Source organism: Triticum urartu, chromosome 2A (genome assembly GCF_056163025.1).
Source record: "Triticum urartu cultivar PI428250 chromosome 2A, HENAU_Tu73, whole genome shotgun sequence".
NCBI lineage: Eukaryota > Viridiplantae > Streptophyta > Magnoliopsida > Poales > Poaceae > Triticum > Triticum urartu.
Genome location: NC_141874.1, coordinates 71,270,576 through 71,342,664, shown reverse-complemented (window position 1 = coordinate 71,342,664; position 72,089 = coordinate 71,270,576). Strand labels below are relative to the sequence as shown.

The following is a 72,089-nucleotide window of genomic DNA, read 5'->3' as shown; positions in this document are numbered from 1 at the left end:
ATATGCTAGTCGCTTGCTGCAGCTCCACCTCATACCTTTTACCCTTACCCATAAGCTTAAATAGTCTTGATCGCGAGAGTGTGAGATTGCTGAGTCCCCGTGACTCATAGATACTTCCAAAACCAGTTTGCAGGTGCTGATGTTACCAAGCAGGTGACGCAACCAAGCTCAAGGAGGAGCTCGATGAAGATCTTGTCCTTTGTGTTGTTTCGATCAGTAGTGGAGCCCAGTTGGGGTCGATCGGGGACCTTGTCGCTTTTGGGGTAGTCTTCTTTTATTTTGGTTCCGTAGTCGGACCTTGATTGTATTTGGATGTTGTAATGCTTTATTCATGTAATTGTGTGAAGTGGCGATTGTAAGCCAACTATGTATCTTTTTCCCTTATGTATTACATGGGTTGTGTGAAGATTACCTCACTTGCGACATTGCTTTCAATGTGGTTATGCCTCTAAGTCGTGCTTCGACACGTGGGAGATATAGCCGCATCGAGGGCATTACACGCGCCCTCGTGATCCGTAGATCGATCTTGCATGTTTTTCTTTGTCCTCCAATACGTCTCGCAGGTCTGGCGTATTTCCCCTGCCTTTTTATTTGAATGACGTTGGGGTGCGGGCTGAGCTTTTGGATGGAATGTCTCTCTGTCGCAGCCACGTGGTGGCCGATCAGCCGCGTCATACGCCGGGGATGTAGGTTTCGGTGCTTCCTCCTCTAGTCGGGGTAGCAACCTGCACTTTGGGTAACTCTTCAAGGAGCGTTCGAGTTTATATTCCTCAGCCGCCAGGACTTTAGTCCATCTGTTAGCTAGCAAATTTTGATCAGCTTGAAGCTGCTACTGCTTTTTCTTAAGGCTATTTGCCGTGGCTATAAACCGGCGCTTGGAGCGCTCTTGTTCGACGGGATCCTCTGGCACAACGAATTCATCATCGTCACGGCTTGCCTCATCTTCGGAGGGAGGCATGTAATTATCATCTTTCGCCTCTCCATCTGCCGCTCTCTCGGGAGGGCTGGCTCCTCCATCCTCCTGCTCTAAATCTTGCTGGAGGGGATTGTTGTTGTCTTCGGCACTGTCCGGAGTGCTATTATCTCCGGTGTCGGTATCACCACTTTTGCCTTGGCGGGACTTAGAGCGGCGCCGCTGACGCCAATGCTTGTGTTGCTTCTTGGAGGGGTCATCCTTCGTTGTCTCGTCGCCATTGCCTTCTTTGGGTGTGTCCACCATGTATATATCGTATGATGAGGTGGCTGTCCAGTGCCCTGTGGGCAGTGATTCCTCTTCGACTCCCGCATCATCGTCCATACCGTCGATGTCTTCGGAGTCGAAGTCGAGCATGTCGGTTAAGTCATCGACAGTGGCTATTAAGTGGGTGGTGGGTGGGCGGCTAATTTCTTCGTCATCCGTATCCCAATCCTGCCGGACGTAGTTCGGCCAGGATCCTTCTGACAAGGAGAGAGACCTTAATGAGTTCAGTATGTCGCCGAAGGGCGAGTGCTGGAAAATATCGGCGGAGGTAAACTCCATGATCGGCGCCCAATCGGATTTCATAGGAACGGGCGCAGGAGGTTCGGAGTCTGTGGCCGGAGAAGAATCCGGTAGTTTGGCAACACAGCTCTCGTGAAGGGTAAGGTCGATATTCGGCTCGATCACCATAGGGGATACGGCCTTTCTGACAAGGTCTATCCACCCGTCCACGGATGGCGAAACTGGCTCCGAATTGAGGGTCGGAGCGGCTGTCGGTGTGATCTCCTGAATACGTTCCGATGGTAGAGCTAAATCGTACTCATCGTGACCGCATGGCGCACAAGGCAGGGGCTCGAATCCGTCAAAGATCAAGTCTCCGTGGATATCAGCTGTGTAGTTTAAGCTTCCAAACCTGACCTAGTGGCCAGGGGCGTAACTTTCGATCTTCTCCGGATGGCCAAGTGAGTCAGCCCGTAGTGCGAAGCCGCCGAACACAAAGATCTATTCGGGGAGAAAAGTCTCACCCTGGACTGCATCGCTATCGATGATCGTAGGAATCATCAAGCCTAACGGCGACGACATAGAGGAACTCTCGATGAAAGCACCAATGTCGGTGTCAAAACCGGCGGATCTCGGGTAGGGAGTCCCGAACTGTGCGTCTAAGGTGGATGGTAACAGGAGGCAGGGGACACGATGTTTTACCCAGGTTCGGGCCCTCTTGATGGAGGTAAAACCCTACGTCCTGCTTGATTATTCTTGATAATATGAGTAGTACAAGAGTTGATCTACCAAGAGGTCAGAGAGGCTAAACCCTAAAAGCTAGCCTATGGTATGATTGTCTGTTGTCCTACGGACTAAAACCCTTCGGTTTATATAGACACCGGAGGAGGCTAGGGTTACACAAGGTCAGTTACAAATGAGGAGATATGCATATCCGTATTGCCTAGCTTGGCTTCCACGCCAAGTAGAGTCCCATCCGGACACGAGACGAAGTCTTCAATCTTGTATCTTCATAGTCCAACAGTCCGGCCAAAGGATATAATCCGGCTGTCCGGATACCCCCTAATCAAGGACTCCCTCAATCGACGTCCAACAACTCCATCGCCATCTCATAACTTTCAACCCACGTTTCAGGGGGTAAGTCAGTTGTGTAGTTGGGCACTTTACGAGGACCCTTGAAATCCTTGGGTAGACGCACGTTACGTAAATCCGGTACCAAACATGGTACTCCCAAGGATCTGGACATCACGCCTAACTCCACCGAAGTTACCGGATGAACCAGAGACGGTTGACGAGTCGCGTTCTGAGCCGCTAGCTCAGCATCACGATGTACTCTATCCTGATCCATCAGGGCCTGAGTATTATGGGGTGGGTCATGTCCACGAGGCGGGTTACGATGCTGCTCGCTGCTTGACACCACCGGGGAGTCCATGTGTCTGCTATAACTCCGGCTTAGGCGAGGGGTTGAATGGACCCTCTCACGACTGTAAGAATAAGCTTCCTTCTGCACCAATGATGTATGAAGAAGCTCTCTAGCCCTCCGTGTTTCAACCGTGGTTGGAGACTCGCCTTCAACTGGGAGAGCCACCAATCGCGCCGCCGCAGCAATCATGTTATCCAAAGGGTTAGAGTAATGACCCAGTGGTGTAGGCACATGTTGTGGCATATTATTCTGACGAGGTAGACCTGTTGTGTGTGGTTGAGCCGGCGCTCCACTCCCTGTCATAGTTACTACCCGGTTTACCCCTGACGGGTCACTGGTCCCTGCACCAGGTGAGTTAAAGAGATTTCTTGCCTTGTAGACCGGAGGCCGACGACTTTGGTGCCTTCTCCTCAAAACTTCATTAGACGCGTTCTGATCCAACGAGAGCCGGAAGGAATCGGCCTAGATTCTTTGCGCTTGAGCCTAGGCTGTTCTTTCCGCATTCATCCTCGCGTCCTCCGCTGCCAGATCCTCCTTAGCTTGAGCTATCTCATCTCGTAGCTTCGCAACTTCCACGTTACACTGAGTTTGATTTGCTGGGTTAACCTCTGTTGTCAACAATGCTGTCAAGGCGTCCAGTAAATCGAACAGGACTTGAGCCGGCGGGCGCACGGGGCCTCCTGCCCCGGCCGCCGTCGCCGCTGCTGACCCAGAAACCATTGCTGCCGCAGTTGAAGAATTCTATACTGGCTGTGTACCGGACATGAAAATCATGACCCGGTTCGACGGCTCATAGGGGTCCGGAATACTGTCGCCATCGGAACAGCCCCCAAGCCCGCCGTCCTGTAGTTGATACAACGAAGTAGTCTCGCCCGTGGATGACTCATCATCAGAGTAGATCTCCGTCTCACTGCCAGACACGGATCCTTCCTCAAATTCTGCTCCATGGATGAATCCCACGAAGGAACGTTTCACGGCGGGCTGAACTCGGGCGGGTCTCGCACACAGAGCCGTCTCAATGATGTCGGTGCAGATGTCCGGCTCAGGGCCCGGTTCGCCGATCTTGCCAATGAAAATGTGGATTCCGCCGAAGGGGACCCGATACCCATACTCAATTGAGCCGGCCTCGGGGCCCCAGCCTGCATCGTCGATGTAGAGCTTGCCGCGACGACTCTTGGTCATCCGGCCACATCGTATCCCTTGATCCCTTCGAAGTTGCCCTTCAAGAACTCAAAACCACCGTGCGTTGACCCCACGATGGGCGCCAACTGTCATGGAATTGTCATGGCAAATGTCCTAGTGTGAGGACTTGGTCGTGAAGCCATTGCACTAGGTTAGCTTAAAGGGGTTAAACGGGACAGCGGACACAGGAGTTTATACTGGTTCGTCCCCTTGCGGTGAAGGTAAAGGCCTACTCCAGTTGAGGTGGTATTGCTTATGTCTCGATTACCAGGGAGCGAATACGCTTGACCTAGATTTCGATCTGTTGTCTCTTGCCCTAAAGCACCGCTGGGTTGTCCCTTTATATACACAGGTTACGCCCACTGGCTCTATAGAGTCCCGGCCAGTTCATATAACGTTTCCGGCTCGGTGACCAAATACACATGCCTTAGAAAACAAGTCATACATATACGGCGGTTTACACTTATGGGCGTTAAGCCGCCTCTGGGCCTTGGGCCTTTTAACGAGTCTTCATAGTGAACCGCCATCTTCAGCGCCTTTATGGGCTTTGTCTTGATAGACCGCCGTGGCTTAACCCGGCCCCTCCTGGGCGGGTTAACCCAATAGTTACATCCCCAACATTGGGCCTTTTTTATGGCCTCTTTTTTCTCATCCGGATATTCATCCCGACTTGTGGGGGAATCATAGTCTCCATCAACCTTTCCTCACATGGGACAATACTCTAATAATGAATATCATCACACTTTTAGTTACTTACAACTCAAGAATTACAACTCGATACTTAGAACAAAATATGACTCTATGTGAATGCCTCCGGCAGTGTACCGGGATGTGCAATGAATGAAGAGTGACATGTATATAAAATTATGAATGGTGGCCATGCCACAAATACGAGGTCAACTACATGATCATGCAAAGCAATATGACTATGATGAAGCGCGTCATAATAAACGGAACGGTGGAAAGTTGCATGGCAATATATCTCGAAATGGCTATGGAAATGCCATAATAGGTAGGTATGTTGGCTGTTTTGAGGAAGGTAAATGATGGGTTTATGGTACCGGTGAAAGTTGCGCGGCACAAGAGAGGCTAGCAATGGTGGAAGGGTGAGAGTGCGTATAATCCATGGACTCAACATTAGTCATAAAGAACTCACATACTTATTGCAAAAATCTACAAGTCATCAAAACCAAGCACTACGCACATGCTCCTAGGGGGGTAGATTGGTAGGAAAAGACCATTGCTCGTCCCTGACCGCCACTCATAAGGAAGGCAATCAAAGAACACCTCATGCTTCAAATTTGTCACACAACGGTTACCATACGTGCATGCTACGGGACTTGCAAACCTCAACACAAGTATTTCTCAATTTCACAATTAATCAAGTAGTACGACTCTAATATCACCATCTTTATATCTCAAAACAATTATCAAGTATCAAACTTCTCATAGTTTTTAATGCACTCTATATGAAAGTTTTTATTATACCCATCTTGGATGCCCATCATATTAAGACTAATTTTATAACCAAAGCAAATTACCATGCTATTCTAAAAGACTCTCAAAATAATGTAAGTGAAGCATGAGAGATCAATAATTTCTAGAAAATAAAACCACCACCGTGCTCTAAAAAGATATAAGTGAAGCACTAGAGCAAAATTATCTAGCTCAAAAGATATAAGTGAAGCACATAGAGTATTCTAATAAATTCCGATTCTTGTGTGTCTCTCCCAAAAGGTGTGTACAGCAAGGATGATTGTGGTAAACTAAAAAGAAAATACTCAGATCATACAAGACGCTCCAAGAAAAACACATATCATGTGGTGAATAAAAACATAGCCTCAAGTAAAGTTACCGATAGATGAAGACGAAAGAGGGGATGCCTTCCGGGGCATTCCCAAGCTTAGGAGTTTGGTTGTCCTTGAATTTTACCTTGGGGTGCCTTGGGCATCCCCAAGCTTAGGCTCTTTGTTGTAGGGTGGAACCCTAAGTGGAGATCTTTCATGAATTGGAGGGGGAATCCCCAAGAACAAGATGAACACAAGAGAGAAAACAAGAGGAACACTCAAGAACAAGTCCAATCACACATCCAGTAGACCAACAAACACACAAGATCGACAAGGTAAATGAACAATCAAAGGGAAACAAGATAGATGGTAGTGTTCATCCCAAATCCTATGAAGGAGATGAGGGCTTGATGATATAGATAGATCCTTCCCACAAGGGGGTTGTCGTGGGTTTGTCACGGCAGATGTCCTTGTGAAAGGACTTAGTCGTGGAGCCATCATTACGGGTTAGCTTTAAGGGGTTAAACCGGACAAGGGGACACGGGGAATTCTATACTAGTTCGGGCCCTTCGAGGAAGGTAAAAGCCTACGTCTAGTTGTGATTGGTATTGCTAGGGTTTCAAAGGCTAGGGAGCGAATCCGCTTTGTCTGGCTCTCGAGTTGTTGTCTGTTGTCCCTAAACCGCTGTCGGGTCGTCCCTTTATATACATAGGTTCATACCCGCCAGTTTACAGAGTCCCGAGGCTGGATCATAAACGTGTCTGGCTCTGTCTCTATCCTTCCTATCTTACAATGCAAGTTACATAACAAGGTCGGTTTACATCTACAGGCCTTAACTCACCTTTGGGCCTTGGGCCTTCGTAAAGCGCCATCATTCTCACGTCTTCATGGGCTTCTAATCTTCATAAAGTTAATCCGGCTACTCCTGGCCGGTTTACGCCCAGTAGTAATATCCCCAACATTAGGCCCCAGATTGGTTTGAACTTGTTCATGTCAATCTTCAACACTTAGAAAAATTCCTCCTTTGCATCTTCACCTTGATCTTGTAAACCGCCGTGACGTCATACTCCAGGATCATGATAAACTGCCATGACGTCACTTTGTTACTTAAAAAATGATATATCTCACCTTCAGTTAATGAGCCTCCGACAATCGAGGCGACCGCTCCTGTTAGGTACCCAATATTCCGGCTCCTCGATTCTCGCACATGTCACCTCCCCCCTTTACTTTATAAATAGGGCCAAGGGTCATTTACTTTTTCCCCTCCGTCTCTTCGCTTCTTATTCCTCCTCGCGACGCCCCCGCACCTGAGCACCGCTGCCATCGCCGAGCTCCGCCTCTGCTTCGCCGTTGGCCGCTGCATCAACCTGTTCGCACTAGAGTTCCACAGCGCCCTTCCGCTGCTTTTGCTGTCGTAGTAAGTCTTTTCCCCTTTCTTTCTTAGATCCATTAGGGTTTCCTTGTTCTTCGCTGTTCTTAGGTTCATCAGAGCTTTCAGTGTTGCTCTTTCATGGCCTTTAGGTGAATACTTCATATCTGACGTACTCCTTGCCGTAGCTAACCTTCCCTTGTCACCACAAACCCTTATTCGCAAAGAACTGATCTAGTCCTTCATAAGTTGCTTCGGTTCTGCACCCCTTCTAGATCCAATTATTTTTACTTTTCTGTCTTATCTTATATCCGGAAATTTCATATGTCACTGTGAGATCTGTTTCTATGTCCCTGTGAGATCTGTTTCTCCTTGCACCAACATAAGAGGTTTAACCTTGTATAAGCAGTCTATGCCATTAGCCCCCTGATAAACCGGAGGAGCATTTTACCTTCATAATTATTCTCTAGTTTAACAGTGTCTGAGTAATCATGTGCTAGTATTACCATTTTCCCTTATTGCATTAGTCTCCGGTTTACACCATTTCACATATCAGTATGTTTCTTACTCCCTTGTCTCTTGCATATAATCATGCGTAATTTATAAACCGGTCTTTCATTTTCAGCTTGTTTGTTTCACAATGGCCAAACAATTCACTGCCTGCAACTGGGCTCGTTCCCGGGTTACTGAGACTCAGTTGAATGAGATGGTTAGCATTGGCTCCCTGCCTAAGAAAACTGAAATCAAATGGCGAGTTCTAGGAACAGAAAATCCTCCAAGCCCAAGGCAGGGTGAGGTGGTGGTCTTTGTTGACCATATAGGCCGTGGCTTCAAACCGCCAGGGTCAAAGTTTTATCGGGATGTGCTTGCCAGCTTCCAACTTCACCCGCAAGATATTGGTCCCAACTCGGTTTCCAACTTATGCAACTTCCAGGTCTTCTGTGAAGTATATTTACTAGAAGAACCAACTGCAAAACTGTTCCGGGATTTCTTTCACTTAAACTGCGCACAGAGTTTGTAAATGGCCCAAACACAGAACTTGGTGGTGTCTCGATTCAAAAACGGAAAGAAGTTGAATTTCCTGATGCCAAACATCATAGCCACCCAAAGGAATGGAATCAAACTTGGTTTTATTGCAAAGACACTTCGCCTGAAGATGAAAATCCCCTCCCCGGCTTTCGTGATCACAGACTATCCAATACTCACCCCATGCCACAACGCCTGAGCTCTTCAGAAAGGGCAAGATACGCTCATCAACTCGCCAAACTCTGGGCCTTTATGGCAAACGGTTTAACAGGTGTGGATTTTGTGCGCTGTTGGATATCCTGGAGTATCTTGCCGCTAAGCCGGCGTCCCGGTTTAATGTGTGAATATACCGGTGAGGTTGATGACCCTCAACGCCATTGCAACATCCAATTATCTGAGGAAGAAGTCACTGAAGGTGTAAAGAAGATCCTGAATGCAACATGTAACCCTTCTTCTTTATATGTAGGGTGATGACCCCTTCTAGAAACGGAAAACCATAGAGAAAGCGGCAAAGCCGACTGGAGACAAAGCGGTCAAGCCATCTCGCCCAAAGACCAAAGCCGTAAAACGGACGTCAAAATGGAAAATGGCTGACCAGATTAATATGGAGCTTGATGATGATACTGATGATCCAGAAGTTGAGATAGAACTTGACTCACTTGGCTCTCTTTTCATGCATCTCATTAACAATGATCTTCCTCAGGAGGACGCAGAAGCTAGTCAAGCTGATGACGTAGAGGTAATTACCCTTTCCTCCGGTTCAGACTCTATGCCAACACAAAAAACTCGCCAAGCAGTCCGGAAAGTAAGCTTTTCTCATCCCCTTGCTCACTTGGATCCAACATTTATTTCGAAGACTCAGCAGCATGAAGCTCGCCGGACAACCCGGCACAGTGGCCAACAGGTGACTTCAAGCGATTTACCTGATACTCCGGTTCGGAAGCGCCAGTCCGAGGTCTCTCCTACTTCTGACCATTCTTACCCCAAGGCAGGATATTTCAGACAGCCTCTTAATCCGTCCGATTCAAATTATCAGGTGACACCTCCTTCATCTTCTGGTGAATCGACAAGAACTCAACTCCCCCCTTTGAAAACTGAGGCCGGGTGAGTTGTAAAAACCTTTCCTTTCAATGCACCATAAATCCTTTGAATAGGATGTTAATCCTATTTTATTTTGTTTGCAGGGCTAAAGCCAGACCCAGCAAGAAAGCTCGGGTCACCAATCTGCCAGAAGACCCTATCGCCGAACAAGAAGAACCAAGAGGTGAACCAGAACAGACTGGTGAACCGGAAGGCCCCCATCCTGAAGCTACTTTTGATGATCCACCCCTTGAAGGCCAACATACCGATGAGCCAACAGATGTTGAGCCTGCCGCACCCGATACTGAACCGGCAGAACCAAACCGGGCTAGTCCGGTGAAAGACACTGAAATTCCAGCATCATCAACCAAAAATCCTGAAGGCCAAGGTGATGATGTTATTATTACTGGAATAGGCCACAGCTCTCCTGGCCATCCCGTCATTTTAGCTCAGCACAGTGCCAAAGAAGAGCAAGCTGCCCGGGATAAAGGTAAATGGAGCAGCGACTTATTAAGCTATGCTCGTCTTAACGCTGATGAGCTTCATTGTGGCTTCCTGAACCGTCTGCACTCAAACCGGGATTATGAAGCCGGTTTGGTGAACTTGATGAAAGAGCGATATGAGGTAAATTCCTCTCCCTTTGTATATTGATTTATAGCTGAAACACTTATCCCAAGTAGCCCCCAAGGGCCGTTTTATGATTGTTAATCACAAACCGGGTCTTTGTAACACTTTAAGCATCTCATCATTGATCCTTGCAATGGTAGGTCGCTAATAATAGATAAGACTCGTCTTGAAAAAATTAGATAACTTTCTGCAGCATAGCCCCCAAAGGCCGGTTTAAGTTGCAAGTTAATCCAGTTTTTAATACACACATCCGTTTTAGAACAGACGCATATTAGCCCCCAAGTGTCAAGGATAATGCTTGCATTGTTCTGGAGACTTGTATAAAGTGTAGTACTTGAGAGCAAATAGGCATTAGCCCCCAAGTATGAAGGGCATAACTTTGTTATACGCTTTGTACTTTAGCACATATATATGTTGTTTGTTTAACATACCTTCAACGTGGCAGACTGAACTGAGAAGCAAAGATACCCAAAATTCTGACTTGCAAGAGAATGTGAAGTCACAACAAGCCGAGGCTGCAAAAGCCAAAGAGGAACTGACCCAGGCCCCGGCCATAATGGAAAAACTGAAAGAATCCTTCAACCAAGAGCGTGCTAAATGGGAAACCGAGAAATCCGGTTTAACCAAAAGAGCTGTAGACGCCGAGGCAGCCCTGAAGCCAGTGGTTGAAGAACTAGACGGTTTGAAACGCCAAATCAATGCTATGACCCCTGCTATCTTTGGTAAGTGTCTGCTTATGTGTGTTACGCCAGTCGATGAATCTTATAACTGACAAAAATGTTGATAAAATCTTTGGCAGGCACTCGGATCGCTCATCTTGGTACAGATATGCGGATGAAGCTCAAAGCGGCATATACATTGGTTGAACAGCTATACTCTGGGTCTCAACGGGTTATTAGCACGGCAGCTTATAACAAACCAGCTCCAACTTTGATTAAGGAGCCCCTTGAGAAGCTGGGCATGTTACCAGCCCGTATTGCCGAGTTGAAGAGAGCAGCTGCCAGAGCAGGAGCTTTAACCGCCCTTATTCGAGCCAAAGCCTGGATTCCAGACCTTGAAGCAGAGGATATCATTAAAGGATACCCAGGCGTTAAAGAAGACGATTCAAACTTCAACAATGATGATCTTCGGCGGCTGACCAAACAGATGCGGCCAACAGCCAGCAAGTTGGCTGATGATACCGATTTGTCCCATTTTCAACCGTTTTATGATGCAGAAGGGAAAAGACAGCCGGCCGACATCCATGAAGTCGAAGAACTTGTGCCTCCGATTCATAAGCACACTTACGCCCCTGATATTAACCCTTCCAATCTTATCCACGAGGAAGCAGTGTTCCAAGCGTTAACTGGAATCGATTGGTCAATGGCTGATTTCCAGCGGCTGGGGAGGGATGAAGAAGTGCCTACACCAACTGACCCTCAACCGTCAAACCGTCGCGACGAAGAGTCTTGATCCGATCGCCGGTTTATATGGCTACTGTGAAAAACAATGATACTGTTTGAGCCACTTTGAAGCTTCATGTAATAGGATAGCTGAAACTCCGTTATCTGCCATGCCATCGAGCATGTTTCGTAATACTTTGTGACAATCTGTGCCGCCCTTTGGGATATATTTAAGCATAAACCATGATGAATTGTGTTCCTGGGTACAACAACTTAAAAGTATCTAGCGGTTTACCGCTAGACGTGTCATGATGTCCAAGAAGTATATAGTACCTAGATGAATAATCAAGTGTTTGTACAAAAAGTAATGTACAGAAAATACCTCATTGGTTGACCAAACATGTATACGGCAAAGGTGTTAATACCAATCCGGAACTTTGATAACTCCATCCTCATAATGCCGGTCTATATATTAAACCGGACTGGGATAACCACCGGATTTTCTTTATAACACTGGCGATTTAGTCAAACCAGACCGGGTCAATGAACACCGGTTTATAATTGATCATGTGCCCACAACGTGTAGTTGAGAAGCAAGCCGGGTCAAGGATGTCAGATTATCAAATAATACTTATGATTTTCAACAAACAAAATTCAAACAGGAAAATATGCAAGGCTTTTTACGAGCTGCCAGGCTCCAAATCGAGGCTTTTCATGGGCTGCCAGGCCTCTGAGTTAAACCATTTAACAAAGCCTTTTAAGATGGGCCTCCAATTAACCAATCATTGTTTTGACTGTGACAAGTTCAGGGTCTGTAAAAGATTGACTTGTCAAACGTTCGATGGGTCATACCAGGATTACCTGGATAGGAGTGGCTTACTTGATGAAGGCGGGTTAACCCTGGTTTTTAGGTGAATACACCAGGCTTCCAAGCCGTGGCTTGATAGCCAATTACGAGGGTCCTTTCAAACTCTTTGTTTCTTTGCAAAAAGAGCCCCCAAGTAACTTTGTGAGTGATGCTCAGTGTGTGCCCATGTTTGAGTCTGTACTGTGTACAGCACTCTCTTTGGCTCCACAAAATTTTCCCTTTGCGGCTTAAATGCCTATCAAGAGGTGTAGCTATGGTGTGAGGACAACCAAGCCCCCTAGTGATATCCCTTCATGGTTTAAAAATCGATCAAGAGGTGTAGCTGTAGTTCAAATATGACCACGCCCCCTAGTGATTTTCTTTATATCTATGCAGCTGCTAAAGCCGAATTAACAAAACTCTGCTTTGTCAGTTAACTTGTAAAAGCACACACAGGATATAAAAAGAATAGATACCCTGCTTATAACAGAGGCTTCGGTTTATTATATGATATATACACTGTCATAAATATGTACAGATGAGGAGCCTATGGCTTCAAGTATAGTAAGGCCGAACGAGAGCTATGTTCCATGGCCGCTTGGTCTCCTCCTCCGATTGACGTGAGTCTTCATGCTCTCAAACATCAATGAAGTAGTAAGATCCGTTGTGCAGATTTTTGCTGACCACAAAGGGTCCTTCCCAAGGTGGGGATAACTTGTGCATATCAGTCTGATCCTGGATGAGCCGGAGCACCAAATCACCTTCTTGAAAGGTTCTGGTTTTAACCCGGCGGCTGTGATAACGTCGGAGATCTTGTTGATAAATCGTCGATCGTGCTGCTGCAAGATCACGCTCTTCATCCAACAGGTCCAGTGAATCCTGACGTGCCGTCTCATTATTAGCTTCAACATAAGCTGCCACACGAGGTGAATCGTGATAGATGTCACTAGGAAGAATCACTTCCGCTCCATAGACCATGAAGAAAGGTGTGTAACACGTAGACCTATTGGGTGTGGTGTTGATGCTCCATAACACAGAAGATAGCTCTTCAACCCAATAACCCGGCGTCCGCTTTAAGGGAACCATAAGCCTTGGTTTGATACCCCGTAGAATTTCTTGATTTGCCCTTTCTACTTGACCATTAGACTGGGGGTGAGCCACCGATGCTAGATCAAGCCGGATGTGCTCACGTTGACATAATTCTTCCATCTCCCCTTTTGACAGATTAGTACCATCATCTGTTATAATGCTGTGTGGAAAGCCAAACCGGAATATCACCTTCTTAATGAATTGAACCGCCGTGGCTGCAACACACTTGCTGACTGGTTCTGCCTCCACCCATTTAGTGAATTTATCAACTGCTACTAACATGTGGGTCTTTTTGTCCTTAGAGCGCTTGAAGGGTCCAACCATATCAAGCCCCCAAGTTGCAAATGGCCACATAATTGGAATCATCCGCAACTCTTGAGCCGGAACATGCGCAAGGCGGGCAAATTTTTGACATCCATCGCATCTCTTGACTAAATCCCCCGCATCAATATGCGCCATCAACCAGTAAAAACTGTGGCGAAAAGCTTTGGCAACCAACGACTTTGAACCGGCATGGTGACCGCAATCCCCTTCATGGATTTCTCGCAAAATCTCACAACCTTCTTGAGGAGAAACACAGCGTTGAATTGCTCCTGAAACACTGTAACGATGTAACTCCCCGTCGAGTATGGTCATGGACTTGGAACACCGGATTATCTGTCGAGCCAACGTTTCATCGTCTGGTAATTCACCACGGTTCATGTAAGCCAGATATGGGATCGTCCAATCCGGTGTGGCATGAAGAGCTGCCACCAACTGAGCCTCTGGATCAGGAATAGACAAATCTTCTTTATTTGGCACTTTGACTGACGGATTATGCAACACATCAAGAAAAACATTGGGCGGGACCAGTTTACACTGGGAACCAAGACGACTTAAAGCGTACGCCGCTTCATTCTTCCGCCGGTCTATATGGTCCACCTGATAACCTTTAAAGTGACCAGCCACTGCGTCCACCTCTCGCCGATATGCAGCCATGAGAGGGTCCTTAGAGTCCCAAGTGTCAGACACCTGTTGAGCCACTAGATCTGAATCGCCGAAGCACTTAACCCGGCTCAAATTCATCTCCTTAGCCATCCGAAGACCGTGGAGCAAGGCCTCATATTCAGCTGCATTGTTAGTACAAGGGAACATTAAACGGAGGACATAACAAAACTTGTCACCTCGTGGGGAAGTTAGTATGACTCCAGCCCCCGAGCCCTCCAACTGTCTGGATCCATCAAAATGAATAGTCCAATATGTATTATCTGGTTTCTCTTCAAGTGCCTGTAACTCCATCCAATCATTGATGAAATCCACGAGTGCCTGGGATTTAATCACTGTGCGGGGTATATACTTGAGCCCATGAGTTCCAAGCTCAATGGCCCACTTGGCAATCCGGCCAGTTGCTTCTCTGTTTTGAATGATGTCGCCCAGAGGAGCTGAACTGACCACTGTGATAGGATGGCCCTAAAAATAATGTTTAAGCTTCCGTCTCACCATAAACACCCCATATACCAGCTTCTGCCAATGCGGGTACCTCTGCTTTGACTCAATGAGCACCTCGTTGATATAATAAACCGGCCGTTGAACCGGATATTCCTTGCCAAGCTCCTTGCGCTCTACCACAATGGCTACGCTAAAAGCCCGGGCATTAGCAGCCACATATAGTAATAATGGCTCTTTATCGATCGGCGCTGCAAGCACGGGCGGTTCAGCTAGCTGCCTCTTTAGATCCTCGAACGCCTTATCAGCTGCCTCACTCCAGACAAAGTTATCTGTTTTCTTGAGCATCTGATATAAGGGGATGGCCTTCTCTCTAAGGCGACTGATAAACCGGCTCAAGGCTGTATTCTGGCCGGCCAGACGTTGAACATCGTTGATACACGCTGGTTTAGCCAAGGACGTAATTGTTGCAATCTTTTCCGGATTGGCCTCAATGCCTCTGTTTGACACCAAAAAACCCAAGAGCTTGCCTGCCGGGACACCAAAAACACACTTCTCTGGATTGAGCATCATCTTGTAAACCTGGAGATTGTCAAAGGTTTCTCGTAAATCATCTATCAATGTCTCCTCCTTTCTGGACTTTACCACAATATCATCCACATATGCATGAACATTGCGCCCAATTTGTTTATGAAGGAAATTCTGAACACATCGCTGGTAAGTTTCCTGGGCACTCTTGAGTCCAAAAGGCATGGAAACATAGCAGAAGGCTCCAAAGGGAGTTATGAAAGTTGTCTTCTCCTGGTCCTTAACCGCCATTTTGATCTGATGATAACCAGAGTAGGCATCCATAAAACACAAACGGTCACAACCCGCCGTAGCATCAATTATCTGATCAATGCGAGGGAGAGTAAAGGGGTCTGCAGGGCAAGCCTTGTTTAAATCTGTGTAGTCCACACACATGCGCCAAGTGCCGTTTTTCTTAAGAACCAGCACCGAATTAGCTAACCACTCTGGATGAAAAACTTCGACAATGAATCCTGCGGCCAACAGACGGGCTACCTCTTCACCTATAGCCTTGCGTCTCTCTTCATTGAAACGTCGGAGGAACTACCGGACCGGTTTAAACTTAGGATCAATGTTGAGTGTGTGCTCAGCGAGTTCCCTCGGTACACCTGGTATGTCAGAAGGTTTCCATGCAAAGATGTCCCGATTCTCACGGATGAACTCGATGAGCGCGCTTTCCTATTTGGGATCCAGGTTAGCGCTGATGCTGAACTGTTTGGATGAATCGCTAGGAACAAAGTCAACCATCTTAGTGTATGTAGCCGATTTGAACTTCAACGCTGGATCATGTTCTGTAGTTGGCTTTTTCAAAGAGGTCATGTCTACCGGATCAACTTGCTCCTTATAGAATTTCAACTCCTCCGTGGCACAAACCGACTCAACATAAGCCGCATCACCTTCTTCACACTCCAAAGCAATATTTCTACTTCCATGTACTGTGATAGTCCCTTTATGACCTGGCATTTTAATCTGTAGATAAACATAACATGGCCTTGCCATAAACTTAGCATAAGCCGGCCGCCCAAACAAAGCGTGGTACAGACTTTTGATCTTTACCACCTCGAATGTCAATGTTTCTGACCTTGAATCATAGTCATCTCCAAAAGCTACCTCCAAAGCTATCTTGCCAACAGGATATGCAGACTTACCAGGCACCACACCATGAAAGACCGTATTTGACGGTTTAAGATCCTTATCTGTCAACCCCGTACGGCGGAATGTATCATAATACAAAATATTGATACTACTTCCCCCTTCCATGAGCACTTTAGTGAACTTGTATCCCCCAACTTGAGGGGCTACCACCAGGGCCAAGTGACCTGGATTATCAACCCGGGGTGGGTGATCATCTCTACTCCACAAAATAGGTTGCTCAGACCAGCGTAAATACTAAGGTACTACCGGCTCAACAGAGTTTACTGCCCTTTTGTGAAGCTTCTGATCACGTTTGCACAAACTAGTAGTGAAGACATGATATTGTCCGCTGTTCAACTGTTTGGGATTGCTCTGATAACCCGACTTCTGCTGCTGCTGCTGATTCCCCTGATGGTTGTAACCTCCCTGGTTGCCTTGGTACCCTTGATTTACATGTCCGGTTTGGTTGCCTTGAAACCCTGAACCGGAACTACCACCGCCGTAAACCGGCCCGTGGAAACCTCCTCCTGAACCGCCGGGCGGGCCGTTGTCATATTAGAACATATTGGAATTCTTGAAATCCCGCATGATATAACAGTCCTTCCAAAGATGTGATGCCGGCTTCTCCTTCGATCCATGCTTTGGACAGGGTTGATTTAATAAGCGCTCCAAATTGGGGCCTGAACCTCCACCCCTCTGGGGCTGCTTGCCCTTACGGTGCTGGCCATTCTCCTGCGCGTTGGTATTTGCAACAAAGTCCAAGCTAATGTCGGCCTTGCGCTTACCACCGTTTCCGTGGCCTGCCGGATTATGCTGTTGACCCTTTGCATTGCCGTTCTTCTTACCTTTCTCCGATTTGTCCTCCTCTGAATCCGGATCCTTGGTATTATCTGAATCGGCGTATTTAACCAAAGCGGCCATGAGTGTTGACATATCATTGCAGTGACGTGTGAGCCTTCCCAATTTCTGTTTTAGCGGTTTGAAACGACAATTTCCCTCTAATGTTAACACTGAAGTGCCTGCATTGATACGATCTGATGAATGCAAAATTGCTGAGACCCATTTGACCCAATGGGTCGTGGACTCCCCTTCCTCTTGGACACAAGCGGCCAGATCCACGATTGACATCGGCTGCTTACACGTATCCTTGAAGTTTTGGATAAACCGGTGCTTCAATTCGGCCCATGATCCAATAGAGTTGGTCGGCAAGCTCTTCAACCAAGTGCAAGCTGTTCCTTCCAACATCATGGTGAAATATTTAGCACACACTGCCTCATCCACATCTAACATCTCCATTGCCATCTCATAGCTCTCCACCCACGCTTCTGGTTGCAAATCGGCAGTGTAATTTGGTACCTTATGAGGTCCCTTGAAATCCTTGGGCAGTCTCACATCATGCAAAGCGGGGTTTAGACACGCCCCCCTAAGGAACTGAACATCACTCCTGGCTCCACGGAGGCCATGGGGTGAACCGGAGTATGCTGTCATGCTCCGTATCGAGCCGCCAACTCCGCCTCCCGACGTGCGCGACCATGGTCCACAACATCTTGCGCATTAGCGCCTCCCCCGGCCGGGTTGTTCCCTCGTGGTGAATTTCGGCGACGCGCAATAATGGACATGGCCGGTTCGTCCTCCACGTGTCTGCTATAGCTCCGGCTTGGACGGGGAGTGGAATGAATCCTCTCATGACTGTGTGAATATGCCTGCTGTTGATTTAGTGTTGTTTGAAGGAGATCCCTGGACCGACGTGCTTCCACTGCAACTGGTGACTCGCCGTCAGTTGGGAGGGCCGCCAGGCATGAAGCGGCGGCCACAATGTTGTCCAATGGGTTGGAATAATGCCCGGGCGATGTTGGTACATACTGTGGCACAACGTTGTTCTGGCGAGGCGGGTCCGTCGTGCGCGGTTGAATCGGCGCTCCTGTTCCCGGCGCCCCCGCCCAGTTTAGTGTGGGTTGGCTACCAGCTCCTACTCCTGGTGTGTTGAAGAGATTCTACGGCTCATAAACCGACGGGAGACGTGATCGATACCTTCTTCTCATGACTTCCTCTGAAGCATTCTGATACAGTCTAATCTGGTAGGCCTGTGCTTCCAATTCAGCCCGCTCTGTAGCCATCCTAGTATTCTCTATTGCCAGGTCCGCTTTAGCCTAGGCTATCTGATCTTTTACCTTTGCAATCTCCGCATTGTGCTGGTCCATGGCTGCTGCATCCACCTCCGCGGCCATCAATGTTGCCAAAGCGTCGAACAAATCAGACAGGACTTGGGCCGGAGGCGGCGCCAAGCTTCCTGCCCCTGCTAGTGTGGCCGTTGTTGAACCGGAGAGCATTGCTGTGGCGGTAGATGAATGAGGCGCCGATTGTGTGCTGGCCATGAAGATGGGGCCGGTTTGGTAGATCGGGGGAATCCGGAATACTGTTGCCCTCGGATCCTCCATCAATCCAGCCGTCCTGCAACTGGTAAAGTGATTCGGTCTCTCCAGAAGACTCGTCATCAGAACACACCATGGTCTCTCCATCGGACACTGGTCCGTCCTCATACCTCGATCCATGGATGACACCCACGAAGACATGCCTTGCCTCGGGCTGAACCGGTGAGGGACTTGCACGCCGAGCTGTTTTGATGATGTCGGTGCAGATGTCCAGCTCAGGGGCCGGTTCGCCGATCTTGCCGATGAAGACGTGAATCCCACCAAAGGGGACCCAGTACCCGTATTCGATTGAATCGGCCTCAGGACCCCATCCCGCGTTGTCGATGTAGAGCTTGCCGCGATGACTCTTCGTCATCCGGCCCACAGCGTATCCCTTAAGTCCATCTAAGCTGCCCTTCAAGAAATCAAAACCATCATGCGATAGCCCCACGGTGAGCACCAACTGCCGTGGGTTTGTCACGGCAGATGTCCTTGTGAAAGGATTTAGTCGTGGAGCCATCGCTACGGGTTAGCTTTAAGGGGTTAAACCGGACAAGGGGACACGGAGAATTTTATACTAGTTCGGCCCCTTCGAGAAAGGTAAAAGCCTACGTCTAGTTGTGATTGGTATTGCTAGGGTTTCAAAGGCCAAGGAGCGAATCCTCTTTGTCTAGCTCTCGAGTCGTTGTCTGTTGTCCCTAAACCGTTGTCGGGTCGTCCCTTTATATACATAGGTTGACGCCCGCCGGTTTACAGAGTCCTGAGGCCGGATCATAAACGTGTCCGGCTCGGTCTCTACCCTTCCTATCTTACAATGCAAGTTACATAACAAGGTCAGTTTACATCTACAGGCCTTAACTCGCCTTTGGGCCTTGGGCCTTCGTAAAGCGCCATCATTCTCACGTCTTCATGGGCTTCTAATCTTCATAAAGTTAATCCGGCTACTCCTGGTGTCACACCCTAGCTAGTTCAAGCATTAGAGTGTGCATCATGTTTAATTTTCTCTTAAATTTGAAATGGGGATGACAGAACCCCCAGCACCCCCCCTGGAACAACTAGGGTTTACTAAAAACTTTTTCAATGAACCTGAAATGCCCTTCTAAAAAGCCCACCCTTTTTGTTTTGAGCTAAAACCTTTGACAAAAATGGTGCACATTTTTCTAGGACATTTTAAGGTCATTGGATTAATCCTTTTAGTATTTGCATTTGGGCATTTAAATGCTATAAAATATTTTAAATGCTCAAATAATCATAAACTAAAATGTTTGCTGTTGGATATATCCTAAGCAGTAGCCATGAATAATTTTATGATTTATGGAAATGCCCTGGCATTTTTAATAAAGCCTTGAAGTTACAAAAATAATAGAATAAATAAAAACAGAAAAGGAGAGAGAGAACAGAAACTTACCTGGCGCAGCCCACCAGCCCACCGGCTCGGCCCAGTCCACTAGCTCTTGCCAGTCGTCCTCCTCCTCTCGCCAGGAGGACCAGAAGCGCGTGGCTGGCGCCCGCGGCCACACGCCGGCCACCTCCTGCTTCCGCCGACGCCCTGGATGCGTCCACGAGTGCCACGCCGACCCCCACGTCCCCCTCTCTTCTCCCCACTCTCCCCGTGGCCCTCTCCCCCTCTCTGGCTCTCTCCCCATTTCCCTGCCGAGCGCAGCCGTCGCCGCCGACAAGCTCCACCGCAGCCACCGCCGTCCATTCGTTGCCTCGCCATGCCAAGAAGCTCTGCCATCGTCCACTGCTTCGCCTCGACCCATCCCCAAGCGCTCGCTCGCCCCGGAGACGCTGCACCGAGCTCGTCTTCAACCTCGGTCGCCGGAGATCCCCCTCGCCGCCCCGCTCGCTCCAGCCCTTCCCCGAGCTCGCCGTTCGCTCCCCTGCAACCGTTGTGTGCTCCGCCACCGTTTCCCCCTCTCCCCGCGCTCGTTCGCGTCCTCTAACCACCACGGCCATCGAAGCCGAAGCTCGCCACCGCCACCGCACGTCGCCATCGTGGCCACAGCCACGTTGGGTCGCAACCGAGCACGCCTTCGTCTTCCACGCACTCGCAGGAGCCCATAGCACCCCCGCACGCCCCTCGCCGTCCCTGCTAGCGACTAGTTCAACCTCGCCCGAACTCCGGCCGCCGCGGACATGCTCGCGGCCATCGTTTCCGGCCACCCCAGCTCCGGCTACTGCCACCACTCGACGCGGCTCACTTCCCGCAACACGTAGATGGTCTCTGCCGTCCTTTTGGTCGCCGGAGTGCAAAACCCGAGCCCTCCGCCGCGTCTGGCCTTGCCGGCGGCTAAACACCGGCGAGTTTGACTCTGTTTGACCCCGTGTGGGCCCAGGTTGACTTCCCCCCTGAGTCTATGACAGGTGGGGCCGGCCTGCTAATTAGTTTAGGATTAGTTTTAACTAATTTAATTAGTTTAGTCACTGACATGTGGGCCCAGGTCCCACTGACAGTTAATTAGCACTAACATAATTCTGTTAATTAGCTGAGACACTGACTGACAGGGCCCACCAGTCAGGTTTGACCTGGCCGACCCAGTTGACCCGCTGATGTCACACCTATGTCATGCTGACGCATTAATTCAATTACTGGAATTATTCTTATATAGGAAATTCCAGAAAATATCCAAAACTTCTAAAAATCATAGAAAATCAACCATAGCTCCAAATCAAACAAGTTATATATGAAAATGATCAGAAAAATTCAATCTATCCATCTGTAATGGTTTCATGCATGACAAAACAAGTTAACCTTGCTATTTAAGCAGAATAAGATAATGCACTAATAAGGCTATGTTAAATGAGCTAACATTTGAGTCTTTGATTCAAATGAGTTCATCCCCTTCTGTTTTAGCTTGCGTTAGGCCAAGACACTTTCATCTTGCCATGTCATAGCATGCATCATATTGTTGCATATTGTCATGTGTTGATTATGTTCCGTGTGCCTTTTGTGGTAGGTTCTGCCTCCGAGGATAACCCCGACTATCCGTCTGAAGGGCAGTACCGTACTACCACTACATCAGGCAAGCAACCCATTGATCATTCCGATACAAACCCATGTTCTCGCTTCTGCTCTTGTTTACTGCATTAAGACAACGCGATTCAAACTGCTGTGTGCTACAGTAGTTGAACCCTTATCCTCTGCATGACCTGTCATTGCCACAGTAACTAGATGAAACCCACTAGCATGTGTAGGAGTTGATTGAGCCATGTATGTGTTTCCTACCTTGCTATACCTGCTATGCTTAGAGTTGTGTCAGGTCTGGTCCATCTGGGAGATGGGCTAGAGTGAAATGATTATATCGGTAATGTGAGGGATGTGTTGAACATGATTTGGTAAAGGTATCGATGAGAGGCCATGTAGGAGTACATGGTGGGTTGTTTCATTGAGGCCGTCCATAAGAACTTAGATCTGTATGTGTGATTTAAGATGAAGTTACTACCATACATTGGGCCCGAAACCAATGGACCCTCTTGGCTTCTTAATCACCCTAGTACTCTGTCCAGGAGTTGCAAATAGTTTCTGGTGTTTGTAGGTTATGTGTTGGCGGTCTTGCGTAGCGCTGACCCTAGGGGTGGGCTATGTTGCGGTAGATACACCGTGGCACGGTGTATCGAGTCACCCGTTTGGTGTCTCGGGAACCCTGTTCACATCGTTCGGGGCCGTACATGGAAACCTTGGCCGGACTCCCTGCGGATGGAACCTGGATAGGCAATAAACCTGGACTAGAGGCTTGAGTGCTTAGGTAGGCTGTGGCCGACACCCTCGTTGGGCTTCCGCTTGAAGGTTGCCGAGTACATGTCATGTAAATGGCGGTAAGTGGTGAAAGCGTGTATGAAGAAGTACACCCCTGCAGGGTATAAAACTATTCGAATAGCCGTGTCCACAGTAAAGGACTACTTGGTTGCCTATACAGTTCATAGACAAGTTAATGGATACTACTAAAAGACTCAAGATAAGTGTGAGTACCGAGGATAGCCCTCTCGTAGGATGACGAGGGAGCATCCCCGGTGGAGTATTGTGTTGGTGAGTAGTGGACTCGTGTACGAAAACTATTTTTACTAGAGAAGTTCCGTAGGATAGCTTAGCCAAGAGTCAAAGCTGGCTTGCTGCAATAACCCCACCACCTTCTTGAGAATGAGCATGTATAGTAGGATCTGATGTAAGACTTGCTGAGTACCTTTGTACTTATGTTTGTTTAATTACTGTTTTCAGACAACAACACCGCCCCCTCCGATGGGTTTTATGTAGACCTTGATGTCGACAAGTGACTAGCCACCCAGGTGGTGATCCTGGCCATGGAGGGCCCTATGTAGATAGACAGGCTTCGAGAAGCCTTCTTGCTTTCTAGTGTCTGTACTCAGACTATTTGCTTCCGCATGTGCTTGTATGCTTGTATGACTTGAGTGTCGGGTCATGTGACCCCTACCTGTACGAACATGTTATGTATGGCTCTCTGAGCCTTTAAATAAAGTACTTGAGTTGTAGAGTTTTGTTGTGATGCCTTATTGTATGTACTCATATCGGGCATATTGTGTGTATGATTGAAATGCTTGGTATGAGTGGGATCCGACAATCTAGTTGTTTATCCTTGGCAGCCTTTCTTATGGGGAAATGTAGTCTAGTGTTCCTCGAGCCATAGTAGTCCGCTACAGCCCGGTTCACCAGAGTCCTACTAGCCCAGCACTACTGCTCAGGACACTTGACTGGCCGGCATGTGTTTCACTTCGTTCCTATGTCTGTCCCTTCGGGGAAATGTCATGCGGTGACATCCGGAGTCCTGCCAAGCCTGCTATAGCCCGGGTTCCCCGGAGTCCTGTTAGCCTAGTGCTACAGCCCGGATTCACTCGCTGATGACCGACATGCTCGATGTGATTCTTGTATGCCTGTCTCCATAGGTCTGCGCCGCTTTGGGTTCACGACTAGCCATGTCGGCCCGGGTTCTCTGTCATATGGATGCTAGCGACACTATCATATACGTGAGCCAAAAGGCACAAACGGTACCGGGCCATGGTAAGGAGACACCCGTGGGGATACCGTGCGTGAGGCCGCAATGTTATATGAGGTGTTACCGGCTAGATCGATGTGATTTGGAATCGGGGTCCTGACAACGTTGGCATCAGAGCCGGACTGCCTGTAGGTTCGTTGAGCCAAACTGGTCGATGTCGAGTCTAGAAATGCTTTAGTTATATGTAGGGGAATTGATTGTGGGAGGGAACGTAAGGCTCTTTTACTCCTTTACCTTATGCCCTCTGATCTGAGTCATTCTCTTCTTATTCAACATGGGTTAAGGACTAGGCTCTCTCCTTCTATCAGGTTCACGTGTTGCTAATCCGTAGTAGCTTATAGGATTGTTGTTACAAGCCTCAGTACAGTTTCTACTACTTTTAGTATGTTGCCAGTTGAATCAGAACCTTGATATGATGTTGTTGAGTGGTATTGCAAACTGTTGTGGATGTCTCAAATCTTTTTCTGAGCATTTACAGCTATTATGCTGTCCAATTTTCCCTAGAAATTCTAATGCCTTTGCATTGTGGTTGTGCTTTCAGATGGCCACTCGTGCTCAAAACCAAGTGGTTCGCCTGACCCGGTGCCTTGATGTGCCCGGTCATACTACTATGTTCGTCCGGGTAATGACCGAGACGGGTTACCGTTGGTATCCCGAGTACACTGTCGAAGAGCAATTCCGAGATTTCAACCAGAGCCAGTACCTCTGTACCGTCAGGATATATCCCTCTTATCCTGGAGCCACTGAGCCCCTTCACTGTTCCTATGGACTCGGGGTTACTGTTGAGATGGCCGTGCAGGATGCTGCCTATTCCATGATGACCATCATGCGAGTCCAGACTGGCCTGCTTCGGAACACCGACTTCCGTTATATGCCAGCTTCACTTCCGGGAGCGCAAGGGTATCTCCAGGCCATTTATGCTGACCCCACACATGAGGAGTCACTACTCTGCACCATTGCCGAGATGCTCGAGGATAAGGACCGCAAAAATTGGGCCTTGCGTATGGAGCTTTTTAACTCTCGTGCTGATCACTGGGCCACATTGACTCGGTTTGCACCAGCGGTACAAGCAGGATACATGGATCTGAGGGATCTGTACCCTGTACGGTATGGATTGCCGGATTGTATGGAGTGGCGCGATGTGGGAGGCATCACCCCACCTCGTGGTCCCCGTCTGCCACCACCTGTGGGGCCAAGGCCACATCCGGGTCCCTTTGGTCCGCAGGCTCCGCGGGACCGTCTGTTCCCAGATGAACATGTTCCACTTCCAGGTTTTTGTGGCGACTTCTATGAGGATTACTACGGAGCCGTCTGAGCTAGTAGTAGTTCCACTAGTATTGTAGTAGTTGTATTTTCCACAGTCCTGCGTGACCGTGGGATACGACTTGGTGTGTATCACGCTCCGGAGGTGTAGGAAAATAATGTATAGGAGCTTGGAATGCCTCCGATGAGATGTAATGTCTTTCACCGTAGTTGTACTCTAGCCTGGGCTTGTACTAAACTATGTATGGTGTGTATGACCAATGGTATATATATGGCAGTTTCTATATTACCATGTCGTGCAATGAACATCTTAGCATTCCATGTTATACATTACATTCTACACTTCCTTGCTAAGTTTGTGCCAACCTTATCTAACCGTTGTCTTGTTTTCTCCTAGGATGGTCAACACCCGCAGCAACCCTGCTGCCCCGGAGCAGGGGGAAGCCAATGTAGCTAGGGGTGAGAATCTGCCTCACCCGCCTTCTCTGGCCGAAGTGATGCTGGAGGCGGAAAGAAACAAGCGTGAGACTAACCGCCTGTTAGAGCGGATTGAGCAGAACACTGCACGCCATCAGCGAAATGACTTGGTGTCAATCAATGACTTTACCAAGCTGTACCCACCAAAGTTTAACCATTCTGTCGAGCCCCTCGACATGGATGACTGGCTTCGCAGCATCACCCACAAGCTACGTTCTGCCAACGTAGCTGAAGCCGACAAGGTTACTTATGCTGCCTATCACCTCGAAGGCCCTGCTAGCCTTTGGTGGGAAAACTTTGAAGCTATGCGCCTGGTCGGTCAAATCACTACTTGGGCTGAATTCAGTGAGGCTTTCCGTGGGCATCACATTCCGGAAGGTCTCATGGATCGCAAGAGGGAAGAGTTCTGCAATTTCACCCAAGGAAGACTGACTGTGGATGCATATAGTCGTGAATTTGGGAATCTGGCATGATATGCTCCTAAAGAAGTATCTACCGACGCTAAGAAGCAGGCAAGGTTCCGCAAGGGACTTAGCCCTGAGCTTCGCCGCGATCTTTGTCTACACGAGTGCACTTCCTTTCAGAAGTTGGTCAATAAAGCCATCAGTGCTGAGTCAGGCCAGTCTGACTATGATGCTTCACGCAAGCACTCACATGATTTTGGCTCTTCATCCGGCTCTGGAGCTCAGAAGCGCCAGGTGTGGATTCCAAGCACGGCACTGCCACCCAGGTTCATTCCGAGGCCATCCTTTGAGGCGCCTCGTCCCAACCACCAGTTTGCACCGCCAAAGCCCTATGGTGGCCCCGCTGCTAATGCTACTCCACGTCCCAATGTGGTGACGTGTTTCAAGTGTGGAGAGCCGGGTCACTATAGCCGAGAGTCTCCCCAGAACAACAACCCCAATCAGTTTGGGAAGTCCGTTGGCTGTGTTAAGCCAGCGGGAAAGACATTCTACACCAAGCCGGTCACCACTGCACGTGGCCATGTCAACTATGTCTCAGCCGAGGAGGCTCACGAGGATCCTAACGTCATCCTTGGTACGCTCCTTGTTAATTGTCATCCGGCATCTGTTCTTTTCGATACTGGAGCATCTCGTTCGTTCATATCCGAGAACTATGCTCGATTGCATAACACGACATTCTGTGACATGCCCACTTCCATGGTAATTCAAACTCCGGGTTCCAAATGGCAAACTTCTAGAGTAAGCCATGGGAACGAAATTCTTGTCGATAGACTTGTCTTCCTTGCATCCTTAATAGCTCTCAAGTCCTCGGACATAAACATCATCTTGGGTATGGACTAGATGTCAGCTCATTATGCTAAGATTGATTGTGCCACTAGAACCGTTCAACTTACTCACCCATCGGGCAAGACAGTCAATGTCTTAACTCGAGTGGCCAAGCGCCAGCTTTACTCCCTAAATTCCAACCCCCTTCCAGACCTTGAGGATGTTCTGGTAGTCCGGGACTTTCCGGATGTCTTTCCAGAAGAACTGCCAGGTGTTCCACCTGACAGGGATGTCGAGTTCGTGATAGACCTTGTTCCAGGAACCGTTCCAATTTCTAGGAGACCCTATAAGATGGCACCCTTATAACTAGCCAAGCTTAAAAACCAACTCGATGAGTCCTTGAAAAAGGGTTTCATCCGTCCTAGTTATTCTCCTTGGGCTTGCCCCATCCTCTTTGTCAAGAAGAAGGATGGAACGGATCGGATGGTTGTAGATTACCGACCTGTCAACTTGGTCACTATCAAGAACAAGTATCCGCTTCCCAGGATCAACGATCTGTATGATCAGCTCGCTGGATCCTCGGTCTTTTCCAAGATGGATTTGAGTTTAGGCTACCATCAAATCAAAATCAGAAACGGGGACATTCCCAATACGACCTTTGTTACTCGTTATGGCCAATACGAGTACACCGTTATGTCCTTCGGTTTAACCGATGCCCCAACCACCTTCTCTCGGTTAATGAACTCGGTCTTCATGGAGTATTTGGATAAATTCGTCGTAGTTTACCTCGATGACATACTCATCTACTCCAAGAATGAAGAGGAACATGTTGAACATCTAAGGCTGGTATTGATGAAACTTCGAGAGCATCGCCTTTATGCCAAATTCTCCAAGTGTGAATTTTGGTTGCCAGAAGTGACCTATCTAGGCCATGTAATCTCTAGTAAGGGTATTGCTGTCAATCTCGAGCGAGTTCAAGCCGTCCTTGATTGGACTCCACCTGAGACGGTCAAGCAAGTTCGGAGCTTCCTTGGCTTAGCGAGCTATTGCCGCCGCTTCGTCAAGAATTTCTCCAAGGTTGCTAAACCTCTAACTGAACTCCTCAAGAAAGATAAAAAGTTCGAGTGGACCCCACAGTGCGAGTTCAGCTTTCACGAACTGAAAAGACGCCTGACATCTGCTCCCGTACTGGTACCACCAGATTTCTCCAAGGACTTTATTATCTATTGCGATGCCTCGCAACAAGGACTAGGTTGCATACTCATGCAGGATCGTCAGGTAATTGCATATGCTTCACGGCAATTACACCCACATGAGGAAAACTATCCCACACATGATCTAGAGCTTGCAGCTGTAGTCCATGCACTCAAAACTTGGCGACATTACCTCCTCGGTAATCGTTGCAAGATCTTCACCGATCACCAAAGTTTGAAATATATCTTCACCCAACCGGATTTGAATCTCAGGCAACGACGTTGGGTCGAATTGATCTCGAATTACGACTTAGGAATAACTTACACCCCGGGAAAAGCCAATGTCATGGCTGATGCGCTAAGTCATAAATCTTATTGTAACAACCTGATGTTACACCAAAGTCAACCACTTATCCATGAGGAATTTCGTAAGCTCAATCTTCACATTGTTCCTCGAGGATTCCTATCCACTCTGGTGGCGAAACCTACCCTTAAGGATCAGATCATCAAGGCACAGAAGGTAGATCCGGGAATCTCCCGTATTAAGAGAAGCATTAAGAAGGGAGTCGCGAATTGTTTCTCCGTAGATGATCAAGGTGTCGTATACTTTGGAAACCGCTTAGTGGTTCCCAAGGCACGAAACCTGAGGTGGCTGATCCTTAAGGAAGCTCATGAATCCCCTCTCACCATTCATCCCGGTAGTACTAAAATGTATCAAGACCTACGCCAGAGGTTTTGGTGGACTAGGATGAAGAGAGAAATCGCTCAATACATTGCTAATTGCAACGTTTGTCGTCGTGTTAAAGCAGAGCATCAACGGCCTGCTGGCACCCTTCAACCTTTGGCTATTCCTGAGTGGAAATGGGATAAAATCAGTATGGATTTCATCACTGGGTTTCCCAGGACCAAGAGAGGGAATAATGCCATCTTCGTCGTGATCGACCGTCTTTCCAAAGTAGCCCATTTCCTACCTATTCGTGAGAGTATCACCGCTAGCCAGCTAGCTGACTTATACATCTCCCGAATAGTGTCTCTTCATGGTGTCCCATTGGAAATTAACTCAGACCGTGGGAGTCTCTTCACCTCTCGATTTTGGGAAAGTTTCAAAGATGCTATGGGAACTCGTCTCTCTTTTAGCACCGCCTTCCATCCTCAATCAAGTGGTAAAGTAGAGCGAGTCAATCCAATTCTGGAAGATATGCTTCGAGCTTCTGTCATCTCATTCGGAATGGGTTGGGAGAAATGCCTTCCATTCGCGGAGTTTGCTTATAACAATAGTTATCAAGCTACTTTGGGCAAAGCTCCTTTCGAAGTTCTCTATGGACGAAAATGTCAAACGCCTCTTAACTGGTTAGAAACTGGGGAAAGACAACTCTTTGGTCCGGATATGATTCAGGAAGCAGAAGAGCAGGTTTGCATTATTTGTGAGAAATTGAAAACAGCCCAATCTCGTCAAAAGAGCCAATATGATCGTAAACATAAGCTCATGACTTATGAAGTCAGCGAGAAGGCTTACCTTCGGGTTACTCCGTTAAAGGGAACCCATCATTTCGGTATCAAAGGCAAATTGGCTCCTCATTACATCGGACCCTTTCGCATTCTTGCCAAACAAGGAGAAGTTGCCTACCAATTGGAACTACTTTCGCATCTTTCTAGAGTTCATGATGTCTTCCACGTTTCTCAACTCAGGCGTTGCTTCGCGGATCCTATCCGTGGAGTGGACCATGAAATGCTTGATCTACAAGATACCCTCTCATATCGGGAATATCCCGTTCGTATCCTTGATCAAGCCGAGCGTACCACTCCCAGAGGATCCTAAATCTCGGGACGAGATTCTTTTGAGTGGGGGTGAGTTGTCACACCCTAGCTAGTTCAAGCATTAGAGTGTGCATCATGTTTAATTTTCTCTTAAATTTGAAATGGGGATGACAGAACCCCCAGTACCCCCCCGGAACAACTAGGGTTTACTAAAAACTTTTTCAATGAACCTGAAATGCCCTTCTAAAAAGTCCACCCATTTTGTTTTGGGCTAAAACCTTTGACAAAAATGGTGCACATTTTTCTAGGACATTTTATGGTCATTAGATTAATCCTTTTAGTATTTTCATTTGGGCCTTTAAATGCTATAAAATATTTTAAATGCTCAAATAATCATAAACTAAAATGTTTGTTGTTGGATATATCCTAAGCAGTAGCCATGAATAATTTTATGATTTATGGAAATGCCCTGGCATTTTTAATAAAGCCTTGAAGTTACAGAAATAATAGAATAAATAAAAAACAGAAAAGGAGAGAGAGAACAGAAACTTACCTGGCGCAGCCTACCAGCCCACCGGCTCGGTCTAGTCCACTGGCTCTTGCCAGTCGTCCTCCTCCTCTCGCCAGGAGGACGAGAAGCGCGTGGCCGGCGCCCGCGGCCACACGCCGGCCACCTCCTGCTTCCGCCGATGCCCTGGATGCATCCACGAGTGCCACGCCGACCCCCACGTCCCCCTCTCTTCTCCCCACTCTCCCCGTGGCCCTCTCCCCCTCTTTGGCTCTCTCCCCATTTCCCTGCCGAGCGCAGCCGTCGCCGCCGACAAGCTCCACCGTAGCCACCGCCGTCCATTCGTTACCTCGCCATGCCAAGAAGCTCCGTCGTCGTCCACTGCTTCGCCTCGACCCATCCCCGAGCGCTCGCTCGCCCTGGAGACGCTGCACCGAGCTCGTCTTCAACCTCGATCGCCGGAGATCCCCCTCGCCGCCCCGCTCGCTCCAGCCCTTCCCTGAGCTCGCCGTTCGCTCCCTTGCAACCGCTGTGAGCTCCGCCACCGTTTCCCCCTCTCCCCGCGCTCGTATGCGTCCTCTAACCACCACGGCCATCGAAGCCGAAGCTCGTCGCCGCCACCGCACGTCGCCGTCGTGGCCACAGCCACGTTGGGTCGCAACCGAGCATGGCTTCGTCTTCCACGCACTCGCAGGAGCCCGTAGAACCCCCGCACGCCCCTCACCGTGCCTGCTAGCGACTAGTTCAACCTCGCCCGAACTCCGGCCGCCGCGGACGTCCTCGCCGCCGTCGTTTCCGGCCACCCCAGCTCCGGCTACTGCCACCACTCGATGCGGCTCACTCCCCACAACACGTAGATGGTCTTCGCCGTCCTTTTGGTCGCCGGAGTGCAAAACCCGAGCCCTCTGCCGCGTCTGGCCTCGCTGGCGGCTAAACGCCGGCGAGTTTGACTCTATTTGACCCCATGTGGGCCCAGGTTGACTTCCCCCCTGAGTCTATGACAGGTGGGGTCGGCCTGCGAATTAGTTTAGGATTAGTTTTAACTAATTTTAATTAGTTTAGTCACTGACATGTGTACCCAGGTCCCACTGACAGTTAATTAGCACTAACATAATTTTGTTAATTAGCTGAGACACTGACTGACAGGGCCCACCAGTCAGGTTTGACCTGGCCGACCCAGTTGACCCGCTGATGTCACACCTATGTCATGCTGACGCATTAATTCAATTACTGGAATTATTCTTATATAGGAAATTCCAGAAAATAGCCAAAACTTCTAAAAATCATAGAAAATCAACCATAGCTCCAAATCAAACAAGTTATATATGAAAAAAGATCAGAAAAATTCAATCTATCCATCTGTAATGGTTTCATGCATGACAAAACAAGTTAACCTTGCTGTTTAAGCAGAATAAGATAATGCACTAATAAGGCTATGTTAAATGAGGTAACATTTGAGTCTTTGATTCAAATGAGTTCATCCCCTTCTGTTTTAGCTTGCATTAGGCCAAGACACTTTCATCTTGCCATGTCATAGCATGCATCATATTGTTGCATATTTTCATGTGTTGATTATGTTCGGTGTGCCTTTCGTGGTAGGTTCTGCCTCCGAGGATAACCCCGAGTATTCGTCTGAAGGGCAGTACCCTACTACCACTACATCAGGCAAGAAACCCATTGATCATTCCGATACAAACCCATGTTCTCGCTTCTGCTCTTGTTTACTGCATTAAGACAACGCGATTCAAACTTCTGTGTGCTACGGTAGTAGAACCCTTATCCTCTGCATGACCTGTCATTGCCACAGTAACTAGATGAAACCCACTAGCATGTGTAGGAGTTGATTGAGCCATGTATGTGTTTCCTACCTTGCTATGCCTGCTATGCTTAGAGTTGTGTCAGGTCTGGTCCATCTGGGTGATGGGCTAGAGTGAAATGATTATATCGGTAATGTGAGGGATGTGTTGAACATGATTTGGTAAAGGTATCGATGAGAGGCCATGTAGGAGTACATGGTGGGTTGTTTCATTGAGGCCGTCCATAAGAACTGAGATCTGTATGTGTGATTTAAGATGCAGTTACTACCATACATTGGGCCCAAAACCAATGGACCCTCTCGGCTTCTTAATCACCCTAGTACTCTGTCCAGGAGTTGCAAATAGTTTCTGGTGTTTGTAGGTTATGTGTTGGCGGCCGTGCGTCGCGCTGACCCTAGGGGTGGGCTATGTTGCGGTAGATACACCGTGCCACGGTGTACCGAGCCACCCGTTTGGTGTCTCGGGAACCCTGTTCACATCGTTCGGGGTCGTATGTGGAAACCTCAGCCGGACTCCCTGCGGATGGAACCTGGATAGGCGATAAACCTGGACTAGAGGCTTGAGTCCTTAGGAAGGCCGTGGCCGACACCCTCGTTGGGCTTCCGCTTGAAGGTTGCCGAGTACATGTCGTGTAAACGGCGGTAAGTGGTGAATGCGTGTATGAAGAAGTACACCCCTGCAGGGTATAAAACTATTCGAATAGCCGCGTCCGCGGTAAAGGACTACTTGGTTGCCTATACAGTTCATAGACAAGTTAATGGATACTACTAAAAGACTCAAGATAAGTGTGAGTACCGAGGATAGCCCTCTCGTAGGATGACAAGGGAGGATCCCCGGTGGAGTATTCTGTTGGTGAGTAGTGGACTCGTGTGCGAAAACTATTTTTACTAGAGAAGTTTCGTAGGAGAGCTTAGCCAAGAGTCAAAGCTGGATTGCTGCAATAACCCCACCACCTTCTTGAGAATGAGCATGTATAGTAGGATCTTATGTAAGACTTGCTGAGTACCTTTGTACTCATGTTTGTTTAATTACTGTTTTCAGACGACAACACCGCCCCCTCCGATGGGTTTTATGTAGACCTCGATGTTGACGAGTGACTAGCCACCCAGGTGGTGATCCTGGCCATGGAGGGCCCTATGTAGATAGACAGGCTTCGAGAAGCCTTCTTCCTTTCTAGTGTCTGTACTCAGACTATTTGCTTCCGCATGTGCTTGTATGCTTGTATGACTTGAGTGTCGGGTCATGTGACCCCTACCTGTATGAACATGTTATGTATGGCTCTCTAGAGCCTTTAAATAAAGTACTTGAGTTGTAGAGTTTTGTTGTGATGCCTTGTTGTATGTACTCATATCGGGCATATTGTGTGTATGATTGAAATGCTTGGTATGAGTGGGATCCGACAATCTAGTTGTTTATCCTTGGCAGCCTTTCTTATGGGGAAATGTAGTATAGTGTTCCTCGAGCCATAGTAGTCCGCTACAGCCCGGTTCACCGGAGTCCTGCTAGCCCAGCACTACTGCTCAGGACACTTGACTGGCCGGCATGTGTTTCACTTCGTTCCTATGTCTGTCCCTTCGGGGAAATGTCACGCGGTGACATCCGGAGTCCTGCCTAGCCTGCTACGGCCTGGGTTCCCTGGAGTCCTGTTAGCCCAGTGCTACAGCCCAGATTCACTCGCTGATGACCAACATGCTCGATGTGATTCATGTATGCCTGTCTCCATAGGTCTGCGCCGCTTTGGGTTCACGACTAGCCATGTCGGCCCGAGTTCTCTGTCATATGGATGCTAGCGACACTATCATATACGTGAGCCAAAAGGCGCAAACGGTCCCGGGCAATGGTAAGGCGACTACCGTGGGGATACCATGCGTGAGGCCGCAATGTGATATGAGGTGTTACCGGCTAGATCGATGTGACTTGGAATCGGGGTCCTGACAGCTGGCCGGTTTACGCCCAGTAGTAATATCCCCAACAGGGGTCTTGAATCCCTAGGGATCTTCCCCAATGGAGGTCTTGTACTCCAATGGAGTCTTCTCTCTCAAGAGGAATCCCACGGGGGGAGATACATGAGCTAAGCTCTAATGTTTAGATCTATTCTTCGCACCGTCTAAATGGAGGAGGAAGAGGAGTATATATAGGTCCAAGGGATGAAGGGGTAAGCAGGGGCGAAATGGGGATTACATGGGCAAAGCCCGCAGCAACACTCAGGGGCCCCCGTGTGCACAGGGTAAGTGGAGCCTGTGCGCACGGGGTATCCAAAGACCTGCCGCATGAGCCCGTGCGCACAGGGTCTGTGGGGCCCGTGGACACGGGGTCTCATGGGCAAGGTTGATAACCCACAAGTATAGGGGACCGCAACAGTTTTCGAGGGTAGAGTATTCAACCCAAATTTATTGATTCGACACAAGGGGAGCCAAAGAATATTCTCAAGTATTAGCAGCTGAGTTGTCAATTCAACCACACCTGGAAACTTAATATCTGCAGCAAAGTATTTAGTAGCAAAGTAATATGATAGTAGTGGTAACGGTGGTAAAAGTAACGGTAGCAGTTTTGGTTTTATAGTGATTGTAACAGTAGCAACGGAAAAGTAAATAAGCGAAGAACAATATATGAAAAGCTCGTAGGCAATGGATCAGTGATGGAGAATTATGTCAGATGCGATAGATACGTCTCCAACGTATCTATAATTTTTGAATGCTCGATGCTATATTATCTACTGTTTTGGACATTATTGGGCTTTATTATCCACTTTTATATTATTTTTGGGACTAACCTATTAACCGGAGGCCCAGCCCAGAATTGTTGTTTTTTGCCTGTTTTAGGGTTTCGAAGAAAAGGAATATCAAACGGAGTCCAAACGGAATGAAACCTTCGGAAACGTGATTTTCTCATCAGATAAGATCCAAGAGACTTGGACCCTTCGTCAAGAAACCCACAAGGCGGTCACGGCGGTGGAGGACGCGCCCCTTGCCTCGTGGGCCCCTCGAAGCTCCACCGACGTACTTTTTCCTCCTATATATATCCGCGTACCCCCAAACGATCAGAGACAGAGCCAAAAACCTAATTCCACCGCCGCAACTTCCTGTATCCACGAGATCCCATCTTGGGGCCTGTTCCGGAGCTCCGCCGGAGGGGGCATCGATCACGGAGGGCTTCTACATCATCATCCAAGCCCCTTCAATGAAGTGTGAGTAGTTTACTTCAGACCTATGGGTCCATAGTTAGTAGCTAGATGGCTTCTTCTCTCTTTTTGGATCTCAATACAATGTTCTCCCCCTCTCTCATGGAGACCTATTCGATGTAATCTTCTTTTTGCGGTGTGTTTGTTGAGACCGATGAATTGTGGGTTTATGATCAAGTCTATCTATGAATAATATTTCAATCTTCTCTGAATTCTTTTATGTATGATTGGTTATCTTTGCAAGTCTCTTCGAATTATCAGTTTGGTTTGGCCTACTAGATTGGTTGTTCTTGCCATGGGAGACGTGCTTAGCTTTGGGTTCGATCTTGCGGTGTCCTTTCCCAGTGACAGAAGGGGCATCAAGGCACGTATTGTATCGTTGCTATCGAGGATAACAAGATGGGGTTTTTATCATATTGCATGAAACTATCCCTCTACATCATGTCATCTTGCTTAAGGCGTTACTCTGTTTTTAACTTAATACTCTAGATGCATGCTATATAGCGGTCGATGAGTGGAGTAATAGTAGTAGATGCAGAATCGTTTCGGTCTACTTGTCTCGGACGTGACGCCTATATACATGATCATACCTGGATATTCTCATAACTATGCTCAATTTTGTCAATTGCTCAACAGTAATTTGTTCACCCACTGTAGAATACTTATGCTCTTGAGAGAAGCCACTAGTGAAACCTATGGCCCCCGGGTCTCTTTCTCATCATATTAATCTCCATCACTTCATTATTGCTTTGTTTTTACATTGCCTTTTACTTTTCACTTTGCATCTCTATACCAAAAATACCAAAAATACTATTTATCATCTCTATCAGATCTCAGTTTCGTAAGTGACCGTGAAGGGATTGACAACCCCTAAGCGTGTTGGTTGCGTTGAGCTATTGTTTTTGTGTAGGTACAAGGAACTCGAGCGTAGCCTCCTACTGGATTGATACCTTGGTTCTCAAAAACTGAGGGAAATACTTACGCTACTTTGCTGCATCATCCTCTCCTCTTCGGGGAAATCCAACGTAGTGCTCAAGAGGTAGCAAGAAGAATTTCTGGCGCCGTTGCCGGGGAGTCTGCGCAAAAGTCAACATACCAAGTACCCATCACAATCCCTATCTCCCGCATTACATTATTTGCCATTTTCCTCTCATTTTCCTCTCCCCCCAATTCACCCTTGCCGTTTTATTCGCCCTCTCTCTCTATCCTCCCTCTCCCTCTCTATTTTCCTCCTTTTCCCGTTTGCCTTTTGTTTGCTTGTGTGTTAGTTTGCTTGCTTGTTGTCATGGGTAGTCTCATATCTTCACTGTTGTCTCCCGAGAATGAAGTTCTAAATTTTAAAAAAAGGGAGGGAGAAAATCTAAAAGATGCTTGGTATAGAATTTACAATGCTCAAAATAGATCTACGAGGAAGCAATCTACTTCAGTTCTTCTCCAAAAATTTTATGTAGGTGCTAGTCCTTGGTATAGATATATCCTTGATACCATTACCGGAGGGAATTTCTTGGGTAGCCATACTTTTGATCTTATAATGCTATGTTAGATTTATTTGTCTCACCACCTCTTTTGGTTAATGGAACTATGTTAACTTTGGAGCATGTTATGCAAAGACTTGAAATTATTGAAAATAAAGTTGCTACTATTGAATTAATTGAAAATCTAGATAAAGAGATCCACAATCAAATTACCCAATATGGATCTAAGGTAGGAATGACTTTGAAAAATATTAAGGAAAAGGAACCCATTGTTAATGAGAAAATAAACTTAGATTCTACTAGAATCGATAAACTTGAGGGTATCATTACGAACTTGGGAACCGCTTTTTCTTCCATAAAGAATACTCCAACTCCTCCTACTAAAATTGCCAAACTTATGTGTGTTCCTAAAAATAAGGGTGAATCATCTAGTAAGGAAACTGCGGATCTTAAATCTATAAGTATTCATCCCAATCTTTTTGCTATCATTAAGGAACCAATTGCTACAAATGAATTTTTAGATCTTGTGCCTAAGAGTTTGATAATCACTAGAAAGAAAGAAATTCCTAAGGGAGATAGATGCCTCATTGAAGAATTACCTACCAAAGATGGCAATACCTAGATCTATTCTTGCTTGTTATTCCTAGCTAGGGGCGTTAAACGATAGCGCTTGTTGGGAGGCAACCCAATTTTATTTTTATTCCTTGCTTTTTTCTCCTGTTTATATTATTTTAGGGACTAACCTATTAACCAGAGGCCCAGCCCAGAATTGTTGTTTTTTGCCTATTTCAGTTGGGGAACGTATAGACCTAGCTCATGATGCCACTGTTGGGGAACGTAGCAATAATTCAAAATTTTCCTATGTGTCACCAAGATCAATATATGGAGTCATCTAGAAATGAGGGAGGAGTGGATCTACATACCCTTGTAGATCGCGCGCGGAAGCGTTCAAGAGAACGGGGTTGATGGAGTCGTACTCGTCGTGATCCAAATCACTGATGATCCTAGTGCCGAACGGACGGCACCTCCGCGTTCAACACACGTACAGCCCGACGACGTCTCCCATGCCTTGATCCAGCAAGGAGAGAGGGAGAGGTTGAGGAGGACTCCATCCATCAGCAGCACAACAGCGTGGTGGTGATGGAGGAGCGTGGCAATCCTGCAGGGCTTCGCCAAGCACCGTAGAAGAGGAGGAAGAGGTGTTGGAGAGGGAGAAGGAGGCAACCAAAGGCATCGATGAAAAGCCCTCCTTCCCCCACTATATATAGGAGGGCCAAGGGGGGGTGCCGGCCCTAGGAGACCAATCTCCTAGGGGGGGGGGCGGCGGCCAGGGAGGTTTCCCTTCCCCCCAAGGCACCTAGGAGGTGCCTTCCACTATTGGGACTCTTCCCTTTTGTGAAACCCTAGGCGCATGGGCCCCTTGGGGCTGGTGCCCTTGGCCCATGTAGGCCAAGGCGCACCCCCTATAGCCCATGTGCCCCCCCGGGGCAGGTGGCCCCACCCGGTGGGACCCCGGGACCCTTCCGGTGCTCCCGGTACAATACCGATAACCCCGAAACTTGTCCCGATGGCCGAAATGGCACTTCCTATATATAATTCTTTACCTCCGGACCATTCTGGAACTCCTCGTGATGTCCGAGATCTCATCCGGGACTCCGAACAACATTCGGTAACCACATACAAGCTTCCTTTATAACCCTAGCGTCATCGAACCTTAAGTCTGTAGACCCTACGGGTTCGGGAGACATGCAGACATGACCGAGACGTTCTCCGGTCAATAACCAACAGAGGTATCTAGATACCCATGTTGGCTCCCACATGTTCCACGATGATCTCATCGGATGAACCACGATGTCAAGGACTTAATCAATCCCGCATACAATTCCCTTTGTCTATCGGTACGACACTTGCCCGAGATTCGATCGTCGGTATCCCGATACCTTGTTCAATCTCGTTACCGGCAAGTCTCTTTACTCGTTCCGTAACACATCATCCCGTGATCAACTCCTTGATCACATTGTGCACATTATGATGATGTCCTACCGAGTGGGCCCAGAGATACCTCTCCGTCACACGGAGTGACAAATCCCAGTCTCGATTCGTGCCAACCCAACAGACACTTTCGGAGATAATCGTAGTGCACCTTTATAGTCACCCAGTTACGTTGTGACGTTTGGTACACCCAAAGCACTCCTACGGTATCCGGGAGTTGCACAATCTCATGGTCTAAGGAAATGATACTTGACATTAGAAAAGCTTTAGCATACGAACTACACGATCTATGAGCTATGCTTAGGATTGGGTCTTGTCCATCACATCATTCTCCTAATGATGTGATCCCGTTATCAACGACATCCTATGTCCATGGTCAGGAAACCGTAACCATCTATTGATCAACGAGCTAGTCAACTAGAGGCTTACTAGGGACATGGTGTTGTCTATGTATCCACACATGTATCTGAGTTTCCTATCAATACAATTCTAGCATGGATAATAAACGATTATCATGAACAAGGAAATATAATAATAATCAATTTATTATTGCCTCTAGGGCATATTTCCAATAGTCTCCCACTTGCACTAGAGTCAATAATCTAGTTCACATCGATATGTGATTAACACTCAAGGTCACATCCCCATGTGACTAACACCCAAAGAGTTTACTAGAGTCAATAATCTAGTTCACATTTACCATGTGATTAACACTCGATGAGTTCTGGGTTTGATCATGTTATGCTTGTGAGAGAGGTTTTAGTCAACGGGTCTGCTACATTCAGATCCGTATGTACTTCGCAAATCTCTATGGCATCTCCTAGATGCAGCTACCACGTTCTATATGAAGCTTATTCCAAATAACTCTTCTACTATACGAATCTAGTTTACTACTCAGAATAATCTAGATTAGTGTTAAAGTTTGCATCGGCGTAACCCTTTACGACGAACTCTTTTACCACCTCCATAATCGAGAAAATTCCTTAGTCCACTAGTTACTAAGGATAACTTTGACCGCTGTCCTGTGATCCATCCTTAGATCACTCTTGTACCCCTTGACTGACTCATGGCAAGGCACATTTCAGGTGCGGTACACAGCATAGCATACTATAGAGCCTATGTCTTAAGCATAGGGGACGACCTTCGTCCTTTCTCTCTATTCTGCCATGGTCGAGCTTTAAGTCTTAACTTCATACCTTACAACTCAGGCAAGAACTCCTTCTTTGACTGATCCATCTTGAACACCTTCAAGATCATGTCAAGGTATGTGCTCATTTGAAAGTACTATTAAGCGTTTTGATCTATCCTTATAGATCTTGATGCTCAATGTTCAAGTAGCTTAATCCAGGCTTTCCATTGAAAAACACTTTCCAAATAACCCTATATGCTTTCCAGAAATTCTACGTCATTTCTGATCAACAATATGTCAACAACATATACTCATCAGAAATTCTATAGTGCTCCCACTCACTTCTTTGGAAATACAAGTTTCTCATAAACTTTGTATAAACCCAAAATCTTTGATCATCATCAAAGCATACATTCCAACTCCGAGATGCTTACTCCAGTCCTCAGAAGGATTGCTGGAGCTTTGCATACTTATCAGCATCTTTCAGGATTGACAAAACCTTCCGGTTGTATCACATACAACCTTTCCTCAAGAAAATCGTCGAGGAAACAATGTTTTGACATCCTATCTGCAATATTTCATAAATAATGCAGTAATCGCTAATATAATTCCAACAGACTCTTAGCATCGCTACGAGTGAGAAAGTCTCACCGTAGTCAACTCCTTGAACTTGTCGGGAAACTTCTTAATGACAAGTCGAGCTTTCTTAATGGTGACATTTACCATCATTGTCCGTCTTCCTTTTAAATCCATCTGTACTCAACAGCCTCACGACCATCAAGTAGTTCTTCCAAAGTCTACACTTTGTTTTCATACATGGATCCTCTCTCGGATTTTATGGCCTCGAGCCATTTATCGGAATCCAGGCCCACCATCGCTTCTCCATAGCTCGTAGGTTCATTGTTGTCTAGCAACATGACTTCCAAGACAGGATTACGTACCACTCTGAAGTAGTACGCATCCTTGTCATCCCACGAGGTTTGGTAGTGACTTGATCCGAAGTTTCATGATCACTATCATAAGCTTCCACTTCAATTGGTGTAGGTGCCACAGGAACAACTTCCTGTGCCCTGCCACACACTAATTGAAGAGACGGTTCAATAACCTCATCAAGTCTCCACCATCCTCCCACTCAATTCTTTCGAGAGAAACTTTTCCTCGAGAAAGGACCCGATTCTAGAAACAATCCCTTATTGCTTTCGGATCTGAGACAGGAGGCATACCCAACTGTTTTGGGTGTCCTATGAAGATGCATTTATCCTCTTTGGGTTCGAGCTTATCAGCCTAAAACTTTTTCACATAAGCATCGCAGCCCCAAACCTTTAAGAAATGACAGCTTAGGTTTCTCTAAACCATAGTTCATACGGTGTCATATCATCGGAATTACGTGGTGCCCTATTTAAAGTGAATGTGGTTGTCTCTAATGCCTAACCCATAAACTATCGTGGTAATTCGATAAGAGACATCATGGTATGCATCATATCCAATAGGGTGCAGTTATGATGTTCGGACACACCATCACACTATGGTGTTCCAGGCTGTATTAGTTGTGAAACAATTTCCACAATGTCTTAATTCTGTGCCAAACTCGTAATTCAGATATTCATCTCTATGATCATATCATAGATATTTTATCCTCTTGTCACGACGATCTTTCAACTTCACCCTGAAATTACTTGAACCTTTCAATAATTCAGACTCGTGATTTATCAAGTAAATATACTCAACATCTACTCAAATCATCTGTGAAGTAAGAACATAACGATATCCACTACATGCCTCAGCACTCATTGGACTGCACACATCAAAATGTATTACTTCCAACAAGTTGCTTTCTAGTTCCATTTTACTGAAACCGAGGCTTTCAGTCATCTTGCCCAGGTGGTATGATTTGCATGTCTCAAGTGATTCAAAATCAAGTGAGTCTAAACGGTCCATTTGCATGGAGTTTCTTCATGCAAATACACCAATAGACATGGTTCGCATGTCTCAAACCTTTCAAAAACGAGTGAGCCCAAAGATCCATCAACATGGAGCTTCTTCATGCGTTTTATACCGATATGACTTACGTGGCAGTGCCACAAGTAGGTGGTACTATCATTACTATCTTTTGGCATGAACATGTGTATCACTACAATCGAGATTCAATAAACCATTCATTTCAGGTGTAAGACCATTTGAAGGTATTATTCAAATAAACAGAGCAACCATTATTCTTCTTAAATGAATAATCGTATTGCGATAGGCATAATCCAATCATGTCTATGCTCAACGCAAACACCAAATAACAATTATTTAGGTTTAACACCAATCTCGATGGTAGAGGCAGCGTGCGTTGCTTGATCATATCAACATTGGAAACACTTCCAACACATATCGTCAGCTCACCTTTAGCTAGTCTCCGTTTATTCCGTAGCCTTTTGTTTCGAGTTACTAACACTTAGCAACCGAACCGGTATCTAATACCCTGGTGCTACTAGCAGTACTAGTAAAGTACACATTAACATAATACATCCAATATACTTCTATCGACCTTGCCAGCCTTCTTATCTACCAAGTATCTAGGGTAATTCTGCTCCAGTGGCTGTTCCCTTTATTACATAAGCACTTAGTCTCGGGTTTGGGTTCAACCTTGGGTTTCTTTACTAGAGCAGCAGCTGATTTGCCGTTTCATGAAGCATCCCTTTTTGCCCTTGCCCTTCTTGAAACTAGTGGTTTCACCAACCATCAACAATTGATGCTCCTTCTTGATCTCTACTTTTGTGGTGTCAAACATCGCGAATATCTCAAGGATCATCATATATGTCCCTGATATATTATAGTTCATCACGAAGCTCAAGCAGCTTGGTGGTAATGACTTCGGAGAACCATCACTATTTCATCTGGAAGATCAACTCCCACTCGATTCAAGCGATTGTTGTACTCAGACAATCTGAGCACAAGCACAACAATTGAGCTTTTCTCCTTAGTTTGTAGGCTAAGAAAATCATCGGAGGTCTTATACCTCTTGACGTGGGCACGAGCCTGAAATTCCAATTTCAGCCCTCGAAACATCTCATATGTTTCGTGACGTTTCAAAACCGTCTTCGGTGCCTCAACTCTAAACCGTTTAACTGGACTATCATGTAGTTATCAAAACGTGTATGTTAGATGTTCGCAACATCCACAGACAACGTTCGAGGTTCAGCACACTGAGCGGTGCATTAAGGACATAAGCCTTCTATGAAGCAATGAGGACAATCCTCAGTTTACGGACCTAGTCCGCAAAATTACTACTATCAACTTTCAACTAAATTTTCTCTAGGAACATATCTAAACAGTAGAACTAAAGCGCGAGCTACGACATAATTTGCGAAGACCTTTTGACTATGTTCAGGATAATTAAGTTCATCTTATGAACTCCCACTTAGATAGACATCCCTCTAGTCATCTAAGTGATTACATGATCCGAGTCAACTAGGCCGTGTCCGATCATCACGTGAGACGGACTAGTCAACATCGGTGAACATCTTCATGTTGATCGTATCTTCTATACGACTCATGCTCGACCTTTCGGTCTTCTGTGTTCCGAGGCCATGTCTATGCACATGCTAGGCTCGTCAAGTTAACCCTAAGTGTTTTGCATGTGTAAAACTGTCTTACACCCGTTGTATGTGAACGTAAGGATCTATCACACCCGATCATCACGTGGTGCTTCGAAACGACGAACTTTAGCAACGGTGCATAGTTAGGGGAGAACACATTCTTGAAATTGTAATGAGGGATCATCTTATTTACTACCGTCATTCTAAGAAAATAAGATGTATAAACATGATAAACATCACATGCAATCAAATAATAGTGACATGATATGGCCAATATCATATAGCTCCTTTGATCTCCATCTTGGGGCTCCATGATCATCTTGTCACGTCATCGACATGCAAGTCGTGATTCCTATTACAAGAACATGATCAATCTCATACATCACATATATCATTCATCACATCCTTTTGGCCATATCACATCACATAGCATACCCTGCAAACACAAGTTAGACATCCTCTAATTGTTGTTTGCATGTTTTACGTGGCTGCTATGGGTTTCTAGCAAGAACGTTTCTTACCTACGCAAAAACCACAACGTGATGTGCCAATTTCTATTTACCCTTCATAAGGACCCTTTTCATCGAATCCGATCCGACTAAAGTGGGAGAGACTGGCACCCGCTAGCCACCTCATGCAAATAGTGCATGTCAGTCGGTGGAACCTGTCTCACGTAAGAGTACGTGTAAGGTCGGTCCGGGCCGCTTCATCCCACGATGCCGCCGAATCAAGATAAGACTAGTAACTGCAAGCATATTGAACAAAATCAACGCCCACAACTACTTTGTGTTCTACTCGTGCATAGAAACTACGCATAGACCTAGCTCTGATACCACTGTTGGGGAACGTAGCAATAATTCAAAATTTTCCTACGTGTCACCAAGATCAATCTATGGAGTCATCTAGAAACGAGGGAGGAGTGGATCTACATACCCTTGTAGATCGCGCGCGGAAGCGTTCAAGAGAACGGGGTTGATGGAGTCGTACTCGTCGTGATCCAAATCACCGATGATCCTAGTGCCGAACGGATGGCACCTCCGCGTTCAACACACGTACAGCCCGACGACGTCTCCCATGCCTTGATCCAGCAAGGAGAGAGGGAGAGGTTGAGGAGGACTCCATCCAGCAGCAGCACAACGGCGTGGTGGTGATGGAGGAGCGTGGCAATCCTGCAGGGCTTCGCCAAGCACCGCAGAAGAGGACGAAGAGGTGTTGGAGAGGGAGAAGGAGGCAACCAAAGGCATCGATGAAAAGCCCTCCTTCCCCCACTATATATAGGAGGGCCAAGGGGGGGGCGCCGGCCCTAGGAGATCCAATCTCCTAGGGGGGCAGCGGCCAGGGAGGTTTCCCTTCCCCCCAAGGCACCTAGGAGGTGCCTTCCACTATTGGGACTCTTCCCTTTTGTGAAACCCTAGGCGCATGGGCCCCTTGGGGCTGGTGCCCTTGGCCCATGTAGGCCAAGGCGCACCCCCTATAGCCCATGTGGCCCCACCTGGTGGGCCCCCGGGACCCTTCCGGTGGTCCCGGTACACTACCGATAACCCCGAAACTTGTCCCGATGGCCGAAATGGCACTTCCTATATATAATTCCTTACCTCCGGACCATTCCGAAACTCCTCGTGACGTCCGAGATCTCATCCGGGACTCCGAACAACATTCGGTAACCACATACAAGCTTCCTTTATAACCCTAGCGTCATCGAACCTTAAGTGTGTAGACCCTACGGGTTCGGGAGACATGCAGACATGACCGAGACGTTCTCCGGTCAATAACCAACAGCGGGATCTGGATACCCATGTTGGCTCCCACATGTTCCACGATGATCTCATCAGATGAACCATGATGTCAAGGACTTAATCAATCCCGCATACAATTCCCTTTGTCTATCAGTACGACACTTGCCCGAGATTCGATCGTCGGTATCCCGATACCTTGTTCAATCTCGTTACCGACAAGTCTCTTTACTCGTTCTGTAACACATCATCCCGTGATCAACTCCTTGATCACATTGTGCACATTATGATGATGTCCTACCGAGTGGGCCCAGAGATACCTCCCCGTCACACGGAGTGACAAATCCCAGTCTCGATTCGTGCCAACCCAACAGACACTTTCGGAGATACCCGTAGTGCACCTTTATAGTCACCCAGTTACGTTGTGACGTTTGGTACACCCAAAGCACTCCTACGGTATCCGGGAGTTGCACAATCTCATGGTCTAAGGAAATGATACTCGACATTAGAAAAGCTTTAGCATACGAACTACACGATCTATGAGCTATGCTTAGGATTGGGTCTTGTCCATCACATCATTCTCCTAATGATGTGATCCCGTTATCAACGACATCCTATGTCCATGGTCAGGAAACTGTAACCATCTATTGATCAACGAGCTAGTCAACTAGAGGCTTACTAGGGACATGGTGTTGTCTATGTATCCACACATGTATCTGAGTTTCCTATCAATACAATTCTAGCATGGATAATAAACGATTATCATGAACAAGGAAATATAATAATAATCAATTTATTATTGCCTCTAGGGCATATTTCCAACAGTTGCTACCATCATCTTTCAACTTAGCTTTCTCTAGGAACGCATTAAATTTCAACGGAACAATAGCACGGGCCATCTATCTACAACAACATAGACATGCAAAATACTATCAGGTACTAAGTTCATGATAAATTAAAGTTCAATTAATCAAATTACTTAAGAACTCCTACTTAGATAAACATCCCTCTAATCATCTAAGTGATCACGTGATCCAAATTAACTAAACCATGTCCGATCATCACGTGAGATGGAGTAGTTTTCAATGGTGAACATCTCTATGTTGATCATATCTACTATATGATTCATGCTCGACCTTTCGGTCTCAGTGTTCCGAGGCCATATCTGCATATGCTAGGCTCGTCAAGTTTAACCCGAGTATTCTGCGTGTGCAAAACTGGCTTGCACCCACTACTAGGGAAAACCCTAGTAGTAGCGCGGGTTTTGAGGCTATTCTTGATAACCCACAAGTATAGGGGATCGCAACAGTTTTCGATAAGTAAGAGTGTCAAACCCAACGAGGAGCTAAAGGTAGAACAAATATTCCCTCAAGTTCTATCGACCACCGATACAACTCTACGCTCGCTTGACGTTCACTTTACCTAGAACAAGTATGAAACTAGAAGTACTTTCTAGGTGTTTTCGGATAGGCTTGCAAGAAAGTAAAGAGCACGAAAATAAAACTAGGGGCTGTTTAGATAAAAGCGCAACTAAAGTAAATATAGTGAGTGTGGAAAAGTGGTGGTAGGAGTTGCGAAATTGTCCATTAAGCAATTGACTACTTTACTAGACCGATAGCAAGTATTATGTGGGAGAGGCCACTGCTAGCATGTCATCCCTGACTTGGAATTCTATGCACTTATGATTGGAACTATTAGCAAGCATCCGCAACTACTAACGTTCATTAAGGTAAAACCCAACCATAGCATTAAGTGATATTGGTCCCCCTTCAATCCCGTATGCATCAATTTCTATGCTACGCTGAAGCTTCTGTCACTCTTGCCCTCCAATACATAATCCTATCAACATACAACTAACCCTAAGGTGTGATCCACGCGCGCGCTCATATGATGGGCACCAAAGGACAGCAACATAACCACAAGCAAATTAAATCAATCATAGCAATTCATCAACCACCGATAGGACAACGAAAATCTACTCAGACATCATAGGATGGCAACACATCATTGGATAATAATATGAAGCATAAAGCACCATGTTCAAGTAGAGGGTACAACGGGTTGCGGGAGAGTGGACCGCTGTAGATAGAGGGGGGAAGGTGATGGAGATGTTGGTGAAGATGGCGGAGGTGTTGGTGTAGATCGCGGTGATGATGATGGCCCCCGGCGGCGTTCCGGCGCTACCGGAAGCGAGGGGGGCAGAGCCCCCCTCCTTCTCTTCTTCCTTGACCTTATCCCTAGATGGGAGAAGGGTTTCCCCTCTGGTCCATGGTCTCCATGGCGTGGGAGGGGCGAGAGCCCCTCCGAGATTGGATCTATCTCTCTGTCTCTCTTTGTTTCTGCGTTTCGTTTTCTGGCCCTTCACCGTTTCTTAAATTCCCGGAGATCCGTAACTCCGATTGGGCTGAATTTTGGACACGATATCTATCCGGATATTAGCTTTCTTGCGGCGAAAGAAGGGCTCCAACCGCCTTACGGGGTGGCCACGAGGGTCAGGGGCGCACCCCCCTACCTCGTGCCCCCCTCGGGCACCGTCTCGCGATGATTCCACTTCCCAAAATTCATAAATATTCCAAAATAAATCTCCGTCAGTTTTTATTCCGTTTGGACTCCGTTTGGTATGGGTTTTCTACGAAACAAAAAACATGCAACAAACAGGAACTGGCACTGGGCACTGGATCAATATGTTAGTCCCAAAAATAGTATAAAAAGTTGCCAAAAAGTATATGAAAGTTGAATAATATTGGCATGGAACAATAAAAAATTTATAGATACGACGGAGACGTATCAGCTATCAGCAGCGCGGGCAGCCGCGCTACTAATAAGGCGCTACAACTAACTATTAGTAGTAGTGCGATCTGTACCCGCGCTGCTACTATTGACTAGATCAGCAGCGCTTTTCCAGAATACGCTACTATTAGTTAGTTGTAGCGCTTTCCTAGCCCCGCGCTACTACTATGTGTTTCATCATTCCCCCCGCTTCCTACACAGTTTCAGTTTCAATAAACTACAATTTCCAGATACTAGGTACTACTAGATATCAATTTCATAAAGCATTATAGGTATTAGGTAGTACTCCCTCCGTTCCAAATTACTCGTCGTGGTTTTAGTTCAAGTACTACCTCCGTTCCAAATTACTCGTCGTGGTTTTGGTTCAAATTTGAACTAAAACCACGACGAGTAATTTGGAACGGAGGGAGTACTAGATAACAATTTCATATATATTCAACATGCATCCTCAAGCAGTACAAGGTGATATCGACGAAGATCATCATATGTAGTTGTAGATGATATCGACAAGGATCATCATATGTAGTTCTACATGATATCGACGACGATCATCATATGTAGTTCTAGATGATATAGCCACACCCACATATGTAGTTCTAGATGATATCGACGATGATCATCATCCTGAAGCCTAGGCGGTGGGTGTTCCTGATAGTAATTAGGATGGCCTATCCAACACGAAGATTCTTGCCAATAAGGAATCTCTTTCACCCAACCGAGTTTAAGTGTGTGCGACCGTCTGTGTCCATGCGGTAAGTACAGGTGGTGACGGAGCCCCTTGCGGTAAGGCGTAGTCCAGCTGAGCCTTCTTCATCAGGCTCGATACCACAACTCACAGATAGGTTCTTTGACAATTTCTGAATAAGAAAAACATATCAATTAATAAAAAGCCTCGCACATACTCTTGCAAATATATTTCTATTAAGTATAGATTTCTACACTATCAAAAGACACAGTACTACGCATTTGTACTAATTAAGCATGAATTCTACTAATAAGTATATATGGATTATCTACACTATTAATAGTTCCTTGGATTCTACACTAATAAGCATGTGATCAGACTTTACACTAAAGCATATCATCGACTAGATTCCACAAAGCATATCATTGGACTCTACACTAAGCATATCATCGGATAATTTGCATTTGTAAGTATAACAATAAAGCATATATATATATATATATCATCAAATTACTACAGTCAGTATAACATACCATTTCATGCCGATCGACCATAGTACTTGTCAGGCGGGTCACGAATGGCACCCCGACAAAGTCTTCACGTGGCGGAATTATGTCCCATAGGTTGCACACCTCCTCCTCGCTCAGCCTCATTCTTTGAGCTATGATGGCTTCATGAAGTGGGTTCTCATCATCTTCATCGAGTGGGTCCTCATTATCTTCATCATCTTCGTCATCTTCATCATCTTCGTCATCTTCATCATCTTCCACCAGGTTGATATAAATGACAGCCAGCTTGGGTCTTTCTTCTCTGAAGGAGAAGCTGATCAACTCACCACCAGTAAGACGCATGCGGGCGAGGAAACGGGCCCATCCATCACCTCCAATCTGCGACATATTGCGTCCTTTCTCGACCTCCATAGTGTATGGCCCCCAGGAGTCTCAAATGTCACAGTGTCTCCTGTCAGTTTGTTGAATTTCAACCTCACATTGCATGGGACGATCTGTGTAAAAAAAAGCAAAATGACATAATGCAGTAATGCCAACACTAAAAATAAAATAGTTGTTACATTTCATCTAATTTCTTACCGCCGTATGACGAAAACTCGGCTGGAAATAGATGCCGAACAGGTTGCCAGTTGCAAGGCTGCTGGCGCACATTGACTTGCACAGTCAACATGGTGGTGGTGGTGGCACCATTTTCCTAAAGCAATATGAGCAAAGGATTAACGATCCACTTCACAGAAAGAAAAACAGTAGCACGTGATATTTTTGGTTCTTCCGCGAGAAGCAATTTGATGGACAATCATAATCCTAAGATCTAATAACATATTAGATGACAAGGTACCACCTACCAAAGCATTTCGGTGGCACCTATTGCCGAAAAAACTTTTCACAAATATCTACCAAATCAGGGTACCACCTACCAAGATATTTCATCTAATTTGGCCCCTATTGCCTAAAATAATTGATTAAGAAAACAAGTAGCAAATTTAACTAAATTGGCACCTGCATTTTGCCAAAGAATAACTTATTACAGAAAAACAAAAGCATCTAGCTATCCATGTACAGAAAAAATAACAATAAAATGATGGATACTAAATCAACTAGCCTACTAAATCAACTAAATCAACTAGCCTACTAAATCAACTAGCATACTCAATCAACTAAATCAAAATGTTCTAAATCAACTAAATCAACTAGCCTACTAAATCAAAATATAGCAGGGAGGAGGGGTTGTGGATGGAGGAGGGAGGAGGGAGAAGGAGGGGCGACTCGAGGCCAACAACAGGAAGTTGATGCACAAAAACCGTTTCTCCTTTGGACTGGCGTATTCTTGCGTAATGCGGTTTTAGCAGGAGTAAGCGCATTCCCGTGAGAATACGCTTCCTGCGCAGTGTTACGGCTCCGCACCTTATCCTCAGAGCGAGGGCAGGCGTGTAATTTTCAGCACCAAATCCCCGCGCTTCTTTCTCACCGAGCTGCTCACAGGGGAGAGAGCTCCACACCGGACGGCGGCGGCGGAGGAACCTCCTCGGCGACGGCAGGCGGCGCTGGTCAGTCCATTATCCTCTCCATGCTCTCACTTCTCCCCCTCTCCCCTCCATGTGCGGCGTCCTTCCCTTCCCATGGCGCCCCGACCCCTTCTCGTCTCCCACGGCGCCCCGTTCCGCCCTCCCTCTCCGCTCCGCCGCGGCGCCCCTCTGGCCCTCCTCTGCTCCAACCCCTCAGCACGAACAGGGTCTCAGACTCTAACCTTTTCTCTCCTTTTCCAGGTTCATTCGATTTCCCTGCAGCAGCAAACCAAGCCAAGAGAAGGTAACGCCAGTACCATGCGTTCTTTTCTCCATTTCCGCCATGAATTCTCTGTGTGTAGGTGCAGCCCGAGTGCTGCCACTATGAGTTATTAGTTCCCTGTGTTAACCTGTTCCTGTGCAGGGTGTATCCTGTTCCTGTTCCTGTGCATTGCGACACCCATTACTGACATCCAAGCATTTCTTCAGTGCAGTGAGGATTCTTTGCTCAAACAGCGAATTATCCATCTAGCATCTATCCATGGCGTCTCTTCTTCTCCCTCCTCAGTTCGCTTGCTCCCTGCCATATTACTGCATCAGGTGATCCCTCACTTCCCCGCTGTACTCCCCGCTGCATCTCTTCATCAGGGAAGGAGGTGTTTTTCCTTCTGACGAATCTGAATATGTCGCCATGGAAGTGGCGAGTTGCGGAAACATGATTACGTGAACATTGCAGATTTCTTTCAATCTTGTCTTGCATATATGGTGCTTCACTGGGAGACTGGGATTGCTGCCAACTTGTCTGCTGCATTTTCGGTTTATATTTTCATTCTCATGGTCAGCTTGTTAATCTTAGAAAAAGTAAGACGTTAACATCATCCACAAGTGTGATGTGTCATTCACCGACGATATCTTACCAACGCTGCCTAATCTGAAAAGGCTCAATTGGGTCCGTGTGACCAACATATTCATCTGTTTTAAATGATAACTACTTTATCCCTTTAACCATGAACATTGTCTAATTTGGTCACTCATCAGGGGCCAATTACATTATAAGCCCACCATCTGGGGAAAGAATATGACGAAGACTAAAATGGGGTTGCTTCACCGGAACGTGAGTTTCGTGTCAAAGAAGAGTTCTCAAGATGTAGAGGAAGGCTCAAGTGGTGAAGACAGTGATGCTGAAACCCCAAAGACCAAGAAAAAACCTGCGAAACGTGGAAGAAAGAAAGCCACCGTAGATGCATCAGAAGGGGAAACACAAGAAGCCCAAAGTGATACTGAAGATGCGTCCCCTGAAGAGCCTAAGATAGTTAAAAAGAGAGGTCGGAAGAAAGGTAACGTGCATATATTGCAGTCAAGAGTGCACTTCTTATTGTATATTGGTCAATGGGCTTTATGATTTTGGTAGATCACATCCCTTAGCAATTCAACTTCTCTCCTGTGTCGCAGCTGCTACTACTGCATCCTCTCCGGAGGAGGCTGACAAGCCAAAAGAACCAAAGAAGAGAGGCAGAAGAAAAGTTAAGGTGGCTGAACAATTAAGTGACGATGAAGGGGAAGATCAAAGCAAAGATCTGATGCCCTCTACTGAAATGGAAGTTCACAGCTCAGCCAATGATCTTGAAAGTAAAGTAGAGGCATTGTTATCACAAGATATTGAAGAGGTTGACAAATTAGTGCCTCTTGTCTGCTGCTTTGGACCAGCTAAGTACTCATTTATTCCTTCTGGAAGACCTGCTAAAAGGTTGGTGGATCGTGAGATTCATAGTAGAATGAAGGATATGTTTTGGTCTCCTGATGAATTTGTGAGGGCACCGGGAGGGTCGTCATCCAATGTTGCCCTTGCTCTAGCAGCTCTTGGAGGCCGGGTTGTGTTCATGGGAAAATTAGGCGATGATGAGTATGGTCAAAGTATGCTGTATCACTTAAATGTCAACGGAGTTCAAACTAGAGCAGTTAGTTTGGATCCTTCAGTGCCAACTGCCATGTCCTTAATGAAGGTGACCAGCAGAGGTAGCTTGAACACAAGCTGTGTTAAACCATGTGCAGAGGATTGTTTTCTGCAATCTGATATCAACCCAGATGTTCTAAAAGAGGTAAAGACAAGCCCATCAAAATAAATTTCCAATGACACCATATCCTACATTCTTGTTACTACTCCCTCTTATATTTCTTTACGGAGGGAGTACTTAATATGGTAATTCCTGATTGATGCTTAGTTAATGATCATAAAAATAGTCTCTATGTAATTCACCCGAGGAAGACTTTGTACCTTTATTTTTTAGACAGAAGATGCAGAAATATTTCCAGTTTGTTGCTTTTCAGCAGAGACTTTTGCTATGTTTTTTTATATGACTTGATGAAAATTAGAATTGCATAAAAAGTTAAAAACCTATGTAATAGTGAAGTGCTGACTGTCGCTCCATATACTGAAAACCAAACAGTGAGCACCTAATTGTTTTCCCCCAAATTAAAAGAGCATATCAAAAATTTATAGGGAATAACTAGTTCAAACTTCAGAGGCTAAAGGTCTCTGTGTAATATCCACTCTGATTTTAGGTAAATCAAGTAGTTATTATTTGTTTATTTTTAAAGTGGACGGATGCAGTATGTCTTAACAGAGATATGACCTTCTTATGCTTTTAATGCAGGCTAAGATGTTTTACTATAATTCGTCAGCTTTGCTAGAGCCGACTACACGGACATCATTGTTAAAAGCAATCGAGGTCTCCAAGAAATTTAGCGGGATAACATTCTTTGATCTTAATCTTCCAATGCCACTATGGTCATCTAGTAAGGAGACCAAATCACTCATCAAGGAGGCGTGGGAAGCTGCTGATATCATCGAAGTCACGAAGCAGGAACTTGAGTTCCTCTGTGGTATTAAACCATCTGAGAATTCTGACACAAAAGATGAGAAATCTGAATTCGCACACTACAGCCCAGAAGTTGTTATGAAGTTATGGCATGACAATCTGAAGGTCCTCTTTGTGACCAACGGGACCTCGAAGATACACTACTACACAGAAAAACACAATGGCTCGGTTCGTGGGACGGAAGATGCGCCGATTACTCCTTTCACCAGTGAAATGTCACAGTCAGGAGACACCATTGCTGCAGGTACCAAATATGATACATTTTTTTCTCTTGACTTGTGCAGAATATGGCACTAATTTCACATCATCGAGAATACATTAGAAATTGTTAGCACAATACTCGATACTTCCTATTTTTACTGTGTGGATAGGGTATGCATTGCTCATTTGTTATAGCACTATTTTTTTTTGTCTTTATAAATCTGGATATCAACATGGGAAAGTAGTGGCTGCACCCACTTTCGGTGCACCCACGGTGCACCCACGCAAGAAAACATATCAAAACATTTAAAAAAAATCTGAAACTTCGTGAAAATGATCATCAACAAATATTATGAGGGCTTGCAAAGTTTGGTGGTCAAATAACATTCGAGAAGCGCTCTATAAAAAAGACAAAATTGCAAAATCTGCTCAAACAGTGCATGTACATTTTGACTAATTTTCAGTGATTTTGTCTTTTTTGTAGAGAGCTCCTCGAATGTTATTTGACCACCAAATTTTGCAAGCCCCCATAACATTTGTTGATGATCATTTTCACGAAGTTTCAGATTTTTTCGAAATGTTTTGATATGTTTTCTTGCGTGGGTGCACCGTGGGTGCACCGAAAGTGGGTGTAGAAGAACCACTCTCCATCAACATATGGTTGCTGACATGATTAATGATGATTCATCTTTTATGTGTTTTTGTAATACTCCTGATGTTTGAGTGAACTAAATACAGTTGAGGTGACAAGATGTGTACATTGCCTTTTTTGTTTCAGCCCTGATGAATATGCTGTCGATCAACCCTCACCTGGTGACGGACAAGGTCTACCTGCACAAGACAGCGAAGCACGCCATCAAATGCGGCGTCATTGATCAGTGGCTGGCCGCGCGGGAGCGGGGATTCCTTCCCAGAGGGATAGCAGAACCAAGCAGCGAACATGAGGAAGCAAGATTCATCACGGAGAGGGAATACCGTACCATCCCCGAAGCCATGCAACCCGCGAACCCATCGGGCAGCGAGCTCGCGCATGTCGAGTGAACGGAAGAATGTGTAGGAAGGAAGCCGGCATCTGTGCACTATGCAGTGTTTACGTGCTCTTAGTGGGAGCTGGTGTTGAGAAGGATTAGCTTAAACCTGCAGTTTCTAGCCTAGGTTTGTTACAGTGTTCAGGAGGGTTAGTTTTAGACCTGCAGCTGAGGTTAGTATGTTTTTCTTTTTCAGATAGAAGAAACACTAGTAGGACGTTGATGAGGTCTGAGGTTTCCATGGTAGCTGCTGCTGCCCCTGTACTAGTGTTGAAAGCCCTGTGGGTTCATTGTCCTAATACTAATAATATCATATGAAATGCATGTGTCAATCAGGTGCCTGCTGTTCAAATCAAAGTTTGTGCTAGCTTAGTTGTTGTTGGTTGTGTTATGCCTAACTTGGCAAGTATTTGTCAACTGGAACGTCGGAAATGTTATTGCAAAGCTCTTATCTGTTATCTATCATTCAGGCCTGTCACCTCCGCATTCCTTTCATATATGATGATGATCATTCCAAAATCCCAAACCATTACTCGCGTCAAAGTGGAATGGAGACAAGTTCAGTTTGCACACACATGTACATATATACGTACTATATAACAACAGAATATGCACATTCTGGTGTTATCTATCCTGCATATTCTGCAATGCATTGTGTGCCAGAGCTGTGCGTTGAAAGAACGGAACTACATACACCACATTTTCAAGACCCGAGTGCTGAAACAAAATCAAAGTGATGCACACACACTTTTGTCTGTTCGTCCTACTTCATAGCCTACTTCATAGCTCATGCCGGATAATTCTTACCTCACTCAGTAGTAACGAACAGAGTGGTAACAAAGAAACAGTGATAATTAAGCTTCCACCAAAAGCATAGACATACTTAGTACTCCCTCCGTCTCATAATATAAGACGTTTTTTGACACTGCATTATGGGATGGAGGGAGTACAACATATACAGCGCACACACATCTTTGGATATAGCATGTTCAACCAGGAACACACGGAATCAACGAGGCACAATGGACCAGGTGACCTTCACCAGCACACAATGGACCAAGTGACCTTCACCAGCATCTTATAGTTGCCGCAAGTGATTTTCTCTTCATCATAGTTGCCGCGCTTTGGAGTAAACTCAACGGTGCCAACACCACTGGTAGCAGCAGCAACGGTCAACAGGAGCGTCTCATCAATAGAGACACTGACCACACGGCGCGCTGTTTGCAGGATCCCACCCTCACCAGCTGTTAGCATCCCAGCAAGTTCGCTATCATGTAGCACAATGTCACATGGAAAGCTGCTAGTGCGAGCGACGATTTTCCCATGGAAATCAACAGGTCCCTCGAGGATCCTCGCCTCAACGGTGCCCTCCACCGCATTCCTTACAAACGTGTAGTTCAAATCCAATGTGCTGTGCATGCTGACAAGTTTTTCGGTTTGAACCTGGTATTTCGGTGGATATGAGAGTCTTTTGATGCCATTAATCTCCATTAAGCCTTTGCTAACTCTCTCGTCCTTCACCTTTCTACCATTCACATCCTTGACCTTCAGATCAACTTCAAAGATTATTGAATCACATATCATCAGTCCCCTCTTCGGGCCAGTCAAAACCAACACATCATTCTGCAAAGGAAGTTTGATTAAACACGGTGTTTATTTAGCTCTGTTTCAATGATAAAAGAAGGTTATCAGAATAGATTAATTGCAGTAGCATCCCGATTACTGCTAGAATTAATTGTAGTATTGGTGGTATTTAAAATCAACACTAATTGTATTGGGACTAGTCTTCTTAGATAGTACTTGGCAAAATGTGAACAATTAATATAGCCGTCTACCAGGTTCATTATTAAAATAGGAGTAATATACAAAACATAAAACCATCTTTTTTCTGAAAAATACATATCAAAGAATGAATGGTGTTCCTGCATGAATAAATTCGTATAACATGATGCAAACCACAAGCAGCAACGAAGAGTTATTCACTTGATGAGTAACATGGTTGTGTGCTTCTGTGGCCACGAGGAATGAGGAAACAAGTGCATATATGTCGCAATTACACTTGGGGTAAAACTGGGGAAAAAAAGCTGTTGGATTTACCAATCGGGGTTAGAAACAATAATACCTTGGAGCTGATGTTCTGGCAATCGTCCTTGGCACGCTGGAATAAATAGATGCGTTGGCGATCAAGACTGTCCCTGGCCATGATGGTGCCGTAGACATTGAGCGGGTATCCATAGTCGGAGGAAGAGATCCTGACCGAGACAATATTTGCCGAGTTACAGAACAGGAACCCCTCCTCTGGGAAGACCCTGTTAGTATTGTGCATCGCACCAACAGGTGCTGCCAAAAGAAGAGGAAGAATAAATTATGAATGAGGAACGAGGAATGAATCAAACTAGTCCTCAAAATTAGTTGTCCATCTACTCAGCAGTATCTACTAGCAGAGCTAGCACTAGTCAGTTAGGCAAAACATCATATAGCAATGGAGCATCATTCATATTCAGTTAGGGTTAGGCAAAACATGGATTATGTATGCACATATAAGGGGCGATTTGCATTTAAATTCAGATCAGACACACAGCTAGAAATAGGTTGCCAAACTAAAAAACAAAACTACCCACTGTCGAAAGATGGGAAGGGAAAAGGGGGCGTACACTCCATGTCGAGGTCGAGCGTGGAGTGCTGGAAGCGGGTGTAGACGTAATCGCCTTCCTTGGGGTCGTAGTCGCTGAACCTTGGGTCCAGAGGGTTCGCCCCCTTGTCTTCCTGCTCTTCCTGCTGCTGCTTCTGCTTCTTCCGAGCCCGCGCTCTCGCCCTCCCCTCCTCTCTCGCCGTGGAAGAGGAATAAGAAGAACCGCCGCCGCCGCCGCCGCCGGCCATGGAAGGAGGAATCGAGCTAGGGCTTGGGGCCTGTTTTCTTTTTCGTTCTTATTAATTTTCCTTTTTTAATTTTCTGTTTTTGTTTTATTCTAAGTTAAAACAATTCGGGACTAAAACAAGTTATAAAACTTTCAAAAATTACGAATTGTTATAAACAGTTATTGAAATCAAAAAATGTTCACAATTTAAAAAAAATGAACATATTTTAATTTTAACAAAAAACTATTTTTGATGATCACATTTTTATGAGAATTTTTTACTAAATGATGAACAATCTTCTGTATTTGATGAACAAAATTTTAATTCAATGAAAATTTTTTGAGCTTGATGAACAAATTTTGTATTAAAGATCATTTTTTTTAAAAAAACGATGAACAAATTTTGAATTTTATGAACCTTTTTTGAAAATATAATTAAAAAATTTAAATTCAATGAACAAACTTTCCATTTGATGAACATTTTTTGAAAACAGTGAACAAAAGTTGAATTTGATGAACATTTTACTAGATCAATGAACAAATTTTGATTTTTTATGAAAAAAAAAATTAAAGTTGATGAACATTTTTTGAATTGTTGCACTTTTTTACATGGTTGAACATTTTTTGAATTCGATGAACAAGAGAATAATTTGAACAGAAGAAATGCAAAAAAGTGATAAAGTAAAGAAGAAGAAAATAGAAAAAGAAAAAGAAAAAGGGAACCTAAAAGGAAAAAACAAAGAAAAAACAAAGAAAAAAAGAAAACAAAGAAAAAAAATAGAAAACAAAAAAGAAAAACCGGTAGAAAAAACGTAAAAAAACAAAAAAAAATGGGAAGGTTGTAGATACCTTCCCAAAACCGGTGGGGATTAAACCGCAAATGGGCCAATAGGTGCATACGCCGGATCGGGGGCTCTGGGGGTGCGCGCTACATCACTCCAGCGCGACCTACGTAGGAGCTCCCTCAACCCCTCCCCCCCATATATCGCCGCTCCACATCGGTTGTGAGCGAGCACTACTAGGGAAAACCTTATAGGTAGAGGTTTAACAATAGCGCGAGTCAGAGGCACACGCTACTGCTACTTTACAGTAGTGCGGGTCAAGGTACACGCTACTGCTGTCTATTTAGCAGTAGCACGGGAGTGCCAAACATCGCTGATGCTAAGTGGTCCCCACCATACTCACCAGGCTACGTATAGTAGCAGCGCAGCTTAAAAGACACACGCTACTGCTAAATAGATATCATTAGCGCAGGGTATAGACCCGCCGCTGCAACTACGGTTGCACTGTGCCACCTGATAGGCCCTACTTAGCAGCAGCGTGGGCAACAGACCCCGCGCTACTGCTACTGCACTTAGCAGTAGCGCCGGACATGAACTCGCGCTGCTACTAAAGCGCAGCAGCCACCTCCCCCCTCCTCTCTCCCTCACTTGCTTCCCCCCCATTACTACTAGCTAGCTTTGTTCTCTTTTCCTTCTCATATCTCTCTCCTTTATTGCCCCCTCCACCATCTCCATTAATGCACCCCTTTCTCTTTTCCTCATTTTTCTCTCCTCCCTCCATTCGTTAGAGCCATCTCCTTTTCCAACTAGCAAGATCTACCCATTTAATGAAGGGACTTATCTACCTCCCCAACTAGATCTATCCATTTAATGAAGTAAAGCCATCTTGGTCCACTTTCGATCCCTAGAGGTGTGTAGCGACACCGACCTCATCACCGTGCTCGATCTCTCTCGAGATAGGTGAGTAAAAAATTGTGCTTTGCAAGAATGGAAATGTGTGTGTGTGTGTGCACGCACGCGATATGATAGAAATTGTGCATGTGGCATGAGTTGGCACCTATATGTGTATTTGCCGAATTGTGCGTGACATGAGAGTTGCCTATGTTTCGCCGAAATGTCAATTTATTTCCGTTTCAGAAAATTTCGGGCAAACTCTATATGTCCTAATTTTTAGGGAAGGTCATACAGAATTTTTGTATGACTTTGATGCATGCATGCATGCGTTTTTATAATCCTTCTGCTTATTATACCGAGCATGCGATCATGAAGGTCAGTGGAACGATGGTCGAAAGATGGTTGCGATCTGCAGTGCACGACATGTATGAAAATAACTGGAAGGAGATTTTATGTCCGTGTCGAAGATGCAAAGGAGGAGTCTGGCTCGACCCCTTTAATGAAGGCCGTTTGAAGGCGCACCTGCTCATGACTAGTTTCATGGATGGCTATATTCGGTGGATAAGTGATGATGATGAGGACGCCGACGGGGCAGCCAATGACGACATGGGGCTAGACGAAGAGATGACCAATTATGGCGGCGGAGAAGAGGCCGGACATGGCGGCGGAGAAGAGGCCAGACATGGTGGCGGAGAAGAGGCCAGGCATGAAAAAGAAGACACAGACAAGCCGCAGCCTTCGTCGCTACTAAGTTCGATCGTGCTTCGCAGAAAATGACTAGCGACAGAGCTGCTTCTAGAGAGGAAGCTGCTACCTCTTGAGCTTGCGTTGGATTTCCCCGAAGAGGAGAGGATGATGCAGCAGAGTAGCATAAGTATTTCCCTCAGTTTTTGAGAACCAAGGTATCAATCCAGTAGGAGGCTACGCGCGAGTCCCTCGTACCTACACAAAACAATAGCTCAACGCAACCAACGCGATTAGGGGTTGTCAATCCCTTCTCGGTCACTTACGAAAGTGAGATCTGATAGATAATATTTTTGGTATTTTTGATATAAAGATGCAAAGTAAAATAAAAGGCAAAGTAAAAAAGCAAAGCAATAATAAAGTGATGGAAGATTAATATGATGAGAATAGACCTGGGGGCCATAGATTTCACTAGTGGCTTCTCTCAAGAGCATAAGTATTTCTACGGTGGGTGAACGAATTACTGTTGAGAAATTGACAGAATTGAGCATAGTTATGAGAGTATGTAGGTATGATCATGTATATAGGCATCACGTCCGAGACAAGTAGACCGACTCCTGCCTGCATCTACTACTATTACTCCACTCATCGACCGCTATCCAGCATGCATCTAGAGTATTAAGTTAATAAAAACAGAGTAATGCCTTAAGCAAGATGACATGATGTAGAGGGATAAATTCATGCAATATGATAAAAACCCCATCTTGTTATCCTCGATGACAACAATACAATACGTGCCTTGCTACCCCTTCTGTCACTGGGAAAGGACACCGCAAGATTGAACCCAAAGCTAAGCACTTCTCCCATTGCAAGAACTACCAATCTAGTTGGCCAAACCAAACGGATAATTCGAAGAGACTTGCAAAGATAACCAATCATACATAAAAGAATTCAGAGAAGATTCAAATATTGCTCATAGATAATCTTGATCATAAACCGACAATTCATCGGTCTCAACAAACACACCGCAAAAGAAGATTACATCGAATAGATCTCCACGGGATAGGGGGAGAACATTGTATTGAGATCAAAAAAGAGAGAAGAAGCCATCTAGCTACTAACTATGGACCCGAAGGTCTGAGGTAAACTACTCACACTTCATCGGAAGGGCTATGATGATGATGTAGAAGCCCTCCATGGTGGATTCCCCTTCCTGCGGAGCTCCAAAACAGGCCCCAAGATGGGATCTCGTTGATACAGAAAGTTGCGGTGGTGGAATTAGGTTTTTGGCTCCGTATCTGGTCGTTCGGGGGTACGTAGGTATATATAGGAGGAAGAGGTATGTCGGTGGAGCTTTGGGGGGCCCACGAGGCAGGGGGGCGCGCCCTGGGGGGGGGGGGGCTCTCCACCCTCGTGATCGCCTCCTGGCTTTCGTGGTGTAGGGTCCAAGTCTCCTGGATCATATTCGGTGAGAAAATCACGCTCCCGAAGGTTTCATTCCGTTTGGACTCCGTTTGATATTCTGTTTCTTCGAAACACTGAAATAGGCAAAAAACAACAATTCTAGGCTGAACCTTCGGTTAATAGGTTAGTCCCAAAAGTAATATAAAAGTGGAAAATAAAGCCCAATATAGTCCAAAACAGTAGATAATATAGCATGGAGCAATCAAAAATTATAGATACGTTGGAGACGTATCAGGCATCCCCAAGCTTAATTCCTGCTCGTCCTCGAGTAGGTAAATGATAAAAAAGATAATTTTTGATGCGGAGTGATACTTGGCATAATTTCAATGTAATTCTTCTTAATTGTGGTATGAATATTCAGATTAGAAAGATTCAAGACAAAAGTTCATATTGACATAAAAATAATAATACTTCAAGCATACTAACAAAGCAATTATGTCTTCTCAAAATAACATGGCTAAAGAAAGCTATCCCTACAAAATCATATAGTCTGGCTATGCTCTATCTTGATCACACTAAATATTTAAATCATGCACAACCCCGGTTTCAGCCAAGCAATTGTTTCACACTTTAGAATTTTCAAACTTTTTCAATCTTCATGCAATACATGAGCGTGAGCCATGGATATAGCACTATAGGTGGAATAGAATGGTGGTTGTGGAGAAGACAAAAAGGGAGAAGATAGTCTCACATCAACTAGGCATATCAACGGGCTATGGAGATGCCCATCAATAGATATCAATGTGAGTGAGTAGGGATTGCCATGCAACGGATGCACTAGAGCTATAAGTATATGAAAGCTCAACAAAAGAAACTAAGTGGGTGTGCATCCAACTCGCTTGCTCACGAAGACCTAGGGCAATTTGAGGAAGCCCATCATTGGAATATACAAGCCAAGTTCTATAATGAAAGATTCCCACTAGTATATGAAAATGACAAAACGAGAGACTCTCTATCATGAAGATCATGGTGCTACTTTGAAGCACAAGTGTGGTAAAAGGATAGTAACATTGTCCCTTCTCTCTTTTTCTCTCATTTCTTTTATTTGGGCCTTTTCTTCTTTTTTTATGGCCTCTTTTTTTTCGTTCGGAGCCTCATCCCGACTTGTGGGGGAATCATAGTCTCCATCATCCTTTCCTCACTTGGGAAAATGCTCTAAAAATGAAGATCATTAGACTTCTATTTACTTTACAACTCAACAATTACAACTCAATACTTAGAACAAATATGACTCTATGTGTATGCCTCCGGCGGTGTACCGGGATATGCAATGATTCATGAGTGACATGTATGAAAGAATTATGAATGGTGGCTTTGCCACAAATACTATGTCAACGATCATGCTAGCAATATGACAATGATGGAACATGTCATAATAAACGGAACGGTGGAAAGCTGCATGGCAATATATCTCGGAATGGCTATGGAAATGCCATGATAGGTAGGTATGGTGGCTGTTTTGAGGGAGGTATATGGTGGGTGTATGATACCGGCGAAAGGTGCGCGGTATTAGAGAGGCTAGCGATGGTGGAAGGATGAAAAGTGCATATAATCCATGGACTCAACATTAGTCATAAAGAACTCATAGACTTATTGCAAAAATCTAGAAGTCATCAAAGCAAAGTATTACGCGCATGCTCCTAGGGGAAGGGTTGGTAGGAGTTAACCATCGCGCGATCCCGACCTCCACACATAAGGAAGACAATCAATAAATATATCATGCTCCAACTTCATCACAGAGCGGTTCACCATACGTGCATGCTACGGGAATCACAAACTTTAACACAAGTATTTCTCAAATCCGAACTACTCAACTAGCATGACTCTAATATTACTAACTCCGTATCTCAAAACAATTATCAAGCGTCAAACTTTTCTTAGTATTCAACGCACTCAAAAGAAAGTTTTACAAATCTTGCATACCAAGCATATTAAGATGTTTAGGCAAATTACCATGCTATTAAGACTCTCAAAATAATCTAAGTGAAGCATGAGAGATCAATAGTTTCTTTAAAACAAATCCACCACCGTGCTCTAAAAGATATAAGTGAAACACTAGAGCAAAAACTACAACGCTCAACAGATATAAGTGAAGCACATAGAGCAAAATTATAAGGCTCAAAAGATATAAGTGAAGCACATAAAGTATTCTAACAAATTCCAATTCATGTATGGCTCTCTCAAAAGGTGTGTAAAGCAAAGATGATTGTGGTAAACTAACAAGCAAAGACTCAAATGATACAAGACGCTCCAAGCAAAACACATATCATGTGGTGAATAAAAATATAGCTCCAAGTAAAGTTACCGATGGAAGTAGACGAAAGAGGGGATGCCTTTCGGGGCATCCCCAAGCTTTGAATTTTTGGTGTCCTTGGATTATCTTGGGGGTGCCATGGGCATCCCCAAGCTTAGGATCTTGCCACTCCTTGTTCCATAATCCATCAAAAGATTTCACTCAAAACTTGAAAACTTCACAACACAAAACTCAATAGAAATCTCATGAGCTCCGTTAGCGAAAGAAAACAAAACACCACTTCAAGGTACTGTAATGAACTCATTCTTTATTTATATTGCTGTTAAACCTACTGTATTCCAACTTCTTTATGGATTATAAACTATTTTACTAGCCATAGATTCATCAAAATAAGCAAACAACACACGAAAAACAGAATCTGTCAAAAACAGAACAGACTGTAGTAATCTGTAACTAACGCAAACTTCTGGAACGTGAAAAATTCAGCCAAAATAGGAAGTTCTAGATAATTTGTTTATTGATCTACATAAAAAAGAATCAACTAAAAAGAACGTTCCTGTGATTTATTAAAATTATTCTCGTGCACGCAAAGTTTCTGTTTTCTGCAGCAGAATCAAATTACTATTATCGTAGGTTATCCTAGCGGTTTTACTCGGCACAAACACTAATTAAAACACAAAAACAAATCTAACCAGAGGGTAGACAAATTATTTATTCCTAAACAGAAGCAAAAAGCAAAAAACTAAAATAAAATTGGGTTGCCTCCCAACAAGCGCTATCGTTTAACGCCCCTAGCTAGGCATAAAAGCAAGGATAGATCTAGGTATTGCCATATTTGGTCTTAGGGAAGAAGAGAGCAAACTTGCTATCTATGGAATTAATCCTTCAATTTTGACAAAGTACATGGCCATTGATGGTAGAAGAAAGATTAAGTATGCTGCAGAAATTGGCATCTAAGCTATCTTTTATCTCTTTGATAGATTTGTTTTGGTAGGAAAGCAAAAGAGATGTGATTTCAACTTTCTCATTAATGGGGTGCCCAAATATAGTTTTCATCTTTTCATAGGTGTCTATGGGGTCCCCTTCAAGAAAACCCTCTTCAAAAATAGAATCCAAGACTTGTTTGAACGAAACAGGCAACCCAACATAAAAGCTTTTTAAGTAAACCTCAATTTGATATTGAGGTACATAGCTAGCACAGATCCTTAAAAGCCTATCCCAAGCATCTTTCAAAGATTCATCAAGTAAATAACGAAATATTCCAGAATCTTCTTCATCAAAATTGCTAAGGTTTTCATTGATAATTCCAGCAGGTTTTTCCATAGCATTTTTGTTTATGAGATTAGATAAGATAGAAGCGTTGTCTAAAGCACTAGAACTTGGGACAGCTCCCCTAATTCTTTTTTATTCCGACATGGTGAGAGAAAAAGCGAACGGAAAGAGGCGAACGGAAAAGAGAGGGCGAATAAAACGGCAAGGGTGAAGTGGGGGAGAGGAAAACGAGAGGCAAATGGCAAATAATGTAATGCGAGAGATAGGGATTGTGATGGGTACTTGGTATGTTGACTTTTGCGAAGACCTCCCTAGGAACGGCGCCAGAAATTCTTCTTGCTACCTCTTGAGCTTGCGTTGGATTTCCCCGAAGAGGAGAGGATGATGCAGCAGAGTAGCGTAAGTGTTTCCCTCAGTTTTTGAGAACCAAGGTATCAATCCAGTAGGAGGCTACGCGCGAGTCCCTCGTACCTACACAAAACAATAGCTCAACGCAACCAACGCGATTAGGGGTTGTCAATCCCTTCTCGGTCACTTACGAAAGTGAGATCTGATAGATAATATTTTTGGTATTTTTGATATAATGATGCAAAGTAAAATAAAAGGCAAAGTAAAAAAGCAAAGCAATAATAAAGTGATGGAAGATTAATATGATGAGAATAGACCCGGGGGCCATAGATTTCACTAGTGGCTTCTCTCAAGAGCATAAGTATTTCTACGGTGGGTGAACGAATTGGTGTTGAGCAATTGACAAAATTGAGCATAGTTATGAGAGTATCTAGGTGTCGGTGTCAAAACCGGCGGATCTCGGGTAGGGGGTCCCGAACTGTGCGTCTAGGCGGATGGTAACAGGAGACAAGGGACACAATGTTTTACCCAGGTTCGGGCCCTCTTGACGGAGGTAAAACCCTACGTCCTGCTTGATTAATATTGATGATATGGGTAGTACAAGAGTAGATCTACCACGAGATCAAGGAGGCTAAACCCTAGAAGCTAGCCTATGGTATGATTGTTGTGTGTTGTCCTACGGACTAAAACCCTCCGGTTTATATAGACACCGGAGAGGGTTAGGGTTACACAAAGTCGGTTACAGTGGTAGGAGATCTAAATATCCGCATCGCCAAGCTTGCCTTCCACGCCAAGGAAAGTCCCATCCGGACACGGGACAAAGTCTTCAATCTTGTATCTTCATAGTCCAGGAGTCCGGCCGAAGGTATAGTCTGGCCATCCGGACACCCCCTAATCCAGGACTCCCTCAGTAGCCCCCGAACCAGACTTCAATGACGACGAATCCGGCGCGCAGATTGTCTTCAGCATTGCAAGGCGGGTTCCCTTCCAGATTCCGTGTACCTGTTGAATAATGTCCTATTTTTTGTAAATGCAGCGCTCCTTGGCTTCTACGCCCAATAATGGCCGCCTTCCACGTGTCAAACGAATACGAAAAGTCCGGGTGTTTTTACATTCACACCCCTAGCCGCGTAAATGAGCCGCCTATTTAAAGGGATGGGGATTTAGATCCAAACCACACCTTCTCCCTTCCGCGAGTAGTCATCAGAGCGCATCCAGCAAAAGGTCCATTCCAGCATGGCCAGCCGTCGCAACTCCTCCTCTCGCCCTTCCAGTCCTAAGGCTGGAGACTGGGAGAGGTGCTCCATCCCGCATAGCGAGCTAGTATCGCTTCAGACCAAGGGATTCCTCCCTCCAGCCTATATGGTCCCGGTCCGAGCCGGACTCGCCACTTATAATGGCGGAGAGCGCCCCCAATCCTTCCAAAGGAGAGCGGGTATGCCTCGTCCCATATCTAATAAGAGGACTTGGATTTCCAATTCATCCGTTTCTCCGGGGGCTTCTGGAGTTCTATGGCCTCCAGCTGCACAACCTCACGCCTGCCTCTATATTGCATATCGCGGGTTTAGTTGCCCTTTGCGAGCTGTTCTTGGGTGTCGAGGCTCATTTCACGCTGTGGAAGAGGCTATTCTGCCTGGTGCCCCGTTCTCAGGAGGGGTCAATATATCAAGTGGGTGGAGCTGAAGTGTGGCGCATCGCCGGGACCGGATATCTATCCGGAACCCCAAAGAAGGCGTCCGAGGACTGGCCTTCGGAATGGTTCTATATAGAGGATGTCCCGCTGCCGGATCCTGTTCGGATCGGCCTTCCTGAGTTCAACAGTGCTCTCCTGAAGAAACGCCTAAGTTGGCGTCCACGGAGCTCTTAGAGAGAAAGTGACAGGGACGTCCTTTACCTGATGGGCCGGATAAAACTATTGGCTCATTCCGGATTAACCATGATCGGAGTCATGGCCGTATGTATCATGCAGGGGGTGCAGCCGCTTCAGTATAGAAGCCACCCCATGTGGGACTTCAACGGGGAGGATGACGCCACCCGTCACGGCCGTAAGGGGCCGGACTCGGCTGCCGCTCTGATAAAGATCTTGTCCGCTTTGTACAAGGGAGAAGAGGAGGAATTCCTCCGCATCAACCCTCAGGGTGGATTTTCCATGTACAATCCTCCGAGTTGGGTAAGTGGGCAATTTTACTTGTCCATCCGTCCATTATTAATTATATAGTCTAACGACTTCAACGCAGGAACTGCGCCAGGAAGTAAAGGAAATAAACAGCCCTCCTCCGCAGCTCGGGGATCCAGAACGGTCCCTCGATCCGGCCTCCGAAGAGGATCCAGACTTATCTGTGGAGCTGATTGACGGGGTGTTTTATCAACTGACTAAGGACGATGCCTTGGTGGCCATTACGGCCGATTACCCAGGGTTAATCCCGGCCTCCCAGGTAACTGAGACCGGAGTCCCATCACCTCGAAAGGGGATCCGCCCTTGCGTGTTTTTAGTTTCCTGACAACAACCGTGTTTTGCAGGGGAGGTTCCTGAGGCGGGAGGCCGAGCCTACGGCGACTAGCCAACGAGGGGCTGCGGGGCCCCGTGGGATAAAAAAGAAATGTAGTCCGGACTGAGGCGCCGGCGCAAAGGTATAGCGCGCCTTCTTATTCCCATGTGTTATTCCTTTAAGGCATGTTAACACTCGTGCTCTTGTACAGGACAAAGAGACCTCGCCGGACTATATCCGGAGAGGCTGCCAATCACGCCTCCACCAGCCAAGCTCCACAGCCCGGACCGGAGGCGGAGGCGAACACGAGGCGCGCACCGGATGCTCCTCCGACAGAGGATGCGGACAGGCTGTCCGCGGCAAATTCCGAGGTGGAGAGTGCCATGAACCACAGGCGTCGCCGGACAGTTCTTCGCGACGCTTGTTTCTCCCAAGAGGCATTGGACGCCTTCAATTTGGGAGATGCGTATCTCCGTGCCGCTCAAGATCGTCTAGCCAGAGCCAAGGAGCAATATGTAAAAGACATACGAGTAAGAAATTTTAATGGTTATATATATCAGTAGCCCCCGAGACATGAAACAGTTAGAATAACTGATTTAAGGATCATGTAATACGCAGGTTCTTTCAGAGAAGAATAACTAACTGTCCCAGGAGCTAAAAGAGTGCAAAGCCCAACTTGAGGCCGCACTAGCCGCGACAGGGGAGCCCAAGGAGACCCCCTCTGGTAATATATGCTTCAAAAAGATAAGTATTATGCGGCGTATGTGCGAATCTAACAAATAAAATTGCAGATGGCGCCGGACTAGATCCGGAAAGGCAACAACTCCTGCGCCAGCTAGAGGCTGGTGAGAGCATGCTGACAAAGGTGAGGCAGGAGAAGAATGATCTTCAGGATGCCAACACCAAGCTGGACGTTGAACTAAAAGATGTTCGTGCCCAGCTGTCGGACTCCGTTAAGGAGAATCAGCGGCTTCGACGCGGCATATTTAGTAAGTGCTTGAACGAACCTTTGGAAAAAAAGAGTTCGGCGAGGAAGTCTAATAACAGAGTAATGTCTGTAGGTATGCTAACAGGTCGTCCTGCAGAGGAGATGCCCAGTTCTACGGGTGACCTTCTTCCCGAGCTCTCGCAACTGCACGAGCGAGTTTGGCAGGCGATGCAAGGCGTCGCCCAAGCCTTATGGCCTTCCTTCTCCATGCCTGAGAGCCTTGGAGAGCTTGCAGAGAAGCTGAAGGGAGCGCGGCGGCGCTTCCGATTGTGGAAGATATCGGCCTGCCGTCAAGGCGCAAGGGAGGCCTGGGCCATGGTGAATACGCGGTACACAAAGGCTGACCCAAACCACATGGCCGAGGTCGGACCTGTGGGGCCCGATGGGAAGGAGATCCCTGTAAGCTTAGTGTACGACCAAGTAGAATTGGCCGCAAAGTATTCCCAGCAGGACTGTAAGCTAGACAGCCTGTTAGATGGTATTGAAGAGGAATACGATCACTCATAATGACTATGTAATTTTAATTGACATGTGTAATGCCTTCTAGCCGGATTGTAGATCGTTTTTCATGGCCGACCTTTTCGCTTCGACCTCGGGACCTGACGGTCCGGAGTGTGTCCGAATACCCTTGCGGTTATGGAATAACCGGGGTATGCATGGAGACCAGGCGTAGGGGTCATTAGTGCTTTAACAGACAAGTGCCCAACTAGTTATGTTATATTACATGGTTAGTAAGAAACATCTTCCAGGGAGAATAGTTCCGTTAGGGGTTCCTTTCCCTGGGAGGCATGCCCTAAAGTGCATGTCCGGACTACGAAAAAAGATGCAGGAAAAAACATCTGGGGGCAAATAAATAAGTAAAAAGATCATCTTTAGTTCACCGACCGAATATTCCCTTAAGAACGCTAGCTTTCGGCTTCACCCAGTCTGAGGTACACATCCGGCTGACCCGGCAGTAACAATCGCAGAGGTGCTCCCTTTACCACCTAGCCAAATAATCGGGAACGTAGGGGTAAGCACAGGAGCCAGGCAACCCAGCTTGGCCAAAACTTAAGTCATATCGATGCATATAGTGGTGAATAAAAGGTACATGCGGAAGTGTGACACATGTGTTGGGCATGAAGCCCGTATAAATAAGCTTATGTGTTAAAGAAGCCCCCAGGTTTAATGAGTGCAGGTAGCACGTCACTTGATGAGCCTTTAAGGGCTATAAGAGAAAAGAGGGGAAGGAGAGAAATGTGAGACAGAAAATGTAAAAAATGGACAGAGGAAGGAGACAAACGTAGAGTCCGGCGCTAGGCATAGAATCTTCGGAGACGGGCGGCGTTCCATGGGTTCGGCTCGAGTCGGTTGTCCGACACATCTCGCAGGCGGTACGCTCCACCAGTCAGGACTTGGTCAATTATGAAGGGACCTTCCCATTTGGGCTTAAGTTTGTCCTTTTTCTTGTCCGACAGGCGTAGAACTAATTCGCCAACGTTGTAATTTTTGGCCCGTACTTCTTTGCTTTGATATCTTCGAGCCTGCTATTGATAAAATGCGGAACAGGCTTTTGCCACGTCACGCTCCTCCTCCAAGGCGTCCAAGCCGTCCTGCCGATCGAGCTCGGCTTCTCTTTCTTCGTACATGCGCACTCGAGGTGAGTCATGAATTATATCGCAGGGCAAAACTGCCTCTGCGCCGTACACCATAAAGAATGTTGTGTATCCGGTGGTGCGATTCGGCGTGGTCCGCAGCCCCCAGAGTGTTGGGGAACGTAGTAATTTCAAAAATTTCGTACGCACACGCAAGATCATGGTGATGCATAGCAACGAGGGGAGAGTATGATCTACGTACCCTTGTAGATCGCAACGGAAGCGTTGACACAACGTAGAGGAAGTAGTCGTACGTCTTCTTCCCGATCCAACCGATCCAATCACCGTTACTCCGGCACCTCTGAGTTCTTAGCACACGTACAGCTCGATGATGATCCCCGGGCTCCGATCCAGCAAAGCGTCGGGGAAGAGTTCCATCAGCACGACGGCGTGGTGACGATCTTGATGTTCTACCGTCGCAGGGCTTCGCCTAAGCACCGCAACAATATGATCGAGGTGGAATATGGTGGCAGGGGGCACCGCACACGGCTAAGGAACGATCTCAAGGATCAACTTGTGTGTCTAGAGGTGCCCCTTGCCTCTGTATATAAAGGAGCCAAGGGGGAGGGGTGCGGCCAGCCCTATGGAGGCGCAGGAGGAGTCCTACTCCTACCGGGAGTAGGACTCCCCCTCCCAATCCTATTCCAAATAGGATTCCCAAGGGGGAAAGAGAGAGAGAGGTGGCCGGCCACCTCTCCTAGTCCTAATAGGACTAGGGGAAGGGGGGAGGCGCACAGCCCACTATGGGCAGCCCCTTTCACCTTTCCACTAAAGCCCAATAAGGCCCATATGACTCCCGGGGGGTTCCGGTAACCTCCCGGTAATCCGGTAAAATCCCGATTTCACCCGGAACACTTCCGATGTCCAAACATAGGCTTCCAATATATCAATCTTTATGTCTCGACCATTTTGAGACTCCTCGTCATGTCCGTGATCACATCCGGGACTCCGAACAACCTTCGGTACATCAAAATGCATAAACTCATAATAACTGTCATCGCAACGTTTAAGCGTGCGGACCCTACGGTTCGAGAACAATGTAGACATGACCGAGACACGTCTCCGGTCAATAACCAATAGCGGGACCTGGATGCCCATATTGGCTCCTACATATTCTACGAAGATCTTTATCGGTCAGACCACATAACAACATACGTTGTTCCCTTTGTCATCGGTATGTTACTTGCCCGAGATTCGATCGTCGGTATCCAATACCTAGTTCAATCTCGTTACTGGCAAGTCTCTTTACTCGTTCCGTAATACATCATCTCACAACTAACATATTAGTTGCAGTGCTTGCAAGGCTTATGTGATGTGCATTACCGAGAGGGCCCAGAGATACCTCTCCGACAATCGGAGTGACAAATCCTAATCTCGAAATACGCCAACCCAACATCTACCTTTGGAGACACCTGTAGTACTCCTTTATAATCACCCAGTTACGTTGTGACATTTGGTAGCACCCAAAGTGTTCCTCCGGCAAACGGGAGTTGCATAATCTCATAGTCATAGGAACATGTATAAGTCATGAAGAAAGCAATAGCAACATACTAAACGATCGGGTGCTAAGCTAATGGAATGGGTCATGTCAATCAGATCATTCAACTAATGATGTGACCTCGTTAATCAAATAACAACTCTTTGTTCATGGTTAGGAAACATAACC

At 46.1% G+C, this 72,089-nt stretch overlaps 2 protein-coding genes across 4 annotated transcripts; one reads left to right on the top strand and one right to left on the bottom strand.

Annotated features, from left to right (window-relative positions):
- Nucleotides 1–50,567: 50,567 nt before the first annotated feature.
- Nucleotides 50,568–55,091, top strand: LOC125531026 (fructokinase-like 2, chloroplastic). 3 transcript variants are annotated; one of them, XM_048695434.2, is made up of 7 exons: nt 50,568–50,690; nt 50,910–50,952; nt 51,143–51,248; nt 51,687–51,985; nt 52,101–52,747; nt 53,303–53,771; nt 54,507–55,091. In XM_048695434.2, exons 3-7 carry the CDS (start codon nt 51,190–51,192, stop codon nt 54,767–54,769), a joined length of 1,737 nt encoding a protein of 578 aa, XP_048551391.2. In that variant the 5' UTR covers nt 50,568–50,690; nt 50,910–50,952; nt 51,143–51,189; the 3' UTR covers nt 54,770–55,091. The 3 variants fall into 3 exon arrangements, with proteins under 3 accessions (XP_048551391.2, XP_048551390.2, XP_048551392.2); XM_048695433.2 differs by having other exon boundaries at nt 51,138–51,248; XM_048695435.2 differs by having other exon boundaries at nt 51,073–51,248.
- A 311-nt stretch (nt 55,092–55,402) lies between these two features.
- LOC125531027 (uncharacterized) lies at nt 55,403–57,663 on the bottom strand. The gene is made up of 3 exons (XM_048695436.2): nt 57,411–57,663; nt 56,879–57,096; nt 55,403–56,379 (listed from the first exon to the last, which is right to left on the bottom strand). The coding sequence occupies exons 1-3, from the start codon at nt 57,634–57,636 to the stop codon at nt 55,795–55,797; spliced, it is 1,029 nt and encodes a 342-aa protein (XP_048551393.2). The 5' UTR covers nt 57,637–57,663; the 3' UTR covers nt 55,403–55,794.
- Between the last annotated feature and the right edge of the window lie 14,426 nt (nt 57,664–72,089).

Coding starts and splice junctions, on each gene's coding strand:
- LOC125531026 (XM_048695434.2), top strand. CDS start 51,190: ATGGCGTCTCTTCTTCTCCCTCCTCAGTTCGCTTGCTCCCTGCCATAT. Junction 51,249..51,686: donor CTGCCATATTACTGCATCAG/GTGATCCCTCAC, acceptor GTCACTCATCAG/GGGCCAATTACATTATAAGC. Junction 52,748..53,302: donor ACCCAGATGTTCTAAAAGAG/GTAAAGACAAGC, acceptor CTTTTAATGCAG/GCTAAGATGTTTTACTATAA.
- LOC125531027 (XM_048695436.2), bottom strand. CDS start 57,636: ATGGCCGGCGGCGGCGGCGGCGGCGGTTCTTCTTATTCCTCTTCCACG. Junction 57,097..57,410: donor GCTCGACCTCGACATGGAGT/GTACGCCCCCTT, acceptor TTCTTTTGGCAG/CACCTGTTGGTGCGATGCAC. Junction 56,380..56,878: donor GCCAGAACATCAGCTCCAAG/GTATTATTGTTT, acceptor CTTCCTTTGCAG/AATGATGTGTTGGTTTTGAC.